Source organism: Lepidochelys kempii, chromosome 2, assembly GCF_965140285.1.
Source record: "Lepidochelys kempii isolate rLepKem1 chromosome 2, rLepKem1.hap1, whole genome shotgun sequence".
NCBI lineage: Eukaryota > Metazoa > Chordata > Testudines > Cheloniidae > Lepidochelys > Lepidochelys kempii.
Window position 1 is genome coordinate 77,239,383 of NC_136381.1, and position 59,110 is coordinate 77,298,492.

The 59,110-nt window shown below is 40.8% G+C and overlaps 1 protein-coding gene across 4 annotated transcripts; it reads right to left on the bottom strand.

The window, feature by feature from the left end:
• Window positions 1-607: 607 nt before the first annotated feature.
• Window positions 608-45,370, bottom strand: DSG2 (desmoglein 2). 4 transcript variants are annotated; one of them, XM_073331322.1, is made up of 16 exons: window positions 44,916-45,144; window positions 27,054-27,089; window positions 25,509-25,643; window positions 21,536-21,688; window positions 21,209-21,353; window positions 18,965-19,128; window positions 17,513-17,647; window positions 17,176-17,361; window positions 15,952-16,211; window positions 15,289-15,431; window positions 11,469-11,696; window positions 9,669-9,899; window positions 8,690-8,814; window positions 5,814-6,173; window positions 4,095-4,534; window positions 3,973-4,059 (listed from the first exon to the last, which is right to left on the bottom strand). In XM_073331322.1, exons 1-16 carry the CDS (start codon window positions 45,108-45,110, stop codon window positions 4,050-4,052), a joined length of 2,946 nt encoding a protein of 981 aa, XP_073187423.1. In that variant the 5' UTR covers window positions 45,111-45,144; the 3' UTR covers window positions 3,973-4,049. The 4 variants fall into 4 exon arrangements, with proteins under 4 accessions (XP_073187420.1, XP_073187419.1, XP_073187422.1 ...); XM_073331319.1 differs by lacking the exon at window positions 44,916-45,144 and adding an exon at window positions 45,254-45,370 and having other exon boundaries at window positions 608-4,534; XM_073331318.2 differs by having other exon boundaries at window positions 608-4,534; window positions 44,916-45,142.
• Window positions 45,371-59,110: the final 13,740 nt, after the last annotated feature.

Genomic DNA, 59,110 nt, shown 5'->3' on the forward strand with positions numbered 1-59,110 from the left:
GCCTAAACCAATGTGAGAAACAAGTTAATTTTGAAATTAAAAGTAAACGAGCTATTCATAGCATTTGTCACAAGATCCTGTACAATTATTGATGACAAACTGATGACTAGCTGCAATTCAGAATAATATATGTATATACTGGGTATCAGGATCTTCTGTTATCATCCTGTTATGTCAAGTCTTTGTGCCTTAATTTCCCTAGCTGTAAAGTGGGAGATAATGCCTAGTTCAGCAGGTGTTGTGATGAAAAGTTAATGTTTGTAAAGTGTGCTAAAGATGTAAAACTGCTATATGGCTATGAGACAAAGCCCATGAAAGTCAATATGCAGCATTCTGGTGCCGTCAGCAGGCTCTGGATCAATGCTAAGTAATATTAACAACAACTAGGTAGAGAGAGATTTTTCAAAAGCATTTAAGTGAGTAGGACACACAGCTCCTATTGAGTTTCACTGAGACTTGGGCACTGGCTACCCTTCACCTCCCTTGAAAAGCCCAGCACTCATAACTACAAATGGAAGGAATGAAAAAAAAAACAGGTTAATAAAAGTCACTATTTTTGTTCTAAATGGCTGTATTTTAAACTAAATAAATAATGAAAAAGACAATATCAGTATTTTCCTTTATTTGAAGTTCCATAAAAATATAGAAATCACGGCAAAAAAGGTCATGTATAAAATCAGCATAAATCCATTTCCTCTACATGCAGGAAAAAAGAGCAGTTATCCATTCAAAATTCATGCTTGGGAATGAAATACAAGTCTATGCCATATACATTAAAAATTAAAACCAGAGATATAGACCCCAGTTCAGCAAGGTACTCAAGCATGTGCCAAATTTAAGCACATGAGTATTTTCACTGACTTACCTGGAACTACTCATGTACTTAAATTAGGCACATGCTTACATACCCTGTGCTGAACAAAGACCATAGTTCTCATTTTCATATTTTTCCCTATTTAAATATAATACAAGTTTCTGTTTAAATTGCTTTCTACACACTTCTTGGTACTTTCCCCCCCGTTTCAAATATATCTTTATTTAAAAAAATTTCAGGCAGAAAATAACATGGTAACACACACCAATGCAATTGGATGAAAATATTGATTAGAAATGGAGTGAAACTGAAAGTAATAATCAGAACCCCCACTGAAGTCCTGTCTCTGCAATCAAAGGCCCCAGTCCTTCACATACTTATTCATGTGCTTCACTTAACCACTGTGAGCAGTCCCATATCTGTCACGTGCATAAGTGTATGCAAGCTCGGGGCCTTAATACGTAGGCACTAAATGGTAATTAACAACACTCGTAATATTTTTACTGTGTCATAACTGTTCCAAAAAGCATTAAGGTGACTTCTCCTATTCATAACACCTTCCAGCTTTGATTTTGAAAAAAATTCACTTGGGTTTTCCCAAATTTCATAAAAATAAATATTTACATTCAGATATACATTACTTTCCCCTCCTTCTGAGTAAATGTGTTTCCCTTTTGCCAACATTTAAATATCAAGAAAAAAATGAACTGACTAATGGACAGTTCTGTAAAAAAGTGAGCTCCCTCATTTCTCACCAAATAGTGTATAAGCAAGGCCCCAGTCAGCAGCAGTTAAGTCAGCAGAAATTTTAGCATCAACTTCAGTGGAAGTGGGATCTGGCTCTTGATGTCAAATTTTAACCTGCACCTCCAGTTTTGAGTCTGCAATTTTACAACATGATTTAGGTCATTTACCTGATAGCACCTGCAAATCAGGTCCTATAGATGTCTAAGTGATCTCAATTATGCCTGAATCTCTGGCCCTACATTTCTGCTCACAGTGGTGGAAAGAAGAGGGAGAGCTATGTTTGCTTCATGTGTTATTTCATGACCAATAAAAGTAAGTAAAAATATGGACAATTAAAATGCTTGTGTGCATTACATCAAAGCTGGTGCAACATGTCAAAAAGTAACTGACTTCAGTATTCAGTGGTCTGCAGACAGCTCAGCTGTCTTGCTACTTACACTCCAAACTATGTGCCAAGGTGCAAGCATTGCTTTGAATGACAGGAAATGCTGATTTCACAGCTTCTGGCTATCACTCCTGTGAGTTCCATAAGCAGCATTTCTGGGAACATAACAGGTTTGGCTGCTTGGCTTCTCGGCAGGACTGTGCCCCTCTATTTTACTTTTATTTTGGCTTACATTGTGGCACATTTATTTTGGCACAGTGTGAAAAGAAAATCTTTACAGACAAGATCTGCAAATTATTTAGGCGTCTTGAGGAAATATTGCAACAGAAATTCTCATATTTTTCTCGGTGCCTGGACTGGAATCAGTACAGGGAAAATTTCCTTTTAATTTTATTATGTAAGCATTAAACCATAACTATAACCAAAATTCACGAAGAAGAGAGAAGAATGGCCATATTGGGTCAGACAAAAGGTCCATCTAGCTTAGTATCCTGTCTTCCAATAGTGGCCAATTCCAGGTGCTTCAGAGGGAATGAACAGAACAGGTAATCATCAAGTGATCCATCCCCTGTTGCCCATTCCCAGCTTCTGGCAAACAGAGGCTATGGACACCATCCCTGCCCAATTGAAATTACTTTTTCAAGGTAACATGTTAAATAGTTTTATCTTTTTCAAGTTTATTTTCAAGGCTACGGTATTAAAATGTTTCTTAAAAAGGTAAATATGTAACAGAAAGATGGGGCAGAAATCAAAATTCAGATTAGATGTTGAAAGATCTGGTCTCCTATGTGACGTCAACATATGCCGAACACCGATAAACCTACTACTCTTTGGGGTGCATTCACAGGAACAGGTTTTCCTAGCTCTGAGGTAGTGTGCACCTCACAGCTCGAGATCATTATCTGACTCAAATTATTTCTGAAATTCTGACAAATTCTTCCATTTGTAAATCTGCTACAGCCTGGGATATTGCATATACAGCCCCCATCTCTGTGGAGAAAAGTTGTTTCTGGTCCTTTTAAATGAGAGGGAATGAAACTGATGAGTAAAGGTCCAGAGCTCCTGCAAGACACTTTAGAACACAGGAGACAAACGGTTCATAGAAATTTAGTTTAACAACATTTTTGGTTGGTCATTACAGTGTTTTTCAAGACTTTTCTGGCTTTCTAATTATATCATCTCTGCATGTGGGTGATGGGTTTCGCCTTCATCAGCAATATCTTACTTATGATGAATTATACAGTAGGAGAAGGAAAAAACAAGGAAACATTATTCCTATTAATTGTCCACCATGAAAGCATTGCTATAAAACACTGTAAAGTCAGCTGCTTTTTTTCCCTTGGTCATATTTCTTATTTACAGAAACGACTAAGAAAATTCATGCCATTTTTACAAGCACAAGAAAATTGAGATCTTGAGATACTAAAAAGTTGCCAGTGTTGCTGGTAGAGATATAAATGATGCCTAGCAGAGCTGTCTGAGGGATATGTATTTTATGAGCGAGTATACTGTACAGTGCTGTATTTTGTGACCTTTGAAGACTTACTCAGGGTAGAAGAATCCTCCAAACCTAAGCCTGTTTGGTTAAATGGCGGGTCTGTGATTAGTATACGCTCCTGCCTTCTAGGTCCAGACATGGTGGTCTGCCCTCTTACGCTTTGCATCCCTGAAACCTCGGCTGGAGTTGTGTAACTAGCCTGCAGCCCTGAGGTGGGTGTAACCACTCTTTCAGTTATCACCACATTCTGCCCCTCTGATAAATCGGGAATGCTTAGCGAGGCCTTTAGATCTGAACTAGGTACAAGCAGCCTCTCCCTCTCCCTCACAACAATGTACTGTGAATCAGGGAAGTCGTGAACTTTTAAGAGTTCAGGCATAGTGTCATCTGACCTAATCAGCCTTTCTGTTACCCGAACATTATGTCCATTTGGCAAGTCAGGAATTTCTAACATGTCCTGCAAACCAGAAGCCGGGGCGAGCACTCTTTCTGTTACAAGAATGCTCTCCTTAAACTGAGGATCAAGAACACCTGTGGTGGGTCGCTCCGTGGGGTCAGCAGCATAGGATGTTTCTGTCACTATAACATTGCTATTAGCCAAGGGATCAACAATAGGCCTAGCTTGTTGCAGGCCAGGCCTAGAGGCATAGGATGTTTCAGTGACCACCTCCCGTGTCACAGTTTCTGAACCTATGCTATTTACTCTACGCACAGGCTCAGGTGGTTGGAAGCTGGTGCCTAAAGAATAGGTATGTTCTGAATTGAAAGCATTTTGCTGATCTAAGAACAGTGGCAATGCATCATTAAGACACAAACCTGACTCATTCATGGCTGGACTAGCATTCTTGTCTTTCAACACATGTGAACTACGCTGGCTGACTTCCAGTTCTGCATGTTTGCCCAGACAGATATCTGCTAGGGTCTTAAATTTATCTCCTAAATCATCCAGAAAACGGTCATCCAAGTCATCTTCAATAAAGCTGCAGCAGCCAATGGAACCATGTGAGGAGTCTGCTTCTTCCTGACAGTAAAGCAAGAGACAGTCTTTCGCTAGTTGAGCTTCATCTTCACTAGCAAAAGCATCAGCTTTCTAAAATAAAGGAAACAAAAGCAAACAAAAACTGTTTAACAAATGTTGTTTCAAAACTTTAAAGGGACATTACCAACTTTTAAAAAACAACTGCATTTTTGTTGGAATATTTTTTACTTAATATTGTTATAACAACATCTAAGGCCACATCTAAACTATGAGCTAGGGATGTGATTGCCCTGCTAACATACACATATTTGCACTAGCTCTCATTGTTCTAGGATGAGTATAAATCACAGTGTAGCCACGGTAACACAGGTAACGACAGCAGAGTCACAAGCTGTACTGATTACAAACCCACCTGAAACTGGTGGGTTTGTACTTGGCACAGCTAAACCATGCCTCCATTGCTGCTACCCATGCAACCCTGTCTACACTGCTATTTATTTTCATCCTACCTCAGGGAGAGCTAGTACAAGTATATATGCACGAGCAGGGGAATCATAGCCCTATCTTGTAGTACAGACTTACCCTCAACATACTATAACTAAAAGCCAACAGAAGAAAAGAAGATTTCGGTCTTTTTGCGTAGATGGCAGCAGTTGGTGTCAGTCAGTTTGCGGATTCCTCTTTGTAAGTGGATATTTCACAAAGCAATTGATGGTGCAGAGAAAAACATGTAAACCAAATAGGAAAATTTGACTAAATCCCCCAAAATTATCAGCAGGATTCAGAGACAGTAGCTAAAACCAGTTTGTACTCACTAGAGAGTGATTTAAAATTGATAGGGCCCTTAAAAATATTTCACTTTTTTGGAGCAAATCAACTATTATTACACTGGTGTCCATTTATGCTCTTCCTTCCCTCATCTCCCCAAAAATGTATCCCTTCATTCTTTTGGAGATGCGCTAGAAAACTTAATTGGTGCTTTTCATCACTAATTTCTATGATGTATTCAAATCATTCAGTTCATACAAGGTGTAATAGCTGGAAGTGGAAAACAGTGCATTCTGGTTTAAATGTGCAGCATTTGTGTAACACTAAAACCCTGATCCTGCAAAGACTTAATGTGTGTAACTTTACTCGTGGCAATCATCCTATTGAAGCCAAAATAAAGGCACATGGTTATGTCTTTTGCCAGATTGGGCCTAAGGAAAACATGGCAGATTGTGATGACAACATTTATTTTAAAACAAAATATATATCATATAAACAATCCTGATAATTCTATTTCAAACCTAAAAATATTTTAATGGCCTTTAACAACTTGTTTCCACAAGATTTACTTATTTTAAAAAAATAACATCAATATATTGATATTCTCAAGCAGGACTCTTACCTCACTGAAGTATTCTCTGAAAAATGCTTCATTTATGCCCACTTCAGGTCCTGTCATCATGGCCCGTCCAGCTCCCATTGCCATAGCCCCGCCAGCTCCCATTGCCATGGCCCCGCCAGCTCCCATTGCCATGGCCCCGCCAGCTCCCATTGCTCCATATTTTGCACCAGAAAGAAGTTGTCTTTGCTCTTCCCATCTCCCACTGCTCATGTTAGCATTACCATAGCGTCCGTCAATATGAGATCGAGAACTGCCTCCTCCTGTAGCAGCTGCCTCTGCACCCATCACTGCTGCTGCTCCACTGCGCACATTTGCTGCTGAGTTGTCCAATGCAGTGGGAGCAATGAGGGTTAGCATTCCCTAAAAGAATAATTAAAATACAACATGAAACATGCTCTGTGCTGCTCATAGAATTCTCTAAGCAGTTTGGCTGAGGATCCAGGAGTGAGGTGGTTGGCATGATTGTTTGGTTTGGCATTAGACACTTTGTTACAACGGGCAAAGTGCCCCCTGAAAAAGGGTGCAGCCTTTATGACGGTGTAGCCAAGGAAGCTCACAAAAGCCATTTTAGGGCTACATTATATCATTCCCTACTAAAACCAATAAGGGGTAAGTAAGAAAATCAGGTTTCAGAGTGGTAGCCCATGTTAGTCTGTATCAGCAAAAACGAGGAATCCTTGTGGCACCTTAGAGACTAACACATTTATTTGGCATAAGCTTTTGTGGGCTAAAACCCACTTCATCAGATGCATGGAGTGGAAAATACAGCATATATATACACACACACACGCCAAACATGAAAAGATGGGGGTTGCCATACCAACTCTAACGAGAACAATCGATTAAGGTGGGCTATCATCAGCAGGAAAAAAAAACTTTTGTAGTGATAATAAGGATGGCCCATTTCAACCAGTTGACAAGAAGGTGAGAGTAACAGTAGGGGGAAAACTTAAAGCATGGGGAAATAGTTTTTTGTTTGTGTAATGACCCATCCACTCCCTATTCAAGCCTAATTTGATGGAGTCCAGTTTACAAATTAATTCCAGTTCTGCAGTTTCACATAGGAGTCTGTTTTAGAAGTTTTTTTTGTTGAAGAACTGCCACTTTTAGGTCTGTTATTGAGTGATCAGAGAGAATCAGGAAACTCCAGCGAGCTTACTTGGCAAAATTTTTCAAAATGCTCCTTTCAGTGAAAAAGGCATGTGATCTCATGCCGCACCCTAAACCCTCAGATCCTAGAGCCTCTGCAGGTTCTGCCGGCCCTTCTATGATGCTGCCTGGCCTTCTTCTCTCTCATGGCAGCTTGGCCATATTGCCACTTTCTCTTTCACCAGCTGCTTTTCCAAGGGGGATGCAGGCTCTAAGGAAAAGCTAACGCCCCACTAATTCCACCTGGATATTTACCAGAGTCAGGAGGGATGATGCCAATGTTAGTAATTACTCATCGGTTCTGCACAGACCCCACCTGAGCCTCAGCCTTATGCAGTTGACACACTGGGGCTTTGTGGGGCAGCCAGCATGCCAAGTATTCACTTTTTCCCTCAGTTTCTCCTCCATGCAGCCATTTCTGATCCAGTTAAATCATATTTTCTCTCCTCCATACCTCACTGAAAGGGAACACTGGGCACTTAAGTTTGGATACCGCCCACAGACTTTAAATTAAGAGGCTATGAAGCTTCCCATTCCACCATTTTTCTGCTGCATTAATACACCCACCGACTGGGACACTTCTTCCCTTGTGAATGGAAATATTTCTCTCTTTTGTGGTTCAGGTACTGGACGCACCCCAGTATTTCTCCCACACTCCCACTCCTCACTTTCCACTCAGAAAAACAGCATCATCATGGCAGATGTGGCAATTTCCTGCAATACATAAATTTAAATTGCCCAAAGGTGTTATTGTGGGCTCGGGATTGTATGTAATTCCATGGGGTAGGATGACCAGAGTTCTTCCAGGAATTAAGAACAGTGAGGAATGATTAGGCAAATTCACCCAGGTTGTAACACCTCCCTAGAAGTACCAACATCTGCAAAGGCTCACATATACTGATTCAAACTGGATTCTCCAAAGGCCAACAAAGAAAGGGCTTTTGAATAAATACCCTGAGTTTACACTGACTCTCAGGGCCTTCTTTCTGATCCAGAAAACAGACAGGATCTTTTATCCAAGGTGGTCAGGTAGGAGGGAGAGGGTGCCCAGTCATTGTGGAAGGGTTTGAAGGAGTGACTTTTACCAGAGCTACTACTGGAGCTGTTGGGGATAGGGGGTGGTGAACTCTGGTAGACTTATTAGTAAAAACAATAAAAACCTATACATGTGCTAGGTTTTCTCTGGAATGCTTTCACCTTAAGAATATACGTGTATACTTTGGAAAAGCTTGCGGTAACTTGTAACTGTGAGCAACTGCAACTGTCATAGCCTTTGGGAAGAAAGCAAAGGATAGACGCAATCCTGTTAGGCTGTCTGGCTTGCTGGAGAACTCACGGTGTAGATAGAACTATGCAGCTTGGAAAAAACCCTGTTCGGTCTCCACCCAGGAGAGGTGATGGATGGGGAGCCAGAAGGCAAAAGCAAGTGCCATTGATGGACCACGAGGAGGAAATACAGGTGCAGTTGTCATGAACTGTGAGAATCACTATTTGCTTGATTATTTCACTCTTCTTTTCCTTTGCAATTTAGACACTTTGGTTGATATATCTAGAGTGACGTATGGAATTTAGCCACACATTTTTTAATTAATTAATGTTAACATGTGGCTAAATCTCCTGCACTGCTTTGAAATCTCAACCCACAATCTAAAACTGACACCAAGTGAGAAATTGAAATACTTAGGTTAAAAGAAAACAAAGATGATATTGGGCTAAGGTATACTTGCCTTGTCTTCAGGTGCTGCCCCTTCGCTGTTCCATTTACGTAACATCTCTTCACTACTGTCAGGTATTGCTGTGAATCCTTTAGCACCTGATCCACAATGGCAAAACAGCAGTAAGAGTGGCACAACTGTAGGGGAACACAATGTATCATTAAATGTCCAATAACTAGAGTTCAAATCATGTTTAGGTAACTGTCTGTAGTTAGGTAATAAACATCTGGTCTGTCTGCGCATGCACACAGGGTAGATGCAAGTTTTCCAGAAATTTAGCGATTTAATGCAGAGTTTATTTAGTTATGGTCAATAGATAATGAATGTGTACTATGGCTCCGATTCTGCAAATACTCATGCATGTGCTTAACTATGTACATATAAAGTAGTCCCACTAAAGTCACCACCTTGCCGAACTGAGCCCTCATTAAGTCCACCTGCTCCAGTTTTTGTTGTTGTTTTTTTTTTTTGCTATAAATAGCTGACTCAATATACAGAACATCTTGCCACTGCCTAAGTAGAGGATTCCACCCCAGTCTGCTTGTGTTTTCAGCTGGGTTACTGGAGTAAGGAAACAGAGTTGACACTTTGAAGAGGGGAGGCAGCAGCCATGGTGACATTATTTGAAAGGAATGGGAAGGCTCTGGTGGTGATTCAGTGGACCATAAGAGGAGCCCTAAGAAAAACCAAAAGGATTTCTCAGTGCTTTATTGTCTGTCCTTTAGCATATCATAAGCAAATGTTAATTGTTTGTTTAAAAGCCACTGGAAAGACTGAAACAGTTTCCTATTGCCGCATCCTAGTTCTAATACTTCCAGGGTGAAATCCTGGCGCCACTGTAAGTCAATGGGAACGGTGCCATTGACTCCAGTGGGCTCATGATTTCACCCACAGAGTATACTTAGATTATAAACCCCTTGGGGTAGGGACCATTGCTTCTTCATAGAACATGCAGTCAGTGCTTAAGAAATAATATAAAACAGTTACTTACGTAGCAATAATAAAATTGCCAAGATAATTAGTGCAATTGCTCCAGCTCCCAGCCCAACTGAAGAGTTGATTAGTCTGTCTTGACAGGAACCCCCATTCACACAGGTACAAACGGTCAGTGTAAGGATCTGCTTTTCAGCACAGCTTAAACCTTGCATATCTTTCACTAAAATTTGAACTTTATTTGTGCTGGCCTTTACATCTTGTGGTAGTAACAGCTGCATGGTTGTTGCTTTGTGGGGACAGGACCGGGGTAAAGGAAAAACATAAATCAGTGAAACAAGAACTGGGTGGAGAGAAAGTTAGTAATCACTCTCTAACTAAAGAAAAACAAACAAAAAATTCTACCAATGCAATAGAATTGACTTTAATTCACAACCAATTGCTATTTTCATCATATAATTCACACTCTGGCAAAAAAGAACCAATGTTTATTTCTAATTTCTACTGACTGTGGAAAAGCCTTGTTAAAATTTGAATTGTCCGTATGAACCCCCCCAAAATACTATTTGTCTTTGTAACAAGTTACAATTGTCTAGTCCTCTCCCACTTTCAGAAGGTAAGAAGGGCCCTGACATAATGGAAACACTGCAATTGTGCTGAGAAGGTGGGAGCAGGTTCCTAGGAGTATCCCTATAGGTATAATGAAGAACAGCTCTGCAACATGTCTGTGTGCATTGATTTTTTGGGGTGGGTATGGGAATCAAAGGATTCTCCCTCATTCCCTGATTAGATGTGAGCACAAGTGCTTGGGAGGATTTCTCCCCAGCCATGCCCTCATGGAGATTGTGTATTATTTGGGTTGGGCACTGCGGGACTGATTCTGGATAACACGGACATGTTTAACTTACCATCCAAAACAATGTAGCTGCAACTATGTGGGCTGCAGCAAATGTGAAGGCTGTAAACGCTAGTTAGGCAGCAAGCAAGCTAATCTGTTCTGGAGAGGTGTTACTCTGCTGTGGCAGCCCTCTGGCAAAGCTCTGCAGTGGTGAATTGTAGAGCTGCCTAGGAAGTGGAGGATCAGCAGTTGAGCAAAAGAGCTCTTTGATTTACCTGGAGCACTTCTTCTAAAGTACCTGCACAGGTATTTGGGTGTGGCAGTGTGCAATGGGAGGCTGCGGGAAGTGGCGCAGGCCGAGGGACTTACTGGCTGCCACTTCCCGCAGCCCCCATTGGCCAGGCACCGCAAACCGCGGCCAGTGGGAGCCGCGATCAGCCGAACCTGCGGACGCGGCAGGTAAACAAACTGGCCAGGCCCGCCAGGGGCTTTCCCTGCACAAGCGGCGTCCCAAGTTTGGGAAACACTGATCTAGCTCATGTGCAGGGCAGTTTCCTATTTCTCCATAGCTCAACTGTTGAACTGAACTGCCATTCAGGAATGTGAGCCCTGCAGCTGACTGCAGTTATATGGCTGCAAATTCAGTCACGCAGAGAGGAACATCTGTCACCTAAATGCTGTGGGGACACGGGGAGGGAAGGGGTCTTAGTTCCAACATCATTCTCAAGAGCCCAATTATAATACACAAGTGATCAGGTTACACAGAACCACTTCAACTCCAAAATACATAATTCTGTATTCCATGGCCATTAGAAATGAACAAGGGAGGAGACAAACTTCAAACTCTTGATGCGTCTCCTAGTGTGGCACAGCAGATGTGCATGTCCTTTTTGGCTGGATCAAGCCCTAAGTTTCTGATCTGACCAGAGTTAACAAAATGTGATATAAATGCAGAACTACAAAGAACTGAAAATTATTTTACTAAAATGTTTATTATAAATCAAATTGATACTGTCTTACCATTTATGTCTCCAATTACCCATTTATTTGCCATCCCTTCAGGCTCATCAATGACAGTAAAAGAGAAGGGAGCACTATTTGGATAAGCATCTCGATCCTCAGCTGTAAAACTGAAGAATTTTGCATCTGAACACACAGTCTGTGCTGGAGTCACAATGGTTGGACAATTATCATTGGCATCCACAACCTGAATTACAATGGTACCCGTGGCTGTTTTCTTAGAATAATCTGCAAATATAAACGTGAAAGCTTAAATTCTTGTGTGTGTGCAAAAAATTTTGCTTTTAAAAATATTTCAGACTTTTTCCAGGATTATAAAAAGCAGTAATAGGAATTTAGGATCTAATCCTGCTTCCATTGAAGTCAATGGTAGTTTTACCTTTGATTTTAATGGGGTCAAGATTTAACTCTTAATATTTACAGAAATATCTGCAAGGTTATACTAAATCTACATCTATTTCTAAATCTAATACATTTTAAAAACTAAGTAAAACAGAACTATAGTTCAAAAGTACCATTACAAACAACAAATGAGATACAAAAAGAGAACACGAACCACATACTTCAAAAGACAAAGACCATGTATTTGAGAGTTCTTTTTGCATTGTATTCAAACAGCATAGGACTACTGAGACTTTTCAAATTTTCTACTCATAATACTGAGAGATTTCAACACTTCCACTTTGACAAGCGGTATTTCAATTAAGCCTGTTCTGGACACAAACATTTCTTGCAATGTAGTCCTATCAATAAATAGGTAATAGCCCCTAAGCAAAAAGGGTTTAGGATCAAATGACAGATTTTAAAAAAAAACCAACCAACCAAATTCAAAACCAAATTTTACACTGTCAACAAAGCCTTTAGGTCAGATTCTGAGATGCATCTCTTTGGATATATCTATATTGCAAATGAAGGTGGGAATGCAGCCCGGTAGAATCATAGAATATCAGGGTTGGAAGGGACCTCAGGAGGTCATCTAGTCCAACCCCCTGCTCAAAGCAGGACCAATCCCCAGCTAAATCATCCCAGCCAAGGCTTTGTCAAGCCTGACCTTAAAAACCTCTAAGGAAGGAGATTCCACCATCTCCCTAGGTAACCCATTCCAGTGCTTCACCACCTTCCTAGTGAAAAAGTTTTTCCTAATATCCAACCTAAACCTCCCCCACTGCAACTTGAGACCATTACTCCTTGTTTGGTCATCTGCTACCACTGAGAACAGTCTAGATCCATCCTCTTTGGAACCCCCTTTCAGTTAGTTGAAAGCAGCTATCAAATCCGCCCTCATTCTTCTCTTCTGCAGACTAAACAATCCCAGTTCCCTCAGCCTCTCCTTATAAGTCATGTGCTCCATCCTTCTCGTACTGTGGGGCCCAAAACTGGACACAGTACTCCAGATGAGGCCTCACCAGTGTTGAATAGAGGGGAATTATATCCCACTACCCTCATTAACTTACACCTAGCAAAATTAATTATACAGCAGACAAACAATTAGAGAACCAGATGGATTAACAATAGAAAAGTAGGGGCCATAAAGATAAAATGTACAGAAATGAGGGTTTCACAACCACAACTATTGAGAAGTGATTTCTTGCCAGACAGGATGCTATCAAACTAAGTTTTCTTTAACATCTTTCTCTGGAGGTGATGGGCATTATCAGGACAGGATGGTATTCCGAACAGCCCAGTAGCACCTTATTTCAATGTGACCGTTCGCTTGCCAGCTTATGGCTGCCTCTGCTGCTTAGCCAAAGGCCTTAGCTGAAGAACAGGGCCTCAGACTGTCACAGTGAGAGAAGGCCCTTACACTGGCAGACAGTGATTTTGATTCTTTCTTTTGTACCTCTATAACTAGCTAAAGGATAAACATATACCTAAATTCTTAAAGTATCGGCCTTTACAGACAGGCCTGAAAAGCCCCAGCTCCTGGAAGCGTGTGATGAGGTGAGACTCTCGGCTTTCATTTTCTATGCAATGGAAGATTCTAGCCCTCTCGGCTGCAGAGAAAATCTAGAAAAAGTGACCCAAGTGCCACCTACAGGTCTGAGCAACCAAAACCCAAATAGAAACAATCTAATATTTATTATTATTACATTTCATAGAGTCATAGAAGATTAGAAAAAGACTTCAGGAGGGTCATCCAGTCCAATCCCCTGCTCAAAGCAGGACCAACACTAACTTCATGATTTTGAGGAGCCTGACTTGTGCTTTGTAAATGCAGGGGGTTGGCAATACTGTGCCACACTTCTAGTTTCCCCTGGAGGTGCTCCACTCCTTTGCCCCCTAGAGCACATCACAGAATATCAGGGTTGGAAGGGACCTCAGGAGGTCATCTAGTCCAACCCCCCAACATCACTTAGGGCAGGCCAGGGGGTGGTCACTTAAGGAGAGGAGGAAGAGCAGGGGTGTGGCCACTGAGAGGGATCGGGCGGGTGCAGGTAACAGTGATAGAGAGGATGAGGTAGCATGAGCTAGTCTCCCAAAAAGAAGCCTGCCTGGTTATGTGCTTGTGTTGCTGGCCTGAGCCAGGGTGCATACTGCCATATCTTCACTGCTATTGTTATCTGTGCTAGCTAGATTAAAAACTGGTGCAGGTATGGCTACCTGTGCGACAATCATGCTATCATTTGCGGTTAGCCACACCTTTCAGAGGCACAGCACATAACTTGCAGACCAGTGGGAGGAAGTGCTATTTGGCTTTAAGCCACTTCTATACTTCCTGGATTCTGGACTGCTCTGGGGGGCCAGAACCGCCCCCAGCATAATTTAGACAGTCTTGGGGAACTGTCCGTGTTATGGCAACCTGTCCCTGGCTTTCTACAGGTGTAGAATCTTCACAGTGGTATGTGCTGTGGCCCCACCCCCACTTCAGGCCAGTACTTGCAAGGTCTCCCACAGTTTTTGTGCCAGGAAAATTCTCCCCAGTTGGAACTGTGGCTTTCAGAACCCCTTTTTGCTGCTCCTACCCTTTTACCTAGCATACGGGTCAGAGTGGGGTGGGAATCTCACACTTTAATCATCTTGCAAAACAGCTACAAAAAGGAAACAAATCAAAATGTTGAAATAAAACAATGTACAGAATTTAGAAACCTTTTTATATTTATATGTGGTGTTAAAAATGACAGCAAAAACTTCTTCCAGACAAATTTCCAGAATGCGTAAGGACTTCAAACTGAACAAGGAAGTGACCATAATATACATAAACATTGCAGCCAAAGGAGCCCTGCCTGCTTATGCCAGAGAACCTGACCTTTACACTATTAAGGATTAGACTATACAGCCCTTGCATGGTGGTGAGCATTTGCTTTCATTTTCATGGGAGTGCTCATCAAGAGAAGGCTGTAATATTTAGCCCAGGGATCGGCAACCTTTGGTATGCGGCCCTTAGGGTAAGCCCCCTGGCGGGTTGGGCTGGTTTGTTTACCTGCAGGTTCGGCTGATCGCAGCTCCCACTGGCCATGGTTCGCCACTCCAGGCCAATGGGGGCTGCGGGAAGCGGCAGCCAGCACATCCCTGGGCCTGCGCCACTTCCTGCGGCCCCCATTGGCCTGGAGCGGCGAACCGAGACCAGTGGGAGCTGTGATCGGCCAAACCTGCAGACGTGGCAGGTAAACAAACTGGCCCGGCCCAGCAGAGGGCTTACCCTGGCGGGCCGCATGCCAAAAGTTGCCGATCACTGATTTAGCCCGAAACGGGTACTGATCAGATGGTAAGACTACTCTCTTGCTGTGCAACATTAGGGTCAGGCCTCAGCAATACAAAAAGCTTGTAAAGAAAGGTTTATGAATACACAGGACATGACATCTAATGCCTCACAACTTACCATTAGGTATGGCCAGAATGTTGACGGTGTAGGTACCATTAATTAAATAAGATGACTCATAATCAGGTATTTTTATTAGTTTGATTTCAGCTGTAGTAGAATCTATCATGATCCAATTATCTTCATCATTTCTTTTGACATATCTGTTAGAATTTTTTTTTTTTTAAAAAAAAATCAAATTATAATGAGCAAGACAACCATGGGGGCTGAAGCTGCTTTGCACGCACACACACACACACCAAATATTTGCTCTACACCACTGTATCTGCATGTTCATGGGATTTCTATAGGTTTCATCCTAAATTTAAGTCCACAGTCTGAAACCAAAAGTGTCATTGGTATACTTGTAGATTTACTAAATGGATACATCAATACAGACTGTTTCTGTAGGGAGATGCACTTCTCATCATATGAACTAACACAAAACCAAATTATTTAAAAATTAAAAAGTCCATACTTTTATATTACAGTATAAATGAGATGGGTATTCTACATAAAACCCTGTAGAATACCCATCTCATTTATACTGTAATAATTATTAGACACATCTATCAAACAGCATGACTATGAAATAATTTCAGCCTAGTGATTGTTTGATACAAAGATTTAATATTACATTCTATAAATGGCAACGTTGCTAATTAAAAAAAATATGATGCTTACGTGATATGTTCTGCTACTTTTGAAGTGTCTTCATCATAGGCTTGATATTTCCCAATAATCTGGTTTATAGTCATAGTCTCATGTGTCTCAATCACCATTGAGTGGGGTTTGAATACAAGGCCCTCTGGAACATTTTTTACCTTAATCGTTACTGGAATTGGTTTTACTTTGTAGGTACTACTAATTGATTTGTGAAATGCTGCTTTATTTGTAACGACAACGCTCAAGTTCATGCTTTGTATTTCCTCATAATTGATCTCCTGCAACAAGCGCACACAGACACAGACACAAAAACAAAACTTCACTCAAAAAGTAAACACAGAATTTGACATTGAAATAATGTTTAAAAGTTCAATCTTTAAAAACATTTTCTTTGTCAAAAAAAATGAATGGATTAAGGCTAGCTAAAGGTGCCCGATTGACGGCACCCGAAAAAATAAGTATTATTTAAACTTGTCAAGTCTCTTTTCAATATATGTCAGGTATATCAAATAGTATACAGAATAAGGATACAATATCTTGTTATTTGTATGGATAAACTAAAAGCAATAGCTTCAGGTTGCTGACTTTGGAGAGAACACTATCTTCTGGCCTTGGGGATGGACTCTCGCTCCGTGCGTCACAATTGGAAAAAGGAAGTAGAATGCACCAGTTTCAGACTAGCTGTCATATATTCTAGCTTTTGCCCTCTAATCATTATCATATTTAGTACTCAAAGTGCTTTTCATCTGTAGGTCTTAAATCACTTTATAAAAACATAGTTAAGCATTGTTACCCACAAATTAAAGAAAGGGAAACCAACCACAGAGATATAAGACCTGATATGCTGAGAGTTGCTGAGCATCCTCAACTCGTGTGGACTTTTGGGGAAACTGAGGATGCTCAACAGCCATAAAATCAGGCTCTAAAATGATTTACCTGATGTCACACAGAGAATCAATGACAGAATTAAGAATGGGACCCAGGTCTCCTAAACTGAAGGGAAACATGCTTTCCTTTGTTTTTATACTCTGTACATACAATTACTCAGTACATCGAGATAAAATATAGAAATGAAGGAGTGTTCCACCAGTACATTATTTGCCATTCACATGCTGGTAGAATGTAAATAATTTTCGTTAAAATTAATATCCAGTGTAATTTATTCTAATATTTAAAAAAGTCTCGTTATGATTTAAAAAAAGAAAGAAAGAAAAAAAAAGACACTCTACAGTATACACTTACCTTCACAAGAGTCAAAACTCCTTCATTTGTTTGAGCATCTGTCTCTATATGGAAATAATCCCCTTCATTCCCAGAGGCAATTGTGAAGTTTGCCAGCCAATTATCAGAGAATTTTTCATCTTTGTCAAATGCTTTCAGTCGCATAATTTCCACATTTGCTCTGTTTTCCTCGACACTGCCTTCATACTGCAATCATACAACATGGCTTTTAAAAAATGTTAAATCTACTCTAGTTCACTGTGGCAAAATGAGTCCTTTGTGTACCATGTGATAGTAAATTACCTGTTACTATCAGACATAGGAACATACAGAAGCTGTTAAACAAACAAATACTTACTGTCTGCCTTTCAAGAACAGGAATATTGTCATTGACATCCAAAATCTTGATTTTTACAGTACAGTTTGTAGCTAGCCCAATTTGTTCTCCATCTCTGTCTCTTGCTTCTACAGTCAAAGTGTAGCTACTTTGTTCCTGTGTCACATTCAAAAAATAAGTGTTTAAATCTATACAGAAACCAATTACAAAATATTTTTTGCTCCAGTACATTATCTCTATTATTTCATTGATACGGAATGGCTGACTATGGCAGTATGTTTAATTAATATTAAATTTCATTCATCATAACCATCCTGATAACTGAATTGTTCCACCAGAGTCCTGAGCTCAGGAATGCACTTAGCACTTTCCCAAATAATTGAGTAAATGGAGGGTGGAAAGAATTTGAGAAAGATAAAAGAAACAAGAACAACCACCCCAGCACAAAGGGCTTTGGGAATTTTATGATTGTCCTTTAATTGGGATTAGGAAATGGTCACTCCATAACTGGAGGAAAGGGAAAGTTAATGAATATTATATATGATAAAATAATTATTGTTAAATTATTACACACAGATTACAGAAATTAGTAAAGGTTTAGACTAATAATTTAGTTATTTCCCTTCAGTTTTTAGTGAACTTCATGATTATGGTACCCATGAAAATGTCAGACTGATAGTACTGGCTAGAGCTAGGCCTGCTATAAAGGTAGAATGTACAAAGGGGCTTAGGTGCCTACGTCTCCTTTTTAGGTGCCACCGTAAGCCACAAAACTCCTGCTCAGCTGCTGCCTAATGCTATAGGCACCTTAAGTCTATTGGCATTTAAGTTTTTGGTGCAAAAGTTCCCTAGGTGCCTACATTTCTGCCTCTGGGCATGTACACTGCTGCCTCACTCTAGGCACCCAGGCGCCTGTCTCCCCACTATGCCCCAGAGTGATCCACAGATGAGGGAAAATACATATGTTCTTCCACCTAAATTGTATGAGGGGCCCAATCCAGTAAGCGTGCCGAAAGCCCACTTAACTCCACACAAAACAGATGGGGGAAGAAAAAGAGGAGGACCTCCTTTATAACCGTTAGCCCAGTGGTTAGGGTACTCATCCAGGATGTGGGAGGCCCTCCATTCAAGCCCCTTTCTGCCTGATGAGGTGAAGGGAATTGAACAGGGGACACCGGGCCAATACTCCCCTCCCCTGTGCAGTTGAGGACAACTGGGTAAGCAGAGCCTTAACTCTTAACCCCCCAAAATGCACCAGCCAGCACAGCTGAGCAGACACAAAGGGAGAAGGCCGATGTAGGAAAAGGGCTAGACCTTCAGTTCCAGGAGGGCCATGGAGATGGAGGTTGGGGGTCAGAAGATCTATGTATCCAATCCTCACCTAGTGGGCAGGATGAAGCAGCAATGAGGGAAGAGAGTTGAAAGAGTGTTGTTAAAACTCTGGGAAAGAGCCAATATAAGACAGTAGTTTACCTCTCTGTCAAGGTATAACATTGCTGTTACAACCTCACCGGTGGTTTTCTTAATACTGAATGCAGGTGGCAGAGAAGAATCTTGAAGAATCTTGAAAGCAATTTTGGAATTTAGATTATTCTGCTCATCTGCATCGGTTGCTTTTATCCTCATCACAAGTGTACCTGAGAATTAAAAAAATTATATATATAGAGAGATTTATATTGCCCTTGTTCATGTATTGGCAAGTATCATTTATAGAATACAAAATGGAGAGTTTTCAGACCCATTTAACTGTTTTGTGTTGTACTTCTAATTACTGTTTTTATTAAGAGATGGAGAAATGTCTTATTTTTATTTTTTAACACTTTATGTCATTAGATAGTATGTACAACCAAACAAATGCACATCATGGATATACATACTACAACCTCAGTATGACAAATGGCCTAATATGGGTGGTCTTTACCTAAAAGTTTTTAAAAAATGATAGAAACTTCATGGGTATAATTTAATATAAACAGACAAAAAAGTCCTTTTAAATTATCTGCCCTACCTCCCATGCCTGACTCTCAAACTGGTTGCTTGATGAAAACAGTCCTTTGACCATCATGTACGTTTGCCACTACCCTCTGTTGGCTACGGTCAGAACTACTCATTTATATATCATAGGATTTATAGTGCTGGCATATAATGGGAAGTCTCTTAGCTCAAGTGACAGGAGTCTGTCCTTTTGAAGAAGGCGGATCTTAGTTCAAACTGGGGTCTCTAGTTAGACACTTAAATCTATATTTAATTTTGCCTGAATCCTACCTGATTTTCAAAGCTGATCACTAAAGAGCTCCCATTTGAATTGAGGAAGCTCAGCACCTCACAAGAGCAGACCCTCAATAACCTCTTCCATATGATCACCATCAGGCTGAAATGGATGCAGTATAAAAGATTTATCAAGCTGTTTTCCCAACACTCCTTTCTTAACTACTGACAACAGATGTTTTCACCTCCCAGAGGCCTGATTTGAAACCACTGAAGTCAACAGACAGACTGTAATTGACTTCAATGGGCTTTGGATGAGGCCAGCATTTGGTAGGGGTGAAATATTCCTCTCTAAACCACAGTTAAACATGCAAGTGAATATGCTTTGCTTGATGAACTGAAATGGGAATGAGGGTATGTGATCCACTCCTGAAAGCTGAACCGGAATGGGGCTGCAATCCCGCACACTCCTTATAGGGTTTTGTGGTCACTGGATACGGGTAATCTCAGACGCAGTGACCATTTACCTACTTGCTTAGCTGTATATCCTGGGCTATGCAATGCTCATGAGGAGTCCAGCTGCAGCATCACAGGGGTGCGTGGAGTTCCCCTGCCTACTTGCTCTTCAGCCACCCTCCCAAATCGCCACTTGAATGTCCTGAGGCCTTTCCACAGCCCACATTATCATGTGTCAGTTTGATTTACTATAGGATCAGCTACAAGCATTGTCTTTGGGGTGAGATCTGAGGTACAAATTGATCTGGAGTAAGTGACTGGTCTCTTAGGACTGGAAGCAACCTGAATCTTTTGTGATCTTTGGTGTACAGCAACGAACTATCACCAGTCTATCTTGCCACCCAGGCAAGCTGGATGGAAAGATAGACTGGAGTGTCTGTAACTCTATGGTAAGACTGTTACAGTGTTTCAGGAGCTCACATTTGTTATGGAGTTGTGAAATCTAATTTCAATCCAATCCATTTGGGGTGTCTGCCCTGCTTTTTGACAGTCTGCTCTGAGGTTGGCACTCACAGTTGTGAACCACTCCAGACAGAATGACAGTGCTATCTGCTGATACAAGTGTCTGTGGTCACGGGAAAGGTTTTGTGCTACACTGCAGGCTTAATGAAGCAAGAATCCCTATTGCTTTTCAGTATCTGTTGGACATGGACATGAAAGCCTTATGTAGTGTTAAGAGTGCTATGGGCTATATGAAGTGATAAGGAATGCAGGAGACTTTTCCTTTAAATTATTTCCATGCTTTTCAGGTTTTGAGTTGGTAGGGTGTGTCCCGATGCAACCTTAACTGTCACTAAAAAAGTTTGTGTCTGTTTACTTTCAAGAGTCTTTTTCCTGAGAGAATAAGTAAAATCAAATATACTGCTCTAGGTAGGAAGTGATGAAAAGCATACCATACAGGACTGTTATAAAAAAGTAACGACAGGAGAGGTTAAGTGACCACATAGCACCATTATTTAATATGTTAATACAATTAGAAAAATAGTATTTTACCTGATTCACTTAACTCTTCAACAGAGCCAATAAAAACTTCCTCTGAAAACACTGGGTAATTGTCATTTATATCCTTAACTTTAATTCTCAGGTCTATTGGCTCTTCCACGTTTTTCCCATTCTGATCATGTGCATAACCTTTAAGCTGAAATAGACAAATAAATAATGGGAAAATAGGAATATCCATGTTGATAGAAATTGTTAATTATCACTTTGCATTGGAGAAAAAGTCAAGAGACATTAAAACAAAACGATGGCAATTAATTTGAAAAGTTAAAGAGAGCACATATAGAAAATAGAAAGTTATAGCCCACTAATTCAACTTACATTGAACATTGGAGTTTTTTCTCGGTCAACTCTTCTTGTTATGTTCAGTTCTCCAGTTTTTCCATTGATAACAAACAAACCATCGGTCACTCCTTGGCCAGAAATTGAGTAAGTAATTACCACTCCTGGATCGTCTGCATGATCAGAACTTATCTAACAGGAACACAACAGAGTTAATTGCACTCAGTAAATGGAAGTTCTTTAAAAAAAACATATAGAAACATACTATGGACAACAAGCAAGATATATATTTGTATGTAGTAGTACATGCCCTTACTATGTAGAGGAAGCTACGCTGCATTCACTTTAATTTTCAGGAAAAATGTTTAAAAAAGGACAAGAAAAGATGTTACTCATATTTTTACAATAACTAACTACAAAATTAAGGGCTAGCTTTTGCCTGTCCCTTCTTTAGGTGCAAAGAGGTAGTGAAGGATGCAAGGAGCTCAAATCTCTCATGTCTTGTGCAAGGACAGAGTGCAGATACTATTCCTTCCTACCATACCTGAGAAGCACAAACTACACCAAAGGGGGTGTGGAAGAGGAAAATCACGGCCTCCCTCACCACTCTGTAGTGATTCTCAGTACCAATTGGGTATGCCACAGTGAACGTACTGTACCATCATTAGGATTGTAGCAATTTTGTGCACTTTGCTGTGTATCTGGGAGCCTCCTGAGGGCATGTCTACCCTTACCTCTGGAGCGATCGATCCAGCAGGGATCGATTTATCACATGTAGTGAAGACGCGATAAATCGACCGCCGAGCACTCTTCCGTCTACTCTGGTACTCCACCGGAGCAAGACGCGCAGGCGGAGTCGATGGGGAAGCGTCAGCAGTTGACTTATTGCAGTGAAGACACCATGGTAAGCAGCTCTAAGTACGTTGACTTCAGCTATGCTATTTTCATAGCTGAAGCTGCGTAACTCAGACCAACTTAGCTCGTTCACCCCCCGACTGTAGACCAGGCCTGAGACATAATTCATCTCAGAGCTGCACCTACAATGCAAATTATACAATCTGGTCCTAAAACATTTGCTTTATGTCATTATAGGCAGGGCTGATAGCACCGTCTATTATTAAGATTGCCCAACACTTCCTATTATAAGATCCTCTTTTCAATTGCTATAGCTTTGCCAAACTTAAACCATTTGGCTAAAATTCTTCATGCTGGGTGTTTTCATCAGGCTGAATTTTTTTTGAAAGTTTCCGCCAAAACAGTTCAGCCATTTCTGAGAACATGGTTGGGAAAAGTATTTTGCAATATTTAAAATGTTCTAAGGATGCATTTTTGAATAGATCTAGTGCCCTCATGCTATGGACCAGGGGCATAAAATTTGATATGAAGGGTTGTTTTTATGTCAAGAATATGCCTTTTGCAGTTCTTATGAAAATCTGTCTAAATTTGGCCAAGTGAAAAGCCTTTGAAAAACATCAGTTCATGCCTATGCTTAGTAGACACTTCAGAAGATTCAGCTACTAAACTCTAAGAAGATTCCAGACTTAATGTGCATGTTTCATCCTCTCATGGTTCCTATGTATGGTGGAGTATTACCATGTGCCATCACCACAGAATGACTGAGCATGTTCTGGTAGCCCAGCGCTAAAAGGGCAAAGTCAGACTTCCCTTGTAATTAATACTCCGGGCTGGGATCATGCTGGGCACTGTAACTGAGAGAAGAGAGCCTGGCTTTCCTGTGCTTTCAATGACCATCCCCTGCTGGCACTGGCAAGGCAGGGAGCCTGGGTGCGGGGGGAGGAAGCAGGAAGATTGGGACTTCTTGGTCAAGAAGACTCAGAGCTGGTGAGGGGATGACTGGAAGCCAGTTGGTGGGCGTGGGAAAACACTAAGATCAGATGAAAAAACTGGGAAACAGGGGAAGATCTGGAACTGGCTGGGCAAGAAGACAGACTGGGAGGAGAGGTGGAGACTGGGACTCAGATGGGGAGCCTGGAGTGGGAGACAATAGTGACTGAGCAAAGGGCTTGGGATGCGAAACCTGATAAGTGGAGACTGGGATAAGGACATGGTTGGGGTGGGAAAGAGAAAAGTTTGACTAGACAGGACACAAGTGGGGAGGGAAGGAAACAAGAAGAAGGGTCTACATTTACCACAGCACACCTCCCTCCAGAGACCAAAATGGAATCCAAGATTGATGAACCTTACCAGTCCTCTGCTGTTAGCAGATATCTGTGAATGCCACTGTCAAATGTGTGTTTCATTCCCTTGTTGTTCTGATCCACACACAGGATGAAAAACTATTATTGCTATCAGTTACTCCTTTAGCTCAAGTGCCTGAGAACTGTGCAAGTGGATCTAAAGATTCTAGTCCTGCTGTTGTCATTATACCACATGATGGAATTTCTGTTTCGGATGTTTGCTTTTTTAAAAACCTAAGAAATTACATGCTAAGGCTGCAAAGTCAAGCACTCAGAAGTCAGAAAATGCTCCCCGAGTGTACGCATTATGACAGTATTTAATTACATCATATTTTTTCCATAGGACCACTGCCTCATTCAATGAATAAGACAGACCTGCTCTAAGGATGACTCAGGGTAGAGAAGTAGGCTGTAGAACTGCTTCCTCATTTGTTGTGGAAGTTGAAAAGTGCGTAGTGAATGAGGCAGGGAACTGCAGGAAAAGAATTGAGGATCTCATGGATAAGGCAGTTGGATGTTGCCCTGGAGAACTGGATTCTGCTCTTCCTTCTGCCACAGACTTCCTATGTGATGCTAAGCAAGTCACCTAAAACAAGTTTTTCACTCGTGGCCACTAACTGTGCATTCCTCATTTTCTGAGTGCCCAACTTGACACTGTGAATTCTGATTTGCAGCAGTGCTGAGCACTGACAGCTGTAACAGAAGTCAGTATTATATAGCAATCAACTCCTATTAAGTACTCTGAAAAATTAGGTCTTACGCATCTTAAGTGGAGCACCCAAAACATGAATACTTTTGATTTTAATCTCTCTGTGCCTCTGCAGCCCATCTGTAAAATGGGGATATCACCCCTCCACACAAACACCTCACAGAGGGTTATGAAGATTGATTAATCAATCTGTCTGTGAAGCACTCAGATACTCCAGTGATGAGCACCATATAAAAGTCCAAAGGAAAATTAAAAATTCCTTCTTCAGATCAGAGTTTGAACAGTGTGCAGTAAATAAGACCTGAGGCCACATATTTAATAATGAGTAGGGACACACACACACAGTTCATTAATAAAGCACCAACCTTCCTGTGCACTGAATGAGGCTGGGTCATGTGCAAAAAATACTATTTGATCAGATAATTAAACACTGTATCATAATGCATACACAGAAGGCAGGAGGGGCAAATTAAGGTTGCACAAGCAACCTTACTTCTGGCATTTCCTAACTTGCAGTGATTGACTTTGTAATGTTAACATTCTTTTAACATAGTTTTTTTTACAGGTAATGCGAGTATAAACTTTGTGAACTAAGAAGAAAAAAAAAATAGGTAAAAATTGAGGCCAACCAACATTAAACAGTGTCCACAGACACCATTTTTTTTTTAAAAAAAACAACCCACTCTTAAAGAAACACTGAAAATAAAGGAACTTGATACATATACTAAGTACTGCACAGATAAAGTTGTTCAGATGTTGTGTAGAACCTACAGCAACGGTTACATTTGTTTGATTTTTAGTTATTTATTACGTATTATTCATTGTTGAACAGATACATTGGGGAAGAAAACCCCAATTTTGTAAGGCATAAGAGTAACAGTTACTGTTGGCCTAATCCTGCAAAGCATTCATGCTCAAAATTCCATTTTGGGGATCATTGCCAAGGTAACATTTTCTTTAAATTGCTGGCTTAAAGAACTGGAGGGTGGTTTTAACAGTGTGTGTGTGTGTTTAGAGTAGGCCCCAGCTATATTTTACATGCAACAATGTACTTTCAATAATGTTTCCCCGTGTCTTACTGGGTTTCAGCTGTTCTCTGACTTACTTTAGCAATTGGATTAATCTTCAAATTGTCGTCCTCTTCTGAAATCATGGCAGGCGGAACAACCCATTCCCGCTTCTCTCTGATTTTACTATTCTGATTAGACAGGTCATCATTTTTGGCAGCTTGATTAAAAACCTAAGAAAAAAGCAGGTTTAAATTCCAACATTACATTTTAGCCATTAAACACTAACACTCCTCTCAATTGACCACTGCTGTGCCTAGAACTTCTGGATGCCATTTTTCACATGTAATTTTAATTAAACAAGCTGATTGTTTAAATTTACACTCTGATTTTACTGTAGATTTTTTTTTTCCTAATAAGTATGCTTTATTTTAATGGTAAGGGTCAGACTCTTCCCTGAAAACCCATGTAAGAAGGAAATGTGTCTGTTTCTTTTAAACACTCACTTAAAAAGGCCAGGTTTAAAATAAACAAATATAAATTATGTGACAACTGGGAATTAGTCAAATCTCTCAGAATGGGTGTGAATTAAAGTGGTAGCTATCAGATCAGAGGAGAAAGTTATCTATGCAGTCCATTTTAAAGAGCTGAGGCCTCTCACATTTCCTTGTTTGCCTTCCCCTCAAACCTCCCTCACCCCAATCAAATGACCTCCATCTTCTCTCTTTACTGCTCCTTCCACCCTGTCCATAGAGCCTCACATCCATCCTCCCACTGGCTCTTTGTCATCCACCCTTATGTTATAATCTTGTCAACCCCAGAGACTTGCAAACTACTTGCTTCCACTACCTTATCCTCTTTCCCATGGAAACCCACCTGTTCTCTCCAACTGCCTGGCTTACTCAGTGCAGCGGCTCTCAGTATCCAGATTCAGATTTGGGATGGGATTCATGACAGAGTCTTAGGTGCCTAAAATGGCAGCTAGATGCCTAAATCCAACATACAGGCACCACTGGCATTCACAAAACCACTGCTTAGCTGCTGCCTATTCCTGGAGGTGCTTAAACTCCTTAGGTACCTACGTTTCCTCCATTAAAGTCCCAGAGGTTCCTAAATTTTGGTTGCTGAGCATGAAGACAGCTCCCTAACTCGACACTGCTGAGAAGTTTGGTTCCTTACTCGTGCCTAAGCCCCACTGGGACTCTCAGACTAGGTGTTCCTCCACTGTCTTGCTTTCAGGGCCCGGTGCAGTAGGAATGCTCTGTGCATACCTAAAACTGCATAAAAGATGGTGGTGGTGCAGTGCCTAAGTCCCCCTTGTGACTCTTACCTTGATACCAGCCAGAAACTAACAGTCACTACCATTAACTCAGAGAATCTCAAAGTTGATTCATCACAATCATAATATTCTAGGGAAGTTTTCTCCCAATGGAAAATAGCATTAATGTTGATGGGTTTAGGACTAGGCCTATTCAATTATATTTCTGCAGTAAGCAGTAGATATGACTTTTGTGTTGTGTCTACATCAAAGCAACTCAAGCTATTTACCAGTTATAAGTAAAGTGGTCTTTTCTTGTTTACTGTTTGCTCAGAAAACCTTTTCTACACATGGACATTGTAGTTATTTCTCAACCATTGCCTACCTCTAGGTGAAGTCCATTTCCAAAGTTCAAACAGATCTGTCAAATAAACGATATAGTCAATGTTATTCATTCTGCATCTGTTTAGTAGCATTAAGGTACAGTTTATACAACCACACCCAAAACAAACTTCAAAATATAAAAAACAAGTAACAGTCTGATATTGCAAGGCAGGGTGGATTTGATTTAAATCACTAGTCAGGAAGACTCAATTTAATCATATATTTCTACATAAAAGTGCATTCTTTTTGGTTGTTATAACCTTAATACATATTCTTCAGAACTCAGAGATAGATGTAGACTTCATTTTTAGAAGGTACACACTACAAATTTTTTAAGTGATTTATTTTGAAAACTTTTCAGATTAGTTTTACAGCTATATCAGAAAATGGTAAATGAAATAACCAAACAATCATTCAAAGGTAATTGAAGCAGATATTTATGAAGTCATTGGGTGAACTACTTCCAATTCAACAGGTTAATCATTACTATTTGGAGGATTTTCTTGCCATGCTGTATGAGGAGGAGAACATCATCAGACAGACATTTAAATAGTTTTATTTAACTAACGAACACACACACACACACGTTATGTTTTCTGGATTTTTTCTTCAACAGCAAACATATAATATTTTAACAAAACAAGCATATGAATTTTTGAATTTAGTTAAACATTCAAGGTTTTTTTAAATCAGGTTTGTTTTTATTAAAATTGTTTTTAACTAAAATAGTTAAATGAATTTAAAAAATAACAAAACAAAAATTAAATCGACTGTGTCAGCCAAATCAACATGAAAAACTTAAAATATTGGCTTCTGCAGCTAACTCAGTCGTCTTCACCTTCATTTTCCTGTTTGTTCATAATCTGCAAAAGGAAAAACAAGTTTTTCTGCTTTTTCAGGTCCCAAACCATTTCTTGATTTGGAATGAATTAGTCCAAAGGAAGAAAATATTCTTTCTACAATGGCTGAAGAAGCTACTGCTGTTAAAAGTGAGATTATCACTTCAACACTCTCTGAATCCAAGTGCTTAAGTGACTTCCACCAGTTCACAGGTGTGACTTTCTTTAAAACATCATCAGCAAACATATATTTCTTGAATGGTTCACTCTTAGCTCTGAAGTTTATTAGAGTTGACATTATGAGGGATGATTGCTGGATGTCCATGTCATAACCAACTCCTCTTCTTCAGCAGTTAAGGTTTGACCCTGGTACCAAGTACTGAGAATATCTGCAAGAAAATGAGCTGAAGATAGGGCTTGTCTCATTTGTTTTTTTAATGCTTGTAATTTAACTCTGTCATTGCAGATTTCTCTTTTTAAGATCTCACCCAGTTCCTTCCAAATTTCAACAGCATAAGCAATAAAACAGCTATTTCCCTGCATTTTGTTCAAGGCTACAGAAATAGGCTTCAGGGTACTCAGCATGTGTTCAACACTTCTCTTCAGCCCAACATTGAGAACTTTGGCTGTGAAAGTGTCATCTATTTTTTCATGATTTTGTTCACAAACTGCCATCAGATTAGGCCAGTTCTTGATATAGTGCTCAAAACATTCCACTACTGAGTTCCATCGCATGTCTTGTGGGAGAGTTAGCTTGGTTCCTCCCACTTTTTTCAGAGCGGCTGCTGCAAAGTGGTTGTTATGGAAGTATTTTGCAATTTCAACAACATTAGCCTTTATTTCTGGAACACTGAAGTCTTTGGCTAGGAGGTGTATCAAATGAACACTGCAATTGTAGGTTATTAGCTTTGGACTCTCTTCTAAATAATTTCTTCTCATCTTGGATACATTTGGAGCATTGTCTGTGACCAAGCTGCGTACTACACATTTGAATTTTTTTCCATAGTTTGTTATAGTTTTTACTGCAACTTCTTGTAAGTATTCTGCTGTGTGAGCATTTCCTGATGTATCAATTGTTTCTGTAAGGAAGACATTCCCTTCTTCTGTCATCACACAAGCACATAAAACAGGATCATTGTGGACATTGCTCCACCCATCAAGACTCAGGTTAATAATTTCACTCTCTAGACATTTTGCACACTGCTCAATTTCTCTTTCATACACTTTATCCAGCAATTTGGCCTATGACATCTGCTCTCTTGGGTGGACTGTATCCTGGTCTTAATGACTGAACCATGTTAATGAAGTGTGGGTTCTCCATCATATGGAAAGGAAAATTTGTTGCATAAACAAACCGGGCAATTTTTTCATCAATTGCCTCTTTTTGTAATCTGCTGGTTCTTATCACAAACTTATCTATGGTTGTTTCTAGATAATGGAGATTTTTTTCTTTTTGCTACAGGTGATATACTGTGGCTATGTGACATACATGATGTGACTGAAACACTATCATTGGCAGATAACTCTGAAACTATAGAAAATGATGCTGATCTTGAAGGTTTATAGTTTTCAGAATCCTGTATGTTGAGGATGGATTCTCCTAAACAAAATAAGTCAATGCAGTTATTATTATTACCATACTGCTCATTTAGTATTACTCATTGTAATCACTGACACTCAGTACTACTTTAAAGGTGAAATTGTAAAAGGAAGATCTGCCTATTTCAGCTATTTATTTTTTATCACAACTGCATCTAAAATGATAGTACCATAGAGTAACTACATTTTTTGCTCAAACATGAGAATTCAAGAATAGTCCAGAAGGAAGACAGGCAGTCCTTAAGAAAGAGGTATGAAATAAAAAAAAGTTTACCAACCTGAAGATCCTGCATGTTCAGACATGTTCCTTTCATCTTCAGCGCAGCTTCCTCCTGAGACGGAATGCTTCTCACGATGTTGTTTCATTCGGGCAAGCAGGCCTTGCATTTCTTTGTTGCACTGTTTGCATTTTGCACGCAAGCCTGTCTTACCCACAGGTAGAGGAACTTAATTAAAATATTCCCAAACTGGGTCTCTTTTACGGACTGCTGCCATTATAGCTTTTCCCTTCTAGTGAGAGAATGGTATGGTAGATCACAGATCAGTGAAGGCTACACTCAGAAAGACCTCAAGACTTCTGGAATATGCTGCTCAAACACTTTCACTTTTGTTTCTACTGCCTGTTCCTCTCTTCTCATTTATCTCCAGACTTCTCCTTGTCCAGATCTATTCCACCCCCAACAATCTTCTATTCATTGAACTTTTTGAAACTTTCCATTTTTAGAGAGAGGTAAGGGATTTACTCTGTGTACACAAATTTGCATAGAGATAATAGGGTTGAGGTCTATTATTTCTCACCTCTATATATTATTTATTTATTTAAAAACAGTTTTGCTGTTAACAAGCATGTTATCTCTTGAGACAAAAACCCACAGTTTGAGAACTGCAAAACTAAGCATCTGTGATGGTATCTTCTAGACGGAGTACTGAGTCCCATTGGGTAGATAGAAAGATTAACCTAACTAATCTATACAGAAGCCGCCGGAGCCCCATAAGATTGGGTCCCTAATCCATGAACTATTGGAACTCATTTACAAAATGTTTCTTAAACATTACATGAATATATTGTCTCATACTATAGAATTAGAATTTATAATTCCTACTCCATGATGAGATATCTTTGAGCTATAGTGTATCTTAATTAAAACTATCTTTAGATAAGTTTTTTCCTCAAAAAGCATTTTATCAAAAAAATCACTTTTTATCCACCCTCATTGCAAGTCATTTAGGTGCTTTTGAAAATTTTACCCACAGTCTATAAGGTATACAAATATTTTATAATTAGAAAATTAAATAAGGTTAGGATCTTTGCAAGCCTTTATTTTAAAAAAGCAAGGAAGCAAGCAAGAATTCTCTTTTTCTTATGCATAAGTGATCACCTCTTGGTTCAACAATAAGTCAATGGGAGCCTTCTATTGACTCAGACGGGTGTAGGATCAGGCCAATAATGCTGAAACTAGCAGTATTAGGGTGAAACTTTGTCTCTCCTGGAGTACCTCTGCTCTGTTAGGCCTTGGATCATGTAGGAGCATCAAAAAGGTTTCAGGTAATGTCTTAAAGCAAGGATATATCAAAATAACTTCATTTATATTTATGAAGTGAAAGAGGTAATTCTGCGCCTAGAAACCTTTACAGTAATAGCCTTCAGCTCCATGCCCTATACTCTAAAATGTATTAGATATTTTTTCCAAACACACGTGTCTACAGTGTGTGCACAGTTCAGGGGAACTGCACCTGTATTCCCCCTCTGTGATCCCTTAAGCGCACCACTGTAGACTCCCAGCGCCTCTCTTGGGCTAAGGCCTTAGGAGAAGCTTAGCTCCCCTAGAACAAACCATGCTATTTCCAGGGCCTCAGACGGATCAGTCGAGATTCACAACATTGGTGAGGCTGCTCACCTGGTATATTTGTTATACCTCACCTGGCGCTGGACTCCATCTTGGGATGTCAGTATTTTAAAGAATCCTTATTGAGGTTACAGGGACAAACCATCCCGATGTGTAGAAAGAATAGTAAATATGGCAGGCGACCAGCTTGGCTTAACAGTGAAATCCTTGCTGATCTTAAACACAAAAAAGAAGCTTACAAGAAGAGGAAGACTGGACAAATGACTAGGAAGAGTATAAAAATATTGCTCAGGCATGCAGGAGTGAAATCAGGAAGGCCAAAACACACTTGGAGTTGCAGCTAGCAAGAGATGTTAAGAACAAGAAGGGTTTCTTCAGGTATGTTAGCAACAAGACAAGAGTCAAGGAAAGTGTGGGCCCCTTGCTGAATGAGGGAGGCAACCTAGTGACAGAGGATGTGGAAAAAGCTAATGTACTCAACGCTTTTTTTGCCTCTGTCTTCACAAACAAGGTCAGCTCCCAGACTACTGCACTGGGCAGCACAGCATGGGGAGGAGGTGACCAGCCCTCTGTGGCGAAAGAAGTGGTTCGGGACTATTTAGAAAAGCTGGACGAGCACAAGTCCATGGGTCCAGATGCTTTGCATCTGAGAGTGCTAAAGGAGATGGCGGATATGACTGCATATTGGCCATTGGCCATTATCTTTGAAAACTCATGGTGATTGGGGGAGGTCCCGGATGACTAGAAAAAGGCTAATGTAGTGCCCATCTTTAAAAAAGGGAAGGAGGAGGCTCCACGGAACTACAAGCCAGTCAGCCTGACCTCAGTCCCTGGAAAAATCATGGAGCAGGTCCTCAAGAAATCAAGTCTGAAGCACTTAGAGGAGAGGAAAGTGATCAGGAACAGTCAGTATGGATTCAGCAAGGGCAAGTCATGCCTGACTAATCTAATTGACTTCTATGAAGAGAAAACTCTGTGGATGACGAGAAAGCAGCGAACATGTTATTCCTTGACTTTAGCAAGGCTTTTGACACGGTCTCCCACAGTATTCTTGCCAGCAAGTTAAAGAAGTATGGACTGGATGAATGGACTATAAGGTGGACAGAAAGCTGGCTAGATCATCGGGCTCAATGGCTCCATGTCTAGTTGGCAGCTGGTATCAAGCAGAGTGTCCCAAGGGTCAGTCCTGGGGGCGGTTTTGTTCAATATTTTCATTAATGATCTGGAGGATGGTGTCGATTGCACCCTCAGCAAGTTTGCAGATGACACTAAACTGGGAGGAGAGGTAGATATGCTGGAGGGTAAGGATAGGATACAGAGGGACCTAGACAAATTAGATGATTGGGCCAAAAGAAATCTGATGAGGTTAAACGAGAACAAGTGCAGAGTCCTGCACTTAGGATGGAAGAACCCAATGCACTGCTACAGACTAGGGACCGAATGGCTAGGCAGCAGTTCTGCAGAAAAGGACCTAGGGGTGACAGTGGACGAGAAGCTGGATATGAGCCAGCAGTGTGCCCTTGTTGCCAAGAAGGCCAATTGCATTTTGGGATGTATAAGTAGGGGCACTGCCAGCAGATCGAGGGACATGATCGTTCCCCTCTATTCTGCATTGGTGAGGCCTCATCTGGTGTACTGTGTCCAGTTTTGGGCCCCATACTACGAGGAGGACGTGGAAAAATTGGAAAGCATCCAGCGGAGGGCAACAAAAATGATTAGGGGACTGGAACACATGACTTATGAGGAGAGGCTGAGGGAACTGGGATTGTTTAGTCTGAGGAAGAGAAGAATGAGGAGGGATTTGATAGTTGCTTTTAACTACCTGAAAGGGGGTTCCAAAGAGGATGGATCTAGACTGTTCTCAGTGGTAACAGATGACAGAACAAGGAGTAATGGTCTCAAGTTGCAGTGGGAAAGGTTTAGGTTGGATATTAGGAAAAACTTTTTCACTAGGAGGGTGGTGAAGCACTGGAATGCATTACCCAGGGAGGTGGTGGAATCTCCTTCCTTAGAAGTTTTTAAGGTCAGGTTTGACAAAGCCTTGGCTGGGATGATTTAGTTGGGGATTGGTCCTGCTTTGAGCAGGGGGTTGGACTAGATGAACTCCTGAGGTCCCTTCCAACCTTGATATTCTATGATTCCCTGGGGAGGGGAGACCCAGTGTGTGGGGGCAGAACCCCAAAGGCACTGGGGCCCAGGAGGGATATGGGAGCCATGAGGCAGGCAAGCCACCAACCAGCAGAGGGTGCTCTGGAGGCTGGAGAGCTAATTCCCAAGACGACCAGCAGGAGGCACCGCAGTAGTGAGTCTTCACTTCGCTACAAAGTGCAACAATATTTAGAAATTAAAAGAAAAGGAGTTAAATTGTTGGAGACAGTGAGATTGTTTTGATTTTGGAACCTGAAAATTTGAGTTTTTTAGAAGGAGATTAGAGTAGTTTAACTCTCTTTTCCTCTAGCCCCCTAGATTTTGCACCCTGGAATAATTTTTGGCTTTGTTAGTACGCATCACATGACAATCTCTGGCGTGATTTCAGATTCAAGTCATTCAGTGAGTAATTCTTTATCCACTCTTCAACTGGGATCTAGACTGTGACTAAGCTCTGCAAGTTAATTTCTCCTCTGATTCAGAATTAGTTGCTCTCAGTTTCTCTGCAACTATTCTTTCAACTTCTGCAGGAGGCTTTATTTCTTTTCGCACACTATTTCGTGGGTGCTGTTGGGAGATTAGACTGAATGTTGTCTCAGCCTGAGAACCAAAAAACTGTTCCTGAAGAGGTCTTTCCTAGCATATGTATCCTGAAGGATAATTCTGCCAAGTAAAATCTGGTTTAATTTGTGCGAACTGGATGCAGAAACATAAATTGGGTATAAATTCAGGGTGGCCACTCTGAGAAAGAACCTGAAGTCTGATATCGGGAGAGGCGTAACAACCAATGCATTTACTAAAGGGTAACACAAGATGCAATCGCAATAGCTGAACAGTGACAAAAATGCTGGCAGGCGGAACATCTCCCTACACTTTAAAACCCCACAAAAACTTTAAATACAAGGAACAAAAGACTGAAAGTGAATAAAAGTCGGGAACTATGCGTGTGTTGAGCTGAGTCAGGAAATGGCAGTCTCCCCCAGGATTGGGAGGCAGTGCCCATAGCGCTGAAGTAGCCTACAAAGGCCTGCTGTAACTCACCCTACATATTGTCTAGCATATCCAACCCTCTGGTGGACACACTGGCCATATTACTACCATCCCAACTAATCCCCTACTGCAACAGAGAGATTGGTGTGGAGCCTCAGCTCTGTGAGAGGGACGGAGATGCAGAGTTCCCCTTTTTGAAACTTCTTGGCTCCCTGGTAACTACACACAGCATTCTGGTTATGTAGAGGGCTGCTGATTGGAGTCAGAAGGCCCTGATCTGGTTATTCTTAAGTCTTTCCAATGTGTTCAATGGGAGCTGGATTAGTGATCACGTGATCGTTCCCCTCTATTCGACATTGGTGAGGCCTCATCTGGAGTACTGTGTCCAGTTTTGGGCCCCACACTACAAGAAGGATGTGGATAAATTGGAGAGAGTCCAGCGAAGGGCAACAAAAATGATTAGGGGTCTGGAACACATGACTTATGAGGAGAGGCTGAGGGAGCTGGGATTGTTTAGCCTGCAGAAGAGAAGAATGAGGGGGGATTTGATAGCTGCTTTCAACTACCTGAAAGGGGGTTCCAAAGAGGATGGCTCTAGACTGTTCTCAATGGTAGCAGATGACAGAACGAGGAGTAATGGTCTCAAGTTGCAGTGGGGGAGGTTTAGATTGGATATTAGGAAAAACTTTTTCACTGTGAGGGTGGTGAAACACTGGAATGCGTTACCTAGGGAGGTGGTAGAATCTCCTTCCTTAGAGGTTTTTAAGGTCAGGCTTGACAAAGCCCTGGCTGGGATGATTTAACTGGGAATTGGTCCTGCTTCGAGCAGGGGGTTGGACTAGATGACCTTCTGGGGTCCCTTCCAACCCTGATATTCTATGATTCTATGACCCAAGACAATGGTTAGTAGAGCAGAATGTTTTACTAATGCTAATTTCAGTTTAGTTTGCAAACAAAAAATCTGCTGCAGCACACATGAGAATGCAGCCCACAGAAATCACACTTCACTGACAGAATATGAAACATACATACAAACTTGATAGATGAAATCCTAGCCTCAGTGAAATCAATGAGAGTTTTTCCATGGGTTTCAGTAAGCTCACAATTTCACCCAATGAGTAGAAAATGTACACTTGCAAGGATTCATGGGTAGGCTGTTACAAAGTAAAATTAAATATGCCTCAGTCGTGACTGTATTTTCTTTTATTAAAAAGGCATACAAAGCTTCCGAAAATCCGTCTCATATGTTTAGATTGTAAAATTTTTGAGTTAGAAACTGTATTCTTACTTTATGTATGTAGAGTGCCTAGCACCGTGGGATCTTGATCCTCAACTGGAGCCTTTAGACACTACCCCCAGTATAAATAGCTTCCATTATCAAAAGCCATATCACTGGCTTTTTGTCAAGGAAGCAGTTTGAAGGGAAGAATATGACTGCTTTATGGGGGAGAACCTGGTCCCATTGATGTCAATGGCAAAAATTCTTATTGAGTTTTATCAAACTAAGATTTAGTCCTATATGCTTTCCTAAAATAATTAAATCTAGAAGTCCAGCATTTCTAAAACTTAGATATTTCATATTTGCTTTGTGTTACAAGTATCACTGAGAAAAAATTAAGCTTGTGACATAATGAAATAGTCTTATTGTGATTAGAGAACTTTCCAAACACACAAAGTGTCTTTCACAGGTGCGTCAAAATTTTTGACTATAATGCTAAAAACACATACATGTTCTTAACTTTCTGCATGGAGGGCTTGATTTCGCTGGGCTTTGGCTCAGGATCAGCGTCAGAGGGACTACTTAGCTGTGTAAAGATAGTCATATGCATAAGCGTTTATAGGATTTTACATAGTGCTGTGAAATCTGTGTTCCACGTGTCAGCGTATTAGATGGTGCCAAGAGGGGGCTGATAAAGAGATTATCCAAGAACTAAAATGAGAAATTTAATCTTCTTGTCCATTGCATAATAAACAGTCTTTTGGATCCACTTTTTATTAGGAGGCTCAAGGTCCACGTATAAGATTTTGCAGGCATTTCCTACAACCAGCTGCCTAGCTAGCCATTTGCTGATGCTTTCATCCTATCACAACAATAGTGAAATTGACAAATACAACTTATGGCAAGTGGCAGGCCTTCTAAAATCTAACCCCCCTCTTAAGGGCTGAATGAGAACTCCTCAGGTTGAGGGCATCTCCTACACCCTGTTGACAGAGTCTCTGCATTAGCTATAATGGGGATGAACAAGGGAGGTGAGCTTGCAGTGTTCCAGTAGCCCCAGTACCCTGCAAAACTGATACAGAGGAATAGCTGCCACATCAGCAGCAGATCATCCACACTGTGCTCTTCATGTGGTTTTTTTTTTTCCCCTCCCTAACTGCTTTATATTCTATTTCCATAGAGCCTGAACGCTTGGGCTTTGTGCAAGTAAAATGAAACTCAACCTAAGTATATAACCATAGGTTTGCCTCAGACACCTTATTTTTTTAAGTTTGGCCTTTATGTTTTTGGAATGGGGGAAGGGTTGACAATATCCCCACCACAGGGTTTTTTTGATCCATACATTTTAAATTTTAAAAAAATAAATGCAATGTGCTTAACTTCTCATACCAATGAGCACTGATTGTTTTAAAACTGCATTTAAGTCAATGTGAAGTTTATATCTACTCACATGTGTGAAAGGATGGATTCTGAGAATTGTTGAATACTCAGTTTTCACTGAAACCAGTAGAAGAGTTGAAGCCACTAGGTGAATCAAGCCAATAATGATTAAGAATCTTAACTCATTTATGTATTTCTTCATTACTAAACCTTTTAAAGCATATACCTTTTCATTTTTGTTACTATTTTAAATGTTTCTGGGATGTTTTCTGAGTGTAGAGAGGTTCAGTTCTCCCTATGAATCTGATGGTTTACACAAGCCCTTTTTTGGTACTATTGGGTGACAGAGATCACAACCTGTTACCTTTGAGTAAGTGCATACATTGTTATGCAACTCCTGACCCAGGGCTGATCTACACTAAAAAATTAGACCGACCCAACTACATTGCTCAGAGATGTGAAAAATCCACAACCCTGAGCGATATAGTAAAGCTGACCTATGCCCCCATATAGATACGCTAGGTCAACAGAAGAACTCTTTTATCAACCTAGCTACTGCCTCTCAGGGAGGTGGATTACCTATGCCGGTGGGAGAACCCCTCCTATTGGCATAGGTAACGTTCATATTGTAGATATATAGACTACAATATAGACATTTTGCACTTCAAATGTAGACAAGCCTTCAGCCTCCCTGGTAGTCAGACTTCACATTCTATCTCTGAGGTGCTCCACCTGGCACGGTCTTGAATTTGTCACCACACCCAATTCCAGTCATTACAAATTAGATCAGGTTTTATTGATAGCATAGGGAAAAAAAGACACAAGAAAATCAAAGCTGGTTAAATAAACATTTTTATTAAATTAGAAATAAAATAAAATCTGGCAGGTCACTACAAAAAAGGCTCCTATGGGTAGGTCTACCCTGTATTTTGGAGTGAGCCTCCCAGCCCACGTCCACAGACTTGTGCTAGCAGGGCTTCAGCTAACATGCTAAAAGTAGGTGTGTAGACATTGCAGATTGGGCTCTGAAGACTGGGTGGGGGAGGCCTTGCCAATGCCAAAGGGTCATCTACTCAGCTATTTCTAGCACACTAGTGAGAGCTTCACTAGCATGAGTCTGCGGACATGCAGGGTATATATACCCTAAGTGGCCAAGACTTAGTTACAGGCAGTTGTTTAAGGAAACTGACACATTATCTAAAAGTACTTTCCATTGTTGTCTCCCTGTGCTTAGCGCCATGGTCAGTGTGTCCATAGACCCATGGACTCTCTCAAGCCCCAGCATGCTTGAAGAAAGATGAATATCCACCCCAAGGTACGTGTCCGTTCCAGGATGGATCTTTGTTTTACGGGAAAAAATCCTCCACAGACACCATTTGCCTATTTCACAATCACAAACAACGTTTCAAGTAACACTAATATTAAGAACAACAAGGAGTCTGGTGGCACCTTTAAAGACTAACAGATTTATTTGAGCGTAAGCTTTTGTGGGTAAAAACCCCACTTCTTCAGATGCATGGAGTGAAAATGCATCTGAAGAAGTGGGATTTTTACTCACAAAAGCTTACGCTCAAATAAATCTATTAGTCTTAAAGGTGCCACCGGACTCCTTGCTGTTTTTGTAGATACCGACTAACCCAGCCACCCCCTGATACTAATATTAAGCCAACTTTTATCAAAAATAATGAAACCAGATTCCACATTTGAAATTCATCTCCAGAACTCTCAATATTCTTGTATTGCTACAATTACAATTTGTAATCAACATACTGACCATTCTAAGTCCCAATCCTGAAGTTTGTTCTATACAAATGGAGTCCTATGCCTGTGGACATCCCTTTGAAATTAATTGGAATCTGCATAGGTTCAGGAGGTCTGCCTGACATTATCTCTCATATCAGATTAAAATACCTGTGTTATTATTTTCATTGAGTTAGTGATACAACAATATTTTAGTGTAGGACTCCCACAAAATTTCCCTCTGATTAACCCTATTTCCCAGAGGTGCAGGACTGAAGATACTATTAATTTCCATGTAAACAGTATCACTTTCTCAGAACCACACCTAAGTAAGAGGGCAACATCTATGGCAGGAGTAATTTTGCCATAAAATCACCACTAAAGACAAGGTGAATGAACTTCATTAAAGGTAGGGAACTCACCTAAAGAATCTCTTCCATTTGGTGGGAAACTTTTAACAAAGACCCCCAGTGGCTCCTCCAGAGAATCACTGCTTTGAGTTCACAAATGAACTAAAAAGAAAAGGAGTACTTGTGGCACCTTAGAGACTAACCAATTTATTTGAGCATGAGCTTTCGTGAGCTACAGCTCACTTCATCGGATGCATACCGTGGAAACTGCAGCAGGGGCTATCACCAGCCGGAGAGTGAATTTGTGTGGGGGTGGTGGAGGGTGAGAAAACCTGGATTTGTGCTGGAAATGGCCCAACTTGATGATCACTTTAGATAAGCTATTACCAGCAGGACAGTGGGGTGGGAGGAGGTATTGTTTCATATTCTCTGTGTGTATATAAAGTCTGCTGCAGTTTCCACGGTATGCATCCGATGAAGTGAGCTGTAGCTCACGAAAGCTCATGCTCAAATAAATTGGTTAGTCTCTAAGGTGCCACAAGTACTCCTTTTCTTTTTGCGAATACAGACTAACACGGCTGTTACTCTGAAACCTGTCACAAATGAACTAGTCAATCTGATTTCAGGTGCATTGTCATGGTTCATGTATATTAACATATATTAAAAGAGTATATTCTGAAATTTGACAAGCCAGCGTAACTACCATTCATGCCAATGGTGTTAGGTATAGTGAGAGAACAAGTTCTATAAAGGATGCATATTATGGAAGCTACGGAATCTTAAACTGTATGACAATTTGCTTCCTTAAACTTTTTGCATCTTCGCTGAACAAGTTTATTTATAAATCAGTGACACTGAATGGATGTCACTGAGAACAGAATCTGGCCATTGGTCCCCCCCCCCGGAGGTTGCAACTTACCAGGGAAATCACAAATACGTGTCAAGAGGGAAATTACCCTGCTCTTACCCATACTTTTAAGTGGGAGGTGAGATGAGTCCTGTGTAGATTTTGACTAGATTGGAGTGCTCAGGACAGGCTGTGCCCCGATAGGGAACCTTTGCAAATGATTGTATTATATAAAATCTCTGAAGTGCATGAATAACCATGTGCCCTCTCTTGATACTTTTAAAGCAATGTATAGCAAGTAAAATAGAAACAAAACACTAGACAGTTAAATATGGTAAGTGGGATTGACATCTTTTCATTTAAAGAGCCCAAACCACAGATTTGATCTGATTGACTGATATTTCGGTTTTTGTGTTTGTTTTTTTATTAGTAGAAAATTTTAAAGGGCTGTTGGTTTAATATTGGCACTTCCTTTGTCTACAACTCTTCCAAGTGTTAGTGAAGAGTGATGTTTCCAAATAGGTATTGACTTCTGACTTTGTTTTCACATCAAAGTATTGCTTTGCATTAAAGGCTTTCAGAGGATTAGGAAAACTGTATACATCACAAGGTCGAGAGTAAAGATTTCTCAGTAGTAAAAAAATGTAACGTACTGCTCTGATTTCACATAAATATCTAAAATTAAAATCAAAGTACACAGGCCTCTTCAGTGTTAATTTAAGATTTCTTTAACAGAAGCATATTTTCTAGGGAAATCCCTGAAGGCCTTTCACTTACCCACCTGCCATTGGTGGTTCTCAAGCTTCATTGGTGGACTCAGAAGCTCAGAATTATTTGCTGGGGAACTGCTAACAGAAAAATTATCTATTCAGGAGGATGAGAATGAGTATACTCCACCCTTGTAACAAAGCCCTCTATTTAAACACCATGAGTCAGAGTCTGATCTCATTTAAGGTATGTCTGGAGCTGGAAGTGCGATTTCTAGCTTGGGTGGAAGTACGCACACTAGCTTTGATCCAGCTAGTACACTTAAAGCAGAAGTGTGGCCACAGCAGCGCAGGTGATAGGATGGACTAGCTGCCCTGAGTACAATCCTGCATGGAACCCTAGGTACTTACTTGTGTGGCTAGCCCATCTCTTTGCCCACACCTCTGCATCTACACTTCTAGTTTTAGCATGCTAGTGCAATCAAAGCTAGCGTGCATATATCTACCTGAGCTGGAAATTACACCTCTAGCTCAAGTGTAGAGGTACACTTACACTGGTGTTAATACAGACTTACTCCTCCAAAGTTACTTGGGTGGCAGAGCCAATATACTTAACTGTGGTGAAGTTACTCCCCATTCACACTGATGTTTCTGAGATCAGAATCTAGCCCCAACTTCAACATACAAAGGGCCATCTAGGTGCATCCCTTTATTGGGGATAAGATGATGCACAGCAAACTGGAACAAGCTCTATGCCGTATAAGGGGAATGTTCTCTCTGCTATATTCTTACGTGGGTTTAGAGAACTCATCTGTCTGCTGCATGGCTAGCACGCTCTGCTGACTGGTATGTGAAGCTTTGGTTCTGTTTACATGCCAATTCTCCCCATCCTTTGGGGCACTGCATAGCCAGGGAAACTGAATCATAGAAACATAGGGCTGGAAGGGATGGTCATCTCCACCCCACTGTGCTGAGGCAGAATTAAGTACACCTAGACCATACCTGACAGATGTTTATCTAACCTGTTCACGATAGTTATTGCAGGGACTGTTGGTAAGAAGAGACAGGGCTGGCCAAGGGCACAGAGGAGGACTGATGCACATCATCCTCCATCCAGCCCTACAAAAGATGCCCAAAAAGTTAATATAGCTCCAATCACTTATAGTAGCCAAATTCTGAAATCTTTATTTGGGGCCAAATTTTACTATTGTTAACACCTTGTTGACTGACATGGGGTATGCAGTACTGTATTAACTTTTCTGCAGGCTGCCAGGGACCAGAGATCCTGAAGAGGTTCAGGGCCTCCAAGCAGACAGTCCTGGCCCCCCACATGTCGCCCTACAACTGTGAAAAACTTGGGGAAATCCATCAGGCTGCATGATACTTTTCTATGGGTTTGGGGAGAAAACACTGCTCCTGACAGGATGCTGTGGGAAAAATCTCCACAAGGATTTCTTTGCAAATAGTTTCTTCCCATGGCTTTCATCACAGAAGGGGACAACCTAATCACCACGTTTTATTTCCACTACAAGTCAGTGTGACAGAAACTAATATTATTTAAGAGACAGCATGAGGCCAAACTTAAAATTTGTAAAAACTATCTTTTACAAAACTAACTTTGCCCTTCAAAGTTAAAAACAAAAACAAAACAAAAGGCAGGGAAGGAAAGAGCCCATATTTGCTTCCTTGGGATGTATAAAGAAGGCCTGAAAGTTTGCCCCACCAAATGTTTTTCACATTGGAGAGTCACATCTTGTCATTCCGTTTTTTGTAAACAAACAAAACCCTCTGTGGATACCTGGCCTTCTCTCACTTCCTTGATACCTGTGATGTCATGATTGTGAAACTTGAACAAATGTTTTGGGAACATAATTTAGCCACTCCTTAAAACTCTTGTTTTTGTTTAGTCCTCACTGACTCAGATGAGACACAAAATGTTGAAAGAAAAGATTTCTTTGTTACAGATTCAACACACCAGCCCCTTTAACTAAGAGCTAAGAAATCTCCCATTATTTCCAGTTCTCCAAAGATACCTTCAGCAAACCAGGGAAGAGAAGAGAGAACATTCCTGATATTTCTAAGGTAGAGGACATGTAGAATTTAAACCTTTCAATACCTTCTTTATACATAATAAATTTAAAATATTATAAAATGACCCTGATCTTCCAATCGGATTTGCTCAGATGGACCACTAGGAAAAAAGGTGTTTTTTTCAATTGAGCTAGCTTTATCTGATGGAATATCCCATCTGACACTAATGTAGACGCAATTTAGCACTATTAGCTTGATTTCTAACAAGTTGGGTTATAGCCTATGGTCCTGCCTAGGCTTGAGCTAACTCAACTGAGAAAAAGCACCCTTTTCCTAGTTTAGCAAAGGCCAATGGTCTGTGCATCAGAGCACGGGGCCACACATGTGTATCCCCTGCACGATCGGGAATACTGGTACAACTAGTGAAAACTTCAAACCAGTTAAAATTTGTAAGTTCACCCATTGTAACACTTACAACAGTGAATAAAATATTTTCCAACAAAGGTGACTGTTTAAAGTTGACTGTGTCCCTATAGTTTGCTGAGCTTAGGAAGCTTGGTGACTGTTTAAAGTTGACTGTGTCCCTATAGTTGTCTGAAGCTTAGGAAACTATAAATGGCATGGGTCAAAAACATTTCAGCTGAACAGTTTTCCATTTGAAAATGGAGATTTCAGTGGAAGCAAAATCTTTCATAGGAATGTACCAATTGCATCAAAACTTTTAATGGAAGGCTGGCAGGGAGGCCAGTTGACCCAGTTCCTAACCTGATGGGCTGCGCAGTCCCATGGCTGTTCCATGACATTTTTTGAAATTTTGACTTTTCATCCCAACGCAGGATTATTTTCCCTCCTCACACCACAACCCCAAAAGTTTCCATAGGATGGCAATTATGTTTCCAATCAGCTGGACTATAAACAGCCAGCAAAACCACTGAAAAGTACATTATCTTATTAAGAGAATTTTTTAAAAAATCTAAGATATTAATAATGTCAGTAAAAGGAGTTCTTTATTTGGAAAGTTTTGTTTAACTTAGCAGTATCCATTCAAGATAGGTGAAAACAAAACCAATAGAACTGGCAAGGTTATGGAAGCCTCACTGGGTTAAAACAAGGAGTAGTCCTTGTGGCACCTTAGAAACTAACAAATTTATCTGGCCATAAGCTTTGACGGGCTAACACCCACCTCATCAGATGCACGGAGTGAAAAATAATCCAACAAATAAATCGGTTAGTCTCCAAGGTGCCACAAGGACTCCTTGTTTTTGCTCATACAGACTAACAGGGCTACTACCCCTCTGAGACCTGGCACGCAGTTAAGAGTCCTGTCCAAACACTCAAGGCAGACCCGCCAGGGTGAGGGGTGGGAATGGTCACATTTAACAGCTGGAAGACGGAGTAAAAGAACCGCGCCCGCCGCCAGGCACATTCCTAGACGCACCCCAGGCTACTCAGCAACTATTTAAAAAAAAAAAACAAAAAACCACACACCCCAAACATCTCGGTACAGGTGCAAAACCCGACAGTAACGAAGCGCTGAGAATGCCCCCCCCCCCCCCAGCAGGGCTCCCCGCCCGCCATTACCGCCGCTGCTGTCTGAAGGCAAGAACAGCCCGCCGAGGCGAGGCGAGGCGCGGCTGCGGGCCGGGCCGGGCGTGGCGGGAGGGAAAAGGTGCAAGTCGCCCTCGGCCCCGTGCAACCCTGTGAGGCGCTTCTCCCGCGGCAGCTACGCCCCGCTCGCCCCTCCGGCCGGGCTGCGTGACCGCGGAGCCGCCTGCCGGCCCACGCCGCCCCGCGGGGCTAGGGACTCACCGTGACGAGCAGCAGCGCCTCCAGCCCTCCGGCTCCCGGGACCCGCGCCATGGCCGAGTCAGTCAGTCAGCCGCCCGCCCGCTGCCCTGTGCCCAAAGCGGCCGCCGCCCGGGGCGGGATTCCTTCCCCCGCCCGCTGAGGCAGCCGGCACGCGGGAGCCGCGGAGGGGCGGAGTGCGGCGCGCGGGGCGGCTGGCCTGACATTTGTACACCTGGGGGGGGGGAGGGGGCAGGTGAATCCCGCCTTCCTCCGAGGCAGGGCTGGGAGGGGGGAGCGGGGAGGTGACGTCTCCCAGGCCCCTTCGGGACAGGGGGAGGGGCAGCGGCCGCCCTGCTTCCCTCCGGGCTGCGGACTAACCGGAGCCGGGGGCTGGAAGCTGCCGGGCCCCTCAGCCGCCGCCGCCTCTGCTTGTAGAGACCGCAGCGTCCCGGTGGGAACGAGTCTCCCTTCGCCCCGCGGCGCGGCCGAGCCCGGTGGGAACCGCTCCTCGGGCTTCTGTCCGGGGAAGACACAATAAGGCCGGGAGGAGACAGCGTCCGAGCGGCCGGCCATACGCCCGTGAACTCGAGCGCTGGCTGCGCCACAGCCGCCCCTTGCGCCCGACGGCGAGCGCCGGGGCGGGGTGGGGCCGCGGAGCGGGGAACGAAGGGGGGTGTTTTGTGGAAGCGCCAGCCACAGACGCCGCCGCTGCTTACCTGGGAAAGGCCCCGCTGTCCCAGCGAGCCCTGGCCCGTTTCCCGGGGCGCTCCTCGGGTTCTTGCCACGCACTCCGCAGCGCTCCTGCAAGGGAGCAGCATGGGCCAGCCCTGGACGCTGACCGGCTCTGTTCCTTCACCCGTCAGCTACAGCCCTGGCAGGCGCAATACTTCCCTCCCGTCCTGGGGGGACCACTGACCGGGATCGGGGGGTTGTTTATCCTCTAGGCCTGGTCGCTCCTTGCATTTTTTCTAGGGCGAGAACTTTTATGAAAACTTTTGTTTTGTTTTTATGTTGCAGCTACTCTTTTTCCGATGGGGATCTGGGCAAATCTATCTATCTCCCCACCCTTGTCCGTACCGAGTTTCTCTAATAAACAGACTTGTTTTCTATGTTGATCTTTGATTGTTACGTGCCTCTGCTTCTCACGTCACAAGGCTTATCCCCACTCGCTGCGGGGTAGCTTTCCCAAAGGATTCTTCACACATAGTCATGCTTTTGTCTCTGGGCAGGTTTGGGCCGAACAGGTGTTTGTATGAGGGTTTCAAATATAGGGAAGGCTCGTTCCATTCCCCCCCGCCCGCAAGAACACCACAAGTCATAGCAAGCGGAGTATGCTTCACAGCCAATCCTTTCACAAAGAGGCAGCCTTCATTAACGAGGAATGCGGCTTCCCAGGGAAAACATGGACTCATGGAAAAGTGGTAAGAAGAATTGCTCCAACACAGCCTGCCAATGTTGATGATGCTCCTAATCTGTGTTCCATACCCTGCAAGCCGTTTCCTTTGTATCCCTTTCTGATACTGCTCTCTGCTCAACACCACCTGACTAATTAGCACCGAGCAGTCCAGAATCTAATGATTTCCAAGGGGGGGGGCAATTAAGGTAAGCATGCTTCTTACTTTTACAAGGATTGGACGCCTTTATGCGAATAGATGCTGATTAATTAGCATTGATTAGGTCAGATTCAACTGTGGTAAATACCTTTTCACATCATTTCTGAAGCAACCAATTCTAATATCATGAACAGAATTCGGACTCTTTCAGAGGAATAGCCACCCAGGAGCATTTTGCATCGTACATGCAGCACCTCCGTAAATAACTCCATCTGAAACAACTGCAATAGTTAGACACAAAATGGTAAATTGAGGCCAGAGAACCAGCATTACCTCAGAATGTATTCACTTTTGTTGATTTAGGAAATAGTGATATAGAAATTGCCGCTGCACATCATATTGCTGCTTAGAAAAAAATCAGTGACACCACATGTCCAAGTGCAGTGGCTGCAGTGTTATATTCCTAGCTCTGCCCCGCCTTACAGTCTCACTGGTCAAGGAACATAACTTCTCTATGCCGAAGTGTAGCTACTTGTGAATGGGTGCATTAATGGTTTTGTTCCTCACAAACATGCTTTGAGGCTTACCTAATGTTAGTAAAAGTGCTGCAATCCTATTTTAAAGTTTTGTAATTCTTGAATGAAAGAAGCAATATAAGTGGAAATTATTATAATTTTAAGGTGTGCAGTGGAGAATAGGACTGAAGCCCTTAATATGATCTATATACAGTATTTTTAATTGGGTGAGCTATACCAAGGTTCAAAGCTCTGGGTATATTATGACTGACGGCCTAAGAGTTCCAGAATCATTATAATGTAAATGAACGTGTCTCATGTCAAAGATCTGTAAGGAAAGCTCATTCATTTGCAGATTAATAGACTACTACAAAACTTTTTGGTAATTTTTTGTGCTCTCCAATGTAGCCAAGTGGAACCTTGATGCAAGTGCTAATTATTTGTTAGGGCCATTTGTTAGTGGAATACATTTCTACAACTAATCAAAATAATTTCTGTGTTAAAATAAAGTGAAACCTTCTCATTTCCATTTAAAATCAATTAAAAATAATAGACCCATGTCAAGTATTGAGGCCCCAGTCCTGCAAACACTTAGTCAAGTGTGCAACTTTATTCGTTTGTGTAATCTCACTGATTTCACATGCATAAGCCTTTGTAGGAGTAGTGCCAGATGCAGAAATAGTGAGCTGCCAGGAAGCAGCAGTAACTCTTATCCCCCAGAGTCCAGCCAGAGAAAGATCAGCCACTAGAGCCAGGGAGTATGTGGAAGCTGTGCTCCCAGAAACTTCCTTCTGCCAGACCTGCTCTTGTGATGCTGATAACATTCACATAGGTCAGTCAAAGCTCCTGCAAATACTTTCAATTACCACTAATGCTGAGCTTCCTGATTTCTTGTTTATCATTTTTATAGCACTCATTATTGACATACCTAAACATTTTTATGAATTTATCTGTATATCAGCTTCCTTTTAAGATAGGAAAATATTATTCCTATTGTATGGAGGTAACTTTCCCAAGTTCACATTTGACATCTGGCAGATCCAGGAGCTAAATTCACATCTATCTGTTTCCAGCCTAGTCCCTTCACCACATGACCATCCATTCAATTTCACCGATATATGCTATAAACTAGCCTCCCAGCTTTCCTTACGGATCTTTGATATAATGAGACACTTTCATTTACATTGTAATGATGCTGGTGCTCTTAGGCTGTCAATCATAATATACCCAGAGCTTTGAATCTACCTTTAACTCACACAATTAAAAATATAGATAATATTAAGGGCTTCGGTCCTGTTCTCCAAGACATGGTATACACCTTAAAAATTACAATAATTTGCACTTATTTTGCTTCTTTCATTCAAGAATTACAAATGTTTAAAATAGAATCTCAGTACTTTTACTAACGTTAGCTCTAAAACTGGTCTGCAATTATGGCCCAGGAAATCAGTTTATACATGATACAGGTAAACAATACAAGGATACAGGTGCTTGTATCCTTCTGCTAGCTGGTATAGGTTCAAAGTTCAAACATGCTGAAAAACAATACGGAAGTGCTCCAAAGCTGAGCTCAGCTCAGGCTGAGTTTCTTTGCATAACACCCTGTTGGTTATTGAAATCTACAAATGACCAAGCCCCATCCACAGTCCATGGAAGACAGTGTAAGTCTTTCCAATTACAGGAGAAGTGCGGAGTAACAAACACACCAGTCAATCACATACCTCATTTGGAACCGTAAGTACACAATCAGGCAGCAGCTGAGACAAAAAAAAATAATAAAATAAGGAAATACCATACAGTACTGTGTTAAACATAAACTACTAAAAAGATAAAGGGAAAGTTGAAAAAAAAAGATTTGCAGGATAAGGAAATTATTTCTGTGCTTGTTCCATTTAAATTAAGGTGGTTAAAAGCAGCATTTTTCATCTGCATAGTAGAGTTTCAAAGCTGTATTAAGTAAGTGTTCAGTTGTAAACTTTTGAAAAAACAACCATAACATTTTGTTCAGGGTTATGAACATTTCAAAGTTACGAACAGCCTCCATTTCCAAGGTGTTCGTAACTCTGAGGTTCTACTGTACTTTGATGAGCATTGGAGCAGGCCCTAAATTGCTATTCCTTTCTAAAAGTTTAAACATCCATATAATTTTCTTCATATAGATTGAACAACAAATACACAATTTCATAAAAATATTATTTTTGTAATAAGTCACAGTATTACAGTATTTATTATGAGCACATCCAGCGCCATCTTCTGAGTGACAGTAATGAGACCTGTGTACTTCCAGTGAAACATTCTCATGTGATCACTCATGAGTGCCAGTCTCATTTCATGCTGAGTAAAGCTAGAGTAACAATTTTAGCATATGATTAATTTCTTTTTTTGGGGTGGGGAAGAAGGGAGTGGGGGGAGGTTAGATTAAAACATCCAGGGTCCAACCTACTTCCTTATGAAATCAATGAAAATCTGTTATAATGCCTTTAAAAGTGTTGAAACCAAAGACTTGACAATCATCTATAATTTTTTAAAATCAAGTTGTTGAATTAAATGGAACAGGTACAGTATTTAACAAGTTTCAGAGTAGCAGCCGTGTTAGTCTGTATTTGCAAAAAGAAAAGGAGGACTTGTGGCACCTTAGAGACTAACCAATTTATTTGAGTATAAGCTTTCGTCAGCTACAGCTCACTTCATCTACAGCAGGAAATCCAGAGTCTAGCTGTGATGAAATGCTCCGAGCTCATTGTATGTCATATTAAGGTAATATGAGAATATTTTTCATTGTCTTAAAAATCACACTCCACCCTGGTCCATTGTTTTAAAATTCTTACCACACAGTTCTTGTGACTATTGTCAATGATCTGTTCAAGTATTTGCAATTAAAGGGCGTTGCCCAGATTTCACAGAGTTGCACAAGAATTCGCTTCTAACTACTATTAATTTTAACACCTATTGAGTTTAAATATTACACCTCTGTGTCTCAGATTCCCCAGCTGTAAAATGGGATAATGATACTGATTTCCTTTGTAAAGTGATTTGTGAGTTACTGATAGAAAATGGTATCATAAGTAAAAATTTTAAGTAAAAAATTTATTATTATTATTTATTTATTTATAAATTTATTATTAATAGGATTAAGAGAAAAACTTTTTGTATTAAGGCCCTGATCCATTAAGCATGTTTAACTTTAAGCAGGCGTAACCCCATTAATTACAAAGTTATGCCTGTGCTTAAGAGCTTACGGGGTTTGGGCCTATGTGAGAATATTGGTTGAAAAGTATAAAGTACAGACAGGGAAGAGTGGTTCAGTGTCATTACTTTCTACTAAACAGATTATAGTTGGACACATACAAAAATGCTTCTGATTCTTCTGTGTTCATAAACTGTATTTGGTTGATCCTTTCTGTGTCTCCTCTATTCAGATCTTTTTAATAAATTCAGGGTGTTTATTTCCCTTTCACTGGCTGGAATAATTTCCCTCCTCCTTCTGTTCTACCTCTTCTCAAACTCAATCTCTGTCTCCTTTCTTTCCCACTTAACTTTCTTCCCGTCCCTATTCTGTGTTCTCTCTGTCATAATTACTGTCCGTTTCCTCCTCCTTTTCTTTGTCAACCTTGTATTTTGTGGCACCAATGGATAGTAGCTAGATGTCAGCAGCTGTGCCATACTCTGATCCTTTGGGCTCCGTGATTATGGCAGGCTGCAAAGGGAATGCTGTTGATAATTCTAGAAAATTTTACCTGTAATTCAGGGAGACACTGTAGGGAGATACTACAGAACAGGGTGCCAAATGCAGAACTTGGCTTTCATGGCATGATCCAAAGCCCACTGAAACCACTGGAAAGATTCCCATTGATTTCAATGAATTTTGAATCAGGCTTTTGCTTGGGCAGCATGGATATAGGAAAGGAAGTGTGCAGTCCCTGTGCAGGAGTGTTACTAGAAAACTGATTGTTCCCTTGTATAGCAAAGTTGCTTAACTATAATTCATTTAAATTATGTGAGTTCTAATTACACATTTCAGTTGGCATGTTGAACAAGTGACCTGTTTGCTTGGCAAAGCTGTTACAACCTGACAAAATTATTTTCTTTAACACAGGTTTCTGACATTGTACCAAAGTCCGAAAAAGAAAGGCCTTTCCACTGCACAGAAAAGAGAGTGGCAGAACAATTCATTTGTTGTTTCAATCCACTCTACAACACAGCTCATTTGATATGGATTTGTATGTTATCTAAAACGTCTTTCATTAAAATACACAGTGATGCTCTTTATGGGTAAGCTCAGGTAGGGTAGCCAGACATTGGAAGGAGTAAGCTAAATTAAAGCTATTGATAGACATATATGTTGTGAATCAATCCCTTTTTTCTGTTTGTGAATCATTCACAAACAGACTTTGATATTTACAGATCATCTTTGTAGTTATTCAATAAACAGCTTCTGCAAACAAATTGCAGCCTGAATAGGGGAGGAAATTACTACTGCTCGCATTGAAGACAATAAGAATTTTGCTGTTGACTCCAGTTGAAGCAGGATTTCCCCCTTAGTGTTAAAGGCCATGTCTATGCTAGAAACTTTTTCCAGTATAGCAATGTTGGTTGGAGGAGGGGTGATTATTTTGTGACATTTCTACACTGGCTAACACCCTAGTTTAGGCACAATTATACTGATACAAAAATCTTTTTGCTGGCATACCATATTACAGGTTTGGTGACCGTATAAGATATACTACCTACCTCACTTTTTACCAGTATAAACTGCTTTAGCCTAAGAGTGTTCGCTGGTATAGTTATACCAGTATAGATTTATCAGAAATCCTTTTCTAGTATATACCTGGCCAAAGGCACGGGACTTGAAAAAAATGTACCTAGAGATCAGGAAAAAATGCCTAAGGCTTGGAAACAAGCAATAATATTTTCATTGTATAGTAAGTTTGGAAAAGGGGACGAGAGACTGACAAAAGTATTAGTAATCAAGAGGTTAGAGAGTTGGTGTTCTTGCAATAGAGCTGAGGAAAAAGGGAAAGACAGCTGAGTGAAAGACTACATGAAAATCAAGTCTACTTCTGAATGAGACATAGAAGTGCTGATCACTTCTTCACTCTGAGACAACTCTCTTTGGAACTATCAAATGCAAATTGAATGCAACAGAATGCTTTGTTCAAGGAGGAGATCTGTGCAAGTGTTGTATAGATTTTGAGAGGGCATATCACATAGTGTCAAGTGAATTAGCCTCGGAATTGCTTGAACTCTTAGGATATGTCTTCACTGCAGTTAGCCTGGGTTCTTACACTGGTGTTGCTCTTATTTCCCCTCTGTTCCACACACAAAAATGTCTCACTCAAGGTAAGTGGTGCTTTCAACACCGGCTAACTTACGTGGCTGAGGATGAAGGCAAGAACTTGGATTCCACTTTCAGTTGGGCTGGTAACCTGTCCATTTGGCAGTAAAGATGCACACTAAACCACTCAGGTGCTGATAGTCTTCTAGTACTTTCTCAAAATTCCTTCCTGTGTGCCCCAAAAGTCAGATAAGTTCTCCCACAATTCACTGGGAAAAAATGATAGAGTGACTCAGCTTACTGCAGCACAAAAGAAACACAGGATATGCCCCCCAAAATCCTAGTGACACACATGGTTGAATGCAGCACCAGTGAGGACACAGTAACTCAGATAGGACTTTGCAGTGTGGCTGCTCACACCTGGGCTAAGCTAACTCAGGTGCTCAGACCTGAGTGGCAATTACCTGAGTTAACTACAGGGAAGCTATTCCTTAGGGAACACAGCTATCTATAGGAAATGAAGGTGGTCTGAAGGGAAGACAGGAGCACAGTGTTGATCATCCTTTTCCTCTGCAGTACATAATAGCTGGCATTTAGTTGAAGCAAAAATCCCTGTAATGTCCCATGCCAAAGCTATTAAATACTGATACTTGCATGGCAAGCTTTTCATTCACATAACTTCACATATCCCAGTAGCTCCACATCAGAACGGACTACAGAAACCAAGCTGTCCATTCCAAAAGGCATATTTGAATAGTAGGCAAAGAACAGTGTCTGAAGGCAGATAGCATTGGAAGTTGTGCAGTTAGTCTGAAATTCTTTCTCCTAACTCCTATCTCCTTTTAAGGATTGGAGAGTACAAATTGGAAGACAGAGAGATCCATTATAGTAATGGTCTCAAGTTGCACTGGGGGAGGTTTAGGTTGGATATTAGGAAAAACTTTTTCACTAGGAGGCTGGTGAAGCACTGGAATGTGTTACCTAGGGAGGTGGTGGAATCTCCTTCCCTTGAAGTTTTTAAGGTCAGGCTTGACAAAGCCCTGACTGGGATGATTTAGTTGGGGATTGGTCCTGCTTTGAGCAGGGGGTTGGACTAGATGACCTCCTCAGGTCGCTTCCAACCCTGATATTCTATGATTCTATGATTATCTTTCAATCAGGTAGAATGTAGTCATATCAAGATTTTTCTAGAGACTATTGTGAGCTGCAAAATCACCCCAAATTATCCTCTTGCCTAGATTCTGTGGTGAAAATTTTAGGGTAGAATTTGGACCTTTATCTGAATATTTTCTGGGAGAACAGGAAATTTGTACTCCTTGTGGTAATCTGAATTTATGATTTTTTCTTACCCAAATCCCTCATAATGGCCTGGATTGCCCCCATATGTGGTCTATTTTTTTTCCAAGCAAAAGGAGGAATTAATCTATCTCCAGGGCAACTTTCTACCCACTCTTTGGATCATATAGACTGTCCTCTGTGGGTCTGAGTCCACTCTCGGGGAAAGGGAGGGAGAACAGAGGGGCTGCAGGACCACACACATTGTCCTCTCTTCAAACCTGTAGAGATTTATAGGGAAAGTAAATACAGCTCAGGTTTGTTTTATCTTTTCTATATACCCCACCCCAATGGGGCAGCTGTGGCTGGAAGGGGTCCCCGATAGTGTGGTTTCAATGAGAGCCACTGGGAGGCCAGAATCCTTGCAGATCTTTGGGGATCAGCCAGGTTTGCCAGCAGACTCCATGGCTTTTTCTAGTGGGATCTCTTCCCAGTGCCCTGACAGAGTGACATGGTGGATCTTCATGATGTGATCCAGTAAGAGATTTCCTTCTGCACTTTTAACCATGGGATGATTTGCCCCATTAGTTCATCTGAAAGAACTTGATTACACTGCAATTTGAATAAGAAATACAATTTGACCAATTTGTTTGCTTAAACTGCTAGGAAATACCAGATACAATGAAAACTGAATATATGAAGGCACAACAGGGGCTTCGAGTTTTGGAGTCCTACTAGAGAATGAAGGGAAAAGATACTGTCATTATCTAGAAAGGAGAGAGAAAAACTATTATTGCAGGGAGGTTCTTATTCCTGTACTTATCAAATGGTATTTGCCATCAGACAGATTTTCTGTACAGGAGATGCTCTCTAATAAAAATCTTCATAAACCTCAGCATTTCATTCTATCAGCTGTTAAAGTTGGAATTTTACTTTTAAACATTATTGTTTTTCACATTTTACATAAGTTCAGCCTTTGAAATTAAATGTTAACTTACATCCGGTGATGTCTGAAACCACAGAGTCCACCATTATTCCTTTGTTGTCATCTGTCCAACATACTTTTCTTTCTTTCCTTATTTATAACACAAACTGATCTGTTTTCTCTATTTGGGCATATACTGAATGGAAATGAACTAGAAAAGATATAACATTAAGGATAAAATATGTTAAGAAGAAAAAACTGTAAGAGTGGTATAGAATAGCCAAGACTTCCTAGGCAAATGATTCACTGAATACCCAGTTACACTGTCTTTTTCAGTAATCTTTCTCACCCTCGGTATTCCTGTGAATTTTGATGGGATTACGCATGTGAGTAACATCCTACTCAGTGGTTGGGCTTTTCAAGAGTCTAAGTTACTTTGGAGCACATGTTTCATTAATTTTCAATGGGAGTTATGCTCCTAAATCACTTAAGTGCTTTTGAAAAATCTTACCCAGTGCGAGTAAGGGTGGCATTTTGGATTCTGATGAACATTAGAATAATGAAAGGAAAAGGAGTACTTGTGGCACTTTAGAGACTAACAAATTTATTTGCGCATAAGCTTTCGTGAGCTACAGCTCACTTCATCAGATGCATCCAGCATCCGATGAAGTGAGCTGTAGCTCACGAAAGCTTATGCGCAAATAAATTTGTTAGCTCTAAGGTGCCACAAGTACTCCTTTTCCTTTTGCAAATACAGACTAACACGGCTGCTACTCTGAAACCTGTCATTAGAATAATGAGTTCATGACTACCGGTAGAATTCAAAGAAATTGTAAAGACAGCATGATGTTTGGCTCTGTAATGTCTAATGGTCAGTTAAAAATAAATATAAAATATCCAGACTCCTTACTTGCTAAGTTTTTCTGTTTTTTCTACAAAATAACTTTAAACTACAGGTATTGGTAAACCACAATATTGTTACGCTAGGGCCAAATTTCTTTACTCTTGTTAAGTAGCATCTTTCTCCTTAAGAAAACTCATTTACTTCACTGGGGCTACCCATACAGTAAGGTGCTGCTCATTCTGTCCCCTAGAAAGTATTACTTTATGTGCAGTGAAATTTTGCTTGAGCCTACCCATACAAGATGCTGGGCTGCAGTCGAGAGGACCGCAGGGTGCTCCGCACTTCTTAGGATCAGGCCCCAGGTTTCTCTCTCTCTCCGTGGAGTTAAAACCTAAAACAAAAGACAGACAGTCGCAGAAAGAATAGTCACCTACATTTTTGTGCTTCCCTGTTAGTTCTTTACCACATTGTTGATGGGTTTCAGAATGATTTGGTGATTGGTGGATTTCAGCTTTATTGCACATTCCTCATGCTCGCAGTAGTTGGGAGCTTTATGTAGCTGACTCTGCACTCCAGAAACAGGGATTTAGATCAGAGAAATAGTAGACTGAGGAGGAAGAAAATAGCACTCTGAAAAGAGCCTTAACTCTTATTGTGTAGAATGAGAATACCATGATGCTACAGAAGCCTTTAAGGGTATTGGAGAGAGGGGTCAGTGTTGTGCCCTTTGTAGCAGAACTTATTCTTAGTTGAATTGGATTAAATACAAGAACAAATAAATCCTTTTAAGGATACATAAGGGTAAACCTAAATCACTCTGTATAGGGCCTGAAATCCATTATGTCTGATTCATCTACAGTTCAATCTCACCAAAAAGGCCCAGTTGTTGAGAAGGAAAACTGGTGAGACGCTCAACAGCAGCTGTATGGTTTGGAGATGCCATGCATTGGGGGAAAAGAGCCTTGCCCCATAAATAATCAACATTGCTACAGATTACAACATTATGCAACAAAATTTTGTTTTATTATGTAATGCATGACAGGAAAGCGAGAGGCCTGTCACACCCATTCATTTTGCTGAACCTGTTCACGGTGGTGCAATCCTTTGTGAATAGAATGCCTAATGAAGTCAAGGGGACTTTCAAACTTGAAGGATTTACTAGGTCTTTACCATGATACTGCTAGTCTGTGGTATGGCATAGCCTGTGTCATATCACAGCTGAAAAGCATGTGTGTAGAAGACAATATGCCATAAAATGCTGCAACCCCCATCTCACACTGAGCCTGCTATTTTTGGTTACACATGGCTTTATCAAACTAGTAAAAAAAAAACAACCTCATCCCAGTTACTTTTCTCAGAGGTATGACATTTTAAAAGTTGATGCCAAATTAATTGTATGTATGTGTATAAATTCATATGTATACTTAGAAGTATCATTTCCTTTTGAAATGTCACATTACCGTACTGATGAAAATGGTTAGTTTTCTTTTACATACCATGAACAGTTTGAAGCAAGATAGTATCTGTCGCAAGATGACAGTTCTGCCAGACATAACATGCCATGTATTTTTATGCCAGATTCCCTGTGTGGAATGATTACAGGATACATACTCTCACAATCTATTTATTGGTTTATGTAAATGCACAATAAATTCTGGTTTAAATGGCAAATATAAAGAAAATAACACAACCCAAAACCAAACAAACCGAAATGGCTCCCACTCTGTTCCCACTGAAGTTAGTGGCAAAGCTTTCAGTGTCTTCAGTGGGTTCAGTTCAGTCTTCAGGATCAGAACCATGGACCCATAGTCACTAGACTCTCAGGATTTCACAGCTTTGTATGCTGTAGAGTGCAAGCTATTCTGGTTAATATCAGTGATAACATATACTTTGTTGCATATTTGTTGTTTTATGATGTTTAAATATTTTTGACAGTTTAGGTCCATAACCTCAGTGGGAATTTTACCTAATTAAAGATGTTGGGGCTGGACTTTTTGTTCATATTTCAAGTTTCAATAAGTCATATTAGCAATGATAGTAACACATGTGGAGTAATATATTAAATGAGTAAAATAAATGTACTAAAATATATACCCCAAATAATGATATTGGCAGAACATTAATATCCAGTCATTTCTGGCACCATTATATATCAATTAGTTCTGATTTTGCTTCATAAAAATACCGAGGGTTCTTTTGTCTTACATCAGAACTGTAGTATTGGAATGTTAACTGAACAATATGAGGCAAACTTTCAACTCCACAGAAATAATTTAGAAGCTAGCTCAATACTGTATTTCTGAGCTTGAAGTAATGGAACTATCAAATACAAATTGAATGCAACAGAATTATTACAAAATGTGCTGGCAGCCCTCAACTTCCACTGGTTTTAATGGGCGCTGAAGGTAGATTCTCAGCATTGAAGGTTGCAGCAGGTGTTCAGTAGCCTACAGTATCAGATGGTGAAAGATACATGGTTGGAAAATCTATCTAGGTACTTATATGATGCCCAGCACCATAGTACCTGAATACCATACAAACATTAATGCATTTATCCTCACAACACCTTAAGGGTATGTCTATACTGCAAAGAAAATCCATAGTGCTGAGTCTCAGAGCCCAGGTCAATTGACTCAGGCTTTCGGGGCTCAGGCTGCTGGGCTATAAATAGCAACATAGACATTTGGGCTTGGGCTTCAGCCCAGGCTTTGAGACCTTCCCTCCTTGCCGGGCTTCAGCCTGAGCCCAAATGTCTACACTGCTATTTTTTAGCCTTGCAGCCTGAGCACCACAAGCCTGAGTCAAGTGCTCTGGGCTCTGGGCCTCAGTGCCACGGGTCTTTTATTGCAGTGTAGACATAACCTAAGAGGCAGGGAATTAATTATCATCCCCATTTTACAGACAAGGTACTGAGAGTTCTGAGAAATTTAGTGATTTGCCAAGGTCTCACAAGAAGTCTATTGCATAGCCAAGTCTCTTGAGTCCCAGTCCAGGGTCACAAGACCTCCCTTTCTTCCTAAAGCACTGATCTAGCCATGAACTCCACGCAGACAGATCCATGCACCTGTGCGGAGCGCCACTGAAACCAAGAGGGCTCCATACACAAGGACTCATTGAGGGATTGTGAACTATGGGAGTAAAATTACCATCTGTTACGCCTAGAGTTTGAATGACTTTAAATAAACCTTTAATGAACAAGCTGAAAAGAACTCTGCAACAAAAACAGTGTATTTAATATCACTTTATTAGGGCTTTTGAGAAAGTATAAAAATATAGCCAATCAATAGACAATACATATAAAATCAGCGAAACAAACTTATTTGCAAATAAATCTGCTAATGCATAATCAATATCAAAAGTCAGTCTACATGGTAAATGTCAGTTAAACAGCTTCAGAGTACTTATTTCGCTTTTTAGATAAAATACTTCATTTTATACTTTATTTAACTACATCTTGAATTACATGTTCCTTTTCAAAGAATACCTCTGATGGCCTTTTAAATATCAACGGCAACAAGAAAGTGACTTTTTTATGGTCAGATGATTGTTTTTTGAAAATATCACAAGTATATTTTTGTCATTGTTTCCTTTAACATAAGTTTTCAGTGCAATTGGAATATGGTGTTATTATTTAGGGCTATAGGCTATCTATAACTCCCATAGATTTCCATGGGGGTTGCTTGTGCAGAGAAGGGGCATAGCTGATCCTTTATTATGCCTTTGTTTTGCTTCCACACTGAAAAGTAATGGGAGCTTCTCAGTACACTGAAAATGAAGGGGAAATGTTGCCAGTTCCAGTACCTCTCTTTGTATTATATTGCAGTCTTCCCAGGGAAGTCACTATATTATCAATATATATTTGAAAATGATCAGTGACTAATAAAAGCTAGAACTTGTTGCTCAGATATTTAAATCAATTGTTTGCAATGTTGTATAAAATACTGAAGGAATGACTGTCGAGATTTAACAACAAAATATAGTGCTAAATTAGATTTTTAAAAATTAAGGAATGTACTTTTCTAAAAAAAAACCCCCATACTACTTTCAGATAGAACATTTTAAAAGTAGTGCTAGTTGAAATTCAGAAATTGTGTCCCATGGGAAATTCCAATGTTTCAAAATTTGTTTTTGTCACAAATTGAGTAGAAAAGTTGAAATATAAACATTTTTCATAGAATGGAAATTT

What these genes read in the sequence shown, in the direction of transcription:
- DSG2 (XM_073331318.2), bottom strand. Translation starts at nt 45,110, where the DNA reads ATGGCCGGCCGCTCGGACGCTGTCTCCTCCCGGCCTTATTGTGTCTTC. An exon ending in AGATTAATCCAATTGCTAAA is followed by an intron (nt 21,689 to 25,508) that starts GTAAGTCAGAGA and finishes TGTTCCTGTTAG; the next exon opens with ATAAGTTCTGATCATGCAGA. An exon ending in GAGTTTTGACTCTTGTGAAG is followed by an intron (nt 16,212 to 17,175) that starts GTAAGTGTATAC and finishes CGCTTGTTGCAG; the next exon opens with GAGATCAATTATGAGGAAAT.